Source organism: Trachurus japonicus, chromosome 10, assembly GCF_045865225.1.
Source record: "Trachurus japonicus isolate A0001 chromosome 10, Traja_1.0".
Taxonomy (NCBI): domain Eukaryota; kingdom Metazoa; phylum Chordata; class Actinopteri; order Carangiformes; family Carangidae; genus Trachurus; species Trachurus japonicus.
Window position 1 is genome coordinate 11,895,244 of NC_140916.1, and position 72,089 is coordinate 11,967,332.

The following is a 72,089-nucleotide window of genomic DNA, read 5'->3' on the forward strand; positions in this document are numbered from 1 at the left end:
ATTAGCTTTTCAGTGATTTTCACTCCTGCTGTAGTGTTGTGTACATTGGCAATAAGGATAGACGTTGGTTGGTTGGTGTGCTGTGATATTAACAGGTGTTGTTAGACATTGTCCATGACATACTGTAGGCCTACTGTGTGTTCAGACCCTGTATTTAAAGCATAGCCTACCTGTTGGTGGCTTTTACAGCGGGTAGCCCGATGTCTCCATCATATCAGGACAGTTTCCCTTTACAAGCATTAGTCCAACTGTCGCAGTATGGACAGTCTTTGTCCTCATAATTAAAATTAATTAATGTTTTCTTTGGACAATATTGCTGCAGAGGCTAGAGCAGAGACATACAGGTTAGTGTTCTGAATGGAAACTCACTCATCTGTTCCCTCTCTCTGATGGATGTGGTGGAGGGATGTAAATGTTTATTTCACCTACAGTAAACATGAAGTTCACTGTATTTGTTTTTGTTTTGACCAGTTCCCCAAATTAATTGCTTTCAGATTTCAACAAACTATAACACTGGAAGACTTCCATTGTCTTAGTAGAGTACAAAGACATTTTCTCATTGTGCTAGTGCATTTCCTGATCTGACTCTGCAACGTACAGTATGGAAACAGTTTGGACCCTCATAAAAACTATAACAGACCAAACTCGCATTGTATTAGTGTTTCCAATCAAATGACTAGATTTCATTTCATGCTACACCTCTCCACTAGTTGCCCTTACTGAGTTTCCAGCTAGTTACCTGATCCACATGCCCATCAGCTCTACTGTTCCTGATGCTCTTATCAGCCTCAGCCTCCCAGCTTGTTGCATAGAGGCCAGGTTTCACTACCTGTTTGCCAGATTGTCTGGTGCCACTGCCTGTTATCTGTCTGACTCCTGTCTGTATCCTGACTCTCTTGCCTGGCCGTCTTTATCACCTGCCTGTTGATCTTTGATTTAGTAAACTGTCTTTTCCCAACTGCAGAGTCTCTGTGTCTGCTTTTAGTCACATATTGCCCAGAAGAAATGTTCCAATGATTTTTTTTTTTTTTTTTTACAGTGTATATACATTTTCAACATTCATTTTTAGTAGTTAAGTGGATACAACATCTATTTTTTCCCTGTTAAGGGTTTTCTTGGGAGTTTTTCCTCAGTTGATGTGAGGATGTTGTAATTAGTGTGAATGCTGAAGGAACACTATTGTTCTTCTGTTCGGCCATTTTCTTCCGCCTTTTTACGGTCTTCTTCTAGTCCTTCATACTTTGTGCTATTTCAACAATTCATATATCAAAATGTGCAGCTTTTTCTGGACTTTATCGGATGTATTCAAATTTTTCATACTTTTTCAAATATTTAACTTTTTCTGATTTTTTTCAGCTTTATAATGGGTGTGTGTTGCGTCTAACGAGCAGAGCTAGAGTGGTGCCAGAGTGGAGAGAGGCAAAAAAACATTCTAGAGTTTTTCTGGCTAAACTGTCAGCACGGCCACAAATTAAACTCTAGACAAATTATTTTCTCCAGTTTTGTAGCCACACTTGTCTTCTGGCTAAAATTCTGGTCAAAAATGCAAAGAGACTTAGATAATAATTTAAAATATTTTTTAAATGCAGCCAGGGAGCTCTCTGCTCTCATTCAGCCCAATGCATTTTTTTCACAGCAGCAGGAGAAGGAGCTCAACTTTGTAACTTGCTGTTAAGTGCTTTTTAATTAATTTTAATTCACCAAAAAATAGTCACAGGTCACAAAAAAGTCCTCTACTTACTTGTTGTGGCTCATTTATACTATTTTCTTCTTTTTTTTTAAGCATCATTGAAAAATCTCACATTCATCAAAGTCTCAACCTCTCTTCTCCATAACTCTGTCTGCAGTCCAGTTGGTAAGGTGGCCGCTTGCCAACCCTAAGGTCACTAGTTCGAATCCAGGCTGAGCAATCTTGTTATGTGATGTAGAATTCTGCTCCCCTCCCCCACCCTCAATTGGTTACAGGTGTTCGTTAAGAGACGCATTAATTGCTACTGCCACCGTTTGCAGCACATCATCACATTACAATGGCAACATGCTAATGTCTGTGCTCTCTGTGGTGAAGCGGCAGAGTAAAGGTTTAGTGATCATGAGATTGTGGGTTCGATTCCTGGTTCAAATCTTGCCTCAACAACAATTATAGTGAATTATTTTCCCAGTCGTCCTCTGTTGACTTCTGATAACTTGCTTCATGTTGAAACTGCTGCTCTCAGCCTGAAATTCACAGAAATTTTCATTCTAAGTCATTCAAGCTTGACTCTCAAGCTTTCTTGGTGTTGACACAGTGTGTTTCCAACAGGTGCAGCTTTGGGCTCGTTAACTTCAGAGTGAGACAGAGTGCAGCTCATCAACAGACAACAGTCTCTGTAACTGTGTGTATACTGTGGTTTTGAGGCAGAGTGAAAGTCTACTGACCATGAGGTTGTGGGTTCGATTCCTACCTCGGTCAAACATTTGTATGGTGATCACTGCTTGCACTATTTGCTAATTCTGCAACAGCGTTCAGCTGCTTTCAGCATTCACACCATTTCCATTCTTGGAAATGCTTTTTCTAGTTAGTGTGACTGCTGAAAGCAGTCACACTATTGTTCTTCTGTTCGGCCATTTTCTTCCGCCTTTTTACGGTCTTCTTTTAGTCCTTCATACTTTGTGCTATTTCAACAATTCATATATCAAAACGTGCAGCTTTTTCTGAACTTTATCGGCATTACTTTTCTCTTTTTAACTATTTATACTTTTTAAAATATTTAACTTTTTCTGATTTTTTTCAGCTTTATAATGGGTGTGTGTTGCGTCTGGAGACCTGAAGGTTGCTGGTTCAAATCTTGCCTCAACAACAATTATAGTGAATTATTTTCCCAGTCGTCCTCTGTTGACTTCTGATAACTTGCTTCATGTTGAAACTGCTGCTCTCAGCCTGAAATTCACAGAAATTTTTATTCTAAGTCATTCAAGCTTGACTCTCAAGCTTTCTTGGTGTTGACACAGTGTGTATCCAACAGGTGCAGCTTTGGGCTCGTTAACTTCAGAGTGAGACAGAGTGCAGCTCATCAACAGACAACAGTCTTTACAACTGTGTGTGCACTGTGGCCTAGAGGTGTAGGGGAGGAAATATTCATCAATATTTAACAATATCTCCCCAATACGTGTCTTGTCTTTCCGGTGTTAAGATGAGGTTTTCAAAATAAAGTAAAGTAAATACTCGTTTAATCTGACTCCATTTAAAAATAACTTTACTCTTAAATATTGGTGGAATTAAAAGTTAATCAATCATTTAAAATATAAACACTTTAAGAATCAATTCTATTGTTAAGAAAACAGGAATCAATCTTAGTTCAGTGATGGATTATTAAAACCACTCAGTGACCTTCTTAACATAGAAGAATAGCCTTGATGCCTGGGTTGAAGTATTCAGAGGTATAAGAACATGATACTCAATCTTGTCTGTCCAACTCAGAGGTTAAGGGTGTGAATAGTGTCCAGTGAAACTTACCATATAACTAAGATCTTTTTAGACTAACTTAGTTCAGGGATGGCAGATATAGACTTAAACTATTCAGTGACCTTCTTAACATAGAAGAACAGCCCAGACACCTAGGTTGAGATATTCAGAGGTCATAAAATATAACTCAATGGTTAAAGGACATGATACTCAATCTTTTCTATTCAACTCAGAGGTTAAGGGTATGAATGTTACCAAATGAAACTTACCATATAACTAAAGACCAAATAAATATCCAATAACAGATTCTTAATTATTTAGAACAAAGTCTCAATAAGGCAATATCAGAAATGAAGGGTTAACATTCCAGTTTATTGTGATGTACAAAATGAACAAACTATAGCAAATAGTAACAATACTTAAGAAACAGATAATGCAACACACTCGATGTGTGGGAGCTCTGGTAAGCAGATCAACTCGAAGTGAGGTTCTTGCTCTTTCCCTTAAATACCCAACCAGAACAGAAACACTTCTAATTCACATAACAATTGGGACTTTGCATAGAGACACCATTCGCATCTGGAGACCTTTGATCATCAGGGGTCTTGACAATAAGTCACCTAGATCCTTTCACTTCTCGCACTGAGACCAACAGAGTGAATCAAGTAAACAGAAGGTGTTACATTTTAGAGTGATGAGAAACAGTTCCCAAATGATGAGGTTTGAGCCTAGGTGGTTGATTAGTTTACAGATAATCAAAAAGGCAGAGAATGGTGACATTCAGTCTAGAGAAAACTTAGACAACATTTCAGGGTGGGTGTCTGACTGTCTTACAGAGGCAAAGTCAACGTCTAGTGACCATGAGATTGTGGGTTCGATTCCTACCTTGGTCAACCATTTGTATGGTGATCACTGCTTGCACTATTTTCACAAAAAAAGTCCTCTACTTACTTGTTGTGGCTCATTTCTCTCTTTTTAAAGCATCATTTAAAAATCTCACATTCATCAAAGTCTCAACCTCTACTTCACCATGAGTATTGGAATAGCCCAGTGGATAAGGTTCATGCCATTCAACCACAAGGTCACTGGTTCAAATCCCACCTCAGCAGTCTTGTTAGTGTGTCAGCCACTTTGAACTTTAAAGACCTGCTCCCATGAAAATCATGTTTTTCGTGCTTTTCACATGTTCCTGTGGCATTTTTCTTGTGTTAGAGCACATATCAGCAGAAAAGGAAGTGCAAAATTGCATTTCTGAATTTTTCTGCATTCAAATTGCTGTGAACCAATGGCAGATGCAAACTGGCAGTTTCAGGGAGACTGGAGCTGACGTGTCACAGCTCCAGGGGAGGGCACTAGTGCTACAAGCTCCCGCCCCGCTCTTCATCTGGCTCAGAGGTGAAAGGCTTGGCAGCTCGGTGTAGCTGTTAAGGTACAACAGGTATAGCTCACCCGCGGCGGCCAGTCGCGTATAGCTGTAGAGGACTTCATGACCTGAAGTAACCTCTTGCTGTCTTCTCATACGAACACAGGTTCTTTCTGATGGTGTTTTATACAGCTACCATCCACCATAAATAGTAAATATGTAAATATTTGCTCCAGTATCGATTAACTTTCATTTACCATAATCACTTTATGATAAATATATGATTATGAGCAACAGAAATTAAATAAAAATTGTTCAAATTAATAATTTTCAGATATTGTCCAATGTTTCAAACTCACACACATTAAAATTATGTTCTGCTAAATGTATATAAGACTGCTCTGACTTCAGTCTGACAAACAGCTAGTATATTTGTTATTTAATTTTCTACCTCCATTACAAGTAAAGACCACCACAGTATTTTTCTTTTAGATATTTAATTGTTATTGAAAACACAGCCAGAACAAAACAAACAAAACAAACAAAACAAAATAAAAAATGTACACACCCAAACTATAATACAACAAACAATAATTTGAGTTCATTTTGTTATTTACATTTCTTCTCATCTTCACTCCAATTTGCTGAGGACCCCCACCCCAGCCACCCGGCCCCCACTTTGAAAACCACTGGGCTCATGGCTACGCTATCATTGGTGAAACTGCTGATCTGAAGCCTGTTGTAGTAGACTGCCTTGTGTCAAATTAACAATTTATAAATGTACATGTAAATATAGTAAGTAGTACAGTAAATATAGTAACTAGTGTGTGCAATATACAATATTAGTGCAGTGCTCAATATTATCTAATATTTATGTGTGTTTGTGGGTGCATGTGTGTGTGTGTGTTGGTGGGGTTGAAGGTGGTCACTTCCCCCTCTCTGCAACCCATCTGTCCCTTTCAGTCGCATAGAAGGCAGACTGCTGGAACTCCATCCAGGTCATCTCCTTGACCATGCCCTGAGCCTGATACAGGGACAAGACCCGGGAAGGACAGTAGATATACTTCCCTGGCACCCCGGGGAAGCTGGTGTGTGTGTGTGGGCTGTTCGGGCCCTGTTTCAGTGGAAGGTGACAGAACCTGCACAGGCGGCCTGTTGGCAGCTGCACCTCCGACTTCCGCTTTGCCCTCTCATCTGCCACCTTCTTCCACTCTGCCCCCCTCTGTCTAGCAGCATCTATCTCCCGCTTAAAAAAAGGAGAGGCGGCAAAATCATTAAACGGCATTCGGGGGTTTGTGAGGCCTTCACTCGCATAGGTCTTAAAAACCTTGGTGGAGCAGTAAAAGTACTTCACAGTTTTTGTTTGATAAAACAAATGGATTGAAGAGCCATCACCCAGATACCTCGACTTTGGCTGACCACAGGCTAAGCAGTTTCTGGTCTTCTTCTTTGGCTGCTGTTGCTGCTGCTGTGGTTGTTGCTGCTGTGGTTGCTGCTGTTGTTTTTCCAGGATCTCTGTCACAATCTTCTCCACTGTGGCCCGGCTCAGTGCCTCCTCCTGAGGGGGAGCCACAGCTGGAGGGTTCACAGTCGCAGGAGGAAGGGTTGTGACAGGCACACTGACCGTATGGCTGCCTGTCGTCAAACTTTGCCACAGCTGCTGTGTCTCCAATACCTTCTCTGGGCTGGTGTTCAGAGCAGAGCTGGTATTCTTCAATTTAGCCAGATGCTTGACATATCTGGAGATATGCTGCCATGTGGTAGGATGAAGGAGGCTGTTGGGGTCGGTGCACTCCCTCTGTACCATTCCAGCATAGTCTGCATCCACCCGCTTCAGTATGTCTTTTGATCCATGGTGCACGATCAGAAGCCCATCGATGGCAGCTCTCATTGGATCAGTCCACCGGCTGTGGTCCAGCACTTGAATAAGACCCCCTGTCTTAATGGGTCCAGTGCGGGTGGCCCGGGGAGAGGAGGAAATGGGCAGTGGTGCTACATCTGGCAGGCGTGAAAAATAAAGCATGTGATTATTATTGTGTTAAATTCTGAATGTAAGAGGAAAAGCAATGTGATTATTTATTAAAAAACTTTCAACATCAGTTACAAATTGTAGATTTGGCAAGTGTAAAGAGTTGTATCAAATAACACTAAGATTAATAAGATTTGTTAAAGTTATTTTACATTTTGCGTGCACAAGCTACATTGTTTAAAATATTATCATGATATTAATTCCAACGAAAGTGACCAAGTCTGTTTTAAGATGTGAAGTTTTGTATGAGGGATGGTAGGTGGGCTTTAATTTGAGTGACCTGTAGTCATGGAGGCCTGAGACTCGGCTTTGACTGTGGCAGACGCTGGTGGCTGGGGAGGAGGCTGGGACTGAGACACAGCTGGAGGCTGGGAGAACTGCTGGGAGAACAACACTGGTGGAAGTGGTTCATCTCGGGCAGTGCCACTGGTGTTCTGAAATACAGAATCAAATAAAGTTAAATTTAGTGAGTCAGTCTGTTTCAGCCAGCTAATGGCAGTGAGGAGGCAGTCTGGATTACCTGAGAGTCCGTGCTCCCCACAGCAGCCGGGCATCGATGTGCTTCCTCCTGGGCAGAGGGCCGCTGCTGTGTCTCCATGGGAACTGAAGCTGAGGTGCTACCCTGTGTTTTATGCTTGTCCCACTTTAAAACAACAGGGCGACAGCCTGGCTCCACATACCCCAGCCCAAATCTCTCCCCTGTGTCCCTGTTTGAGACCTGCAGAGCTGGATATTTGACCCTCCCTGTCACCTTCAAAGAGGACTGGTTGAGTTCTGCAATCAGCAGAGGGTCAAACACAGCTGGCAGCTCCACATCAGGCTGTTTCAGGTCCACCAGCCTCTGGAAGTTCCAGCGCACCACTCCAGTCATGGCCTGGGCCTGGAAAAGTTCTGCAGACACTCGGTTGCCTGTTACCCACTGGGCCTGGTGATAGTGGAAGCCCTCTTGCTGGGAGGTGCCTCTCACAGGGATCTAGATTGGTACGGCAGCCCCCTCGCCCTTGATGTAGTTGAGCTGCAAGGTGCCGCCTGTCGGAGGAAAAATAAGATCCAAAACAGGGCCAGTTGCGATCAAGGATCTCTTTTATTCCAACATGTAATTAGTACAAAATAATGGTATCGAATATGCTCAAAGGTTATAAAAGTTGTTCATCAAAGTTATAAGAAAAATCCCCTCAGAGTATCAACATAGCTCCACACGGCGATCAGAGTAGACTGAGCTTTGGTGCAGTAGAGTTTACGCCACTTAGAAAAAATGGACATAAACCCGAGCCTGTTCCGGACCAGACTAAGTTCTTATCTCTTTGTCTTCGCTTTTTATTTACGATCCTCCCTTCTATTCAAATGACGGTTGACGATGATGGTTCGACTACGATCTGCCCCGCTGATTTGTTCAACTAATATTATATGACATCACACGATGCTAATCCCCGCCTTCATGGACGTGTCTTACTATGGCACGTGTTGGGGTTCATCCCAAGTTCAGCTTCATTGGCGCCACACAGTCTTGCTGACGGGCGTTATCTATGTTACCCCCCTTGACTCCCTCTGTAGGCACCTAGACACCAAACTTACGATGCACTCCCACGCATGCGCACAGCCTGACGATGCACTCCCACGCATGCGCACACTCTGACCACTCCTCCCTTGCTTCCTCAGCACTCTCTTGGTTTCCTCATGCTCACCCCTCCCTTCTCTGTCTCTCTCTGCTGTATCAGAGCTCAGTGCTTTTCCTTTTTTTTACCCAACATTCCCCCCTGTGAGACTTGCAAAGTCTCATCAAATCAAAAATGACATATAATGCATGATTACAGCAGATGATAAAGACAAAACAATCAGTAAGTAAAGAGTTTCAGTAGGTCAAAACAATATTTTTTCAATATTAACCATAGTGTGTTTACCAGAATCAGTTAAAAGCAGAGACTAAAAAAAATACTAAAAACAACATGTATGATGTGAGTCAGACAGCAGTTAGTTGTGACTCATAATGCAGTAGTGGTGGCATTAAAATATTAAAAACCATCAATAAATGTTCAACTATGTATTTTATGTATTTAACCACTGTAAGTTTCACTATTTCACTATTAATAGATACACATATGTCTTCCGCAGATGTAGTTGTTGGCAAATTGGTTACATGGTACGGCAGTAGATCAAAAGAATTAGTAGGTTCTTGTCTATATGAGAATATGTCTTATTAGTAATTCTAACATAGTAACAAGTCATTAAGATACTTATGTATTTGCCTTGTCTGAGTATGACAACAGGTATATCAACAGTAAATCAGAGGGAACAGGTGTAATGTCCATCAGCATCAAAGCTCTTCTTCATGGTGTTTTCCTTCATGGCTCTGCCTTCCTGTCACAACTTGTGATTCTCGTGAGCCAATCTTTTCTTGTCCCTTAGCTGATGTAGTTTCTTCATGTGTTGACCATTCTCTGTCATCAGACAGTTGTTTTTTAGTTCTTAGTTCTTAGTGCCTTCATATTGTGGCTTAGCAGTGGCGAGTGTTGACCAGTTTTTCTGCATGCTGCGTTACAGCTTCTGTAGTAGTTGCATTCATCTCAGGATACACAACTGTCATGGCGTAGTTGGTTGCATCTCCACTTGGATCATACGTGATGGTTCTGATATATGTAGTAGCGATTCCAAGGTAGGTGTCGGCTGCATCATGGGTGTCCCTTATACTGCGATGGAAGATATGGACTCATCAGCTGTCCCATGTACAACGATCGCGGTTGAGGTTACATTGCCACGTCTAGACCTCAGGCTGGCTCGGCTATGTATGTTCCATAGCGAGGAATCACCCCTGGCCTTGATGGCACCATGAGATGGTTCGCTGGCCTTTCCAGGTATTGCCTGCACTGGTCTTGTCTCGTAGTGGTCTGTCATGGTGTAACTGTCAGTAAGGCAAACAGAAATATCATTAATACACAGAAAAACATATATAAGTAAAATATATCTTCTCCTAAGTCAATCTAGCTGAACTTAGGGGCCTACACTTTAATATCATATCCAAATCAAAGCAAACATATGACATTAGGGCCTTAAGTTGGTGTTTGAAAGCTATCATATGTTATGGAGCCATGTTACTGTCTCCATTAGTTGGTCTCTCTGCGAGGTGGTATCACTGGCTCCTTCCAACTAAGGATCTGCTGCACCTTTTTCTGCAGCCATATATTGTCCTCGAAGGATCATCTGCTCTACAGCAATGGTTAGGAGGAATAAAACTCTTACCGTCGACTTACAATGTAGTTGATGTTACCAAGATGACCTTCAGTTGTCCTTCACGTCTGGGTTGATTCTCCTTCCTTTACAAAAACCTCAACATACATCCAGTTGCCTGGCTGTAGTCTTTGGTTTGGCTCTGTGATAAGAACTTTTACCTGTTTAAATAAAACTTTGTGGATTCTAGTATTAGTGCCAAAGGCAAAGCATCTTATCAAATTCAGCCCGTGTTTACTGTCAACTGTTATTCTAAACAGTTTGGATTTCACTATTGACTGAACTGATGGTGTTTGGCATACCAAACCTCGGAACCACTTCTGTACACCAGAACTTGGTTACTGACTTACAGTATGACCTGGTGCTTTTGTTGATACTGCTTCTACTCCTCTACAAAAATTACATTTCAATCATGTCAACAAAATCTACCATAAGATGATGAAATGGACCATCACATGATGGTATCTGCGCATCGGCGCCGAAAAAGCTTTTCGCGTATTATATTTAGTGCAAACTTCTACATTCTTGTAGTCTTCTATCCACTGTTTCCACCAAAAATGGGGACAACCAGTAGGTGTCTGATTGCTTCCCCCCTGGCGCAGTGGTCCTGACCATGCGCCATCCTAACCGTACACATAAGTAAAAACAGTGGAAGAACAAAATGATCTGCTTGATTTCGCCGCAAACTCTTGTCTGGTCATCAGTATTTTCATAATAGTACGCCTTTTGATCTACACAATCTTTTCTGTGGTAAATTACTATCCTGTGCTTGGATGAGAGAAAAGATAGTTGTTGAGGGTTCCCTGCCTGCAATGTGTGATTTTGCTATAAATCATCACATGTATGCATGCATAACATCATATGTCACCTGTACACAGTCATGAGGAGTTCCATCTACTGGTGTGACCTGCTGGATTTACTGTATTGCACAAGTTCTGGGATAGTTAACAATGCACATGTACAGTAAAGTATCACCAATTTATGTATAAGGCTGCCAAGCCTTGGTTACAAGGTGGCAGTCTGATTTCAATGTTGTCTAATTTTATGCTGCAGTATGTAAATGGTTACTTTCCTGTTTTAACAAAGTTGTTTCAGTCATATCATTCATATGTAGCTTTGTGATATAATTTTTGAACTGCTGCTCTAATAAGAGCATGCACGGGTGACGTTTTTCATCATTGTCACACTAATCCATGAACGACTGTATTCTGCCATTCTCAGAGATGAAAGTACTTCTACAATGTGGTTTTGATTACCTTGTGTCCTCCTTTAGCTAAAGCATTTAAACATTTACAAAGTATTTTTATATTGTTCTTTAGTAGTAGCCTGACAAACCAGACTATATCATTAACATGTCTAGTCTGGCAACGACCGGTAGACCTCGGAGTCGGCTCAATCCAGGGGGTGAGATGAAGGCTGTCTTTCAAACTGCCTCTGCACCAATAGGGTAGCGCTACGACCAATCAGAGCAAAGAGCAGGATGACGTTAGCCTGACAAGCCAATTAAAATGTATGTCGTCATCGCGTTAAGCCCGCCCAACGACTCTCTAAACAGATAGAGCGCTGTGATTGGTGAACACAAGCGGTCTTCGAGACTCAAAAAGTTCCTATGGCTCGTTTCTAGACCCACCTATATTTGCTGCTGTTAGGGTGCGTCTAGATTTCTAGGCTACTTTAGTGGGGCTGCAAACCAACAAATCATCTACATATTGAAGGATTTAGCTATCTAAATCTAAGTGTTGTAGGTCTAGGGTCAGTACTTTGTTAAACAAAGATGGACTTTCTACATACCCTTGTGGCAGTCTGGTATATGTATACTGCGGCCCTTTGTAGGTAAATGCAAAAATGTTTTGAAAATCTGGGTGAATAGGAACACTAAAAAATGCAGAACACAAATCATCTACTGTAAACCATTTACTGTAGATTAGTGCTACACGATTAATCTAATCATAATCGCAAATCACAATATTATCTACCATAATCGCAATCGCACATTTTTATCAAATTGTGCAGCACTACTGTAGGTGGTAGGCTATATGTAAGAATAAGGTGTAAGGATCTGGGACGATGGGAGTTTTAGATCCTACAACAGAGTTGACAGCTTGTAAATCATGTACTAGTCTATAATCATTAAACTGTGGTTTTCTGATTGGAAAATTAGTATGTTTTAGATACAGTCTTTGTTTTTTACCAACACTCCAGCTTTTAACAGCCGTGCGACTGTTGGCTTAATACCTTCAATGGCATGTTGCTTCAGTGGATATTGTCTTTGGTTTGGTAGACTTCACCTTTTTTCCTTTTTTTTTTTTTTTTTTTTTTTCCTCATCTGTTTTGTGTTGATTTTGACTTTCGTGTAGACTTAAAATTTCTCAGTTGCTGGTCCAATAAAATTTTCTTTGTCATTTCCTCTTCATTTTTCTTCTAGGGATATTATGCTCAAGTAGTCTCTGGGAATGTCTTGACCTTGAATTGTCCCTGTCAGTGGTCTCATCTTGTGATTGAGTGGAGAGTGGTGACACGGTAGTCACCCTCCTGGTTCCTCAATTGCCAATTTATAGCGTCTGTCCGTTGTCTTGTGGGACAGTCTCTGTATCAATGTCCTGGTTGTTGACATCGCCAACATAGTTCATCATAAGATGTGTCGTCATAATCTCCCTCATAAAACTGAATTTGTTGATATAATTTCTTTTGGTATCTCGTCAGGGCTCCTCTTTGTGCTGGTCTCCATCTTCTTGGAGGATTCGTTCTGATATCCTCCACTTGCTGTGTAATGCACATATATAAATGGTGCACTTGGTCTTCCTGCAGCCGCTGGATTTGACAATGGAGAGTTGGTGACTTGTGTGGTGGCTTGGGTTGCAGGTGGTTGTGTTTCTGTTACTACTGACTGTGGTGGGCTTGATTGGGTCACTGTCACTACTGGAGCTTGTGTGTCTTCCTTATCCTTCTTCTGCTTGGTGGGTTCACCAAGCTGCTGCTGGGCTAGTTTGTTTAGCTGTTCATTCTTTTCTTCTGCCATTTGCTTTCTAATCACATGCATTAATAGGGATTCCATATTCCCTAGTACCATCTTCACACCTGCTGTACCTTCTTCTAGCTTCCCGATCCACTTGTGTGCTCCTTCAGTGAGGTCTGGCAGTCTGCCAGCCAGGCCAATCATATCCATAAAGGACAATGATTCACGCTTGGTTTGTCCACTGGCTCTCGTTGATGGACACACTGAAGTTGCTACTTCTTCATCCTCCTGTTGGTCATTTGGAGTCCGGAAGTCCAAATCTCGTGGGCCCAATCTTTTCCATTTTGCATTTGCAATGGTTCGCTCTTCATTTGCCTTGCATTCATCTCCTTTGCTCCCGCCTCTTCTCCATTCTTCAATAACTTTCGTAATACTTTCTTAAATTCTTCTTCATCTTCATCCAGCTGCTGTATCGTCCTGTTTACATCAGTTTGTGACATCATGGCCCTTTTTTTTTCTGCTCTACCAGCTGAGCTTAGGCTGTATCCTTGTGTCAGTTTTTTTGGAGTGATCTTTGGTTCAGGTGAGAGGGTTCTTGAGGTGTTGTTGATCATTGGCTCTTCAGGGTCATATGGTGGCGGTGATGAGTTTATTGTCCACATGGGAGTCATCAGAACTCTTTCTTCTTTTGCTCCCACAACCCCTGCCTGTGTTTCAACTCCATCAGGGAAATTTTTTTTTTTTCATCGGTGATATCAACAGGCGCCGTGGACACAGGGTTCGTTGTTGCCATAGTCCTTCTTGTCCAAACCACTGCAGCACTTCTCTCTCTTTTGTTTGATTGTCTTCTCTGTTGTCATTGGAGTCTTTTTGCTGCACAATGTTTGATGTCGACTGCCACTTCATCACAACATTTTTCAATGAAGGTTCCAGCTGTAGGCCACTATGCCTCTCTAGACGTTCTCCTATGCCTTTTTACCATACATTTTTTGAACTTGCATCTCATGTTTTTTTTTGGTGCTGTCTCTGTATTCCCTCCATTGGGATCAACATCCCATAGTCTTTTTCCTCAGTTCTGCTCCTATGCTTAACTATCTTCGCTGTGTCTCTATTTGCTTTGGTTTGTTAAGTGTGTTTACTTAGTTTGATTTGCCCCTTGTCTATCCACTACTGTTGCCACTTACTGTGGTTTTAACTTTTAGATGGCCTAAATTGTATCTTTTATTTTTATTATTTATTATTGATAGTTATAATAGTTTATTTATCAGTAATATTTTCTTCCTTCTTATTTTATGTTATTGTGATAACAGTGGCATGTGTTTTTATTATTATTTTTTTTATATTGGATTTAAATGTTTAACTTTGAGTTTTGCTCTCTCTCTCTCTCTCTCTCTCTCTCTCTCTCTCTCTGTCCAACTTGTGTGTGTCGTTATCAGTTCCCCAATTAGCTCTCCTAGGGATGGCAGTACACAGAGTAGAGTGGATTTATGGTACTTTCCAGACTATCTTGGTACTCCCCCACAGGCCTCTGTTGGCCCGCTTACACAGCAGCTCAGGGAACTTTTCTGTGACTGTGCCAGATTTAGTAAATAATGTTAGATGTCAGTTTTATTATTTTAACTTAATTTTATTTTCTATATTACTATTAAATGTGCTTTCGTCCTAGATGTATTTTATATTCTCTTTGTTAAATAAATAAATGCTTTAATGATAGCACTGTCAATTCACCACAGTTTTTCTCTTTTACTCTAGTTACTGTGTTTCAATCATCCTCCAAATTACCCCAGTAAGAAACACTACGAACATTAAACCTGTCAGTATTCCTAGGAAAGCATATCCTAGTTCAGTTTGTTCATACAAATTCTCTAATGACTCTATTTTGTCAGATTTACACATACACTCACACACACATAGGCCTACACACATACAGTATATATACGTCGTCTAGTTCTATATTACTACTCACTATTAATGCAGTTTACACAAGCTGGTTAACATATAGATATATATACACTATTTACAACCGTGCACGAAGTATAGTACCTCACGTACTATACACTCTGGTCAGCAGTCCTCCCAATCACCATGAGAGCGGGATCCTCAGAGATTTAAACTTAGTACCTCACGTACTATACACTCTGATCAGCAGTCCTCTCAATCACCATGAGAGCTGGATCATCAGAGATTTTCAAACTTCAGCACCTATTGTACTGCTCTGCTCAACAGTCCTCTCAATCACCATGAGAGCTGGCTTATCAGAGATTCTCTAAATTCAGTACCTGTTGTACTGCTCTGCTCAACAGTCCTCTCATTCACCATGAGAGCTGGCTTATCAGAGATTCTCTAAATTCAGTACCTGTTGTACTGCTCTGCTCAACAGTCCTCTCATTCACCATGAGAGCTGGCTTATCAGAGATTCTCTAAATTCAGTACCTGTTGTACTGCTCTGCTCAACAGTCCTCTCATTCACCATGAGAGCTGGCTTATCAGAGATTCTCTAAATTCCCTTATTCAGGTTAGCAGACCTCTCGATGTCTTGAGAGTGGTATCATCAGAATTTAACCTGGAACTTCCCCCCCACTTTGGTATTTTAGATTTATAGCACGCTGCCACTTCGATTAGTGAGAAGAATTTCACTCAGATCTTAACATAGCCGCATGCAAAGCAGTCCATGCCAGTCCAGCAAAAAACCCCAAACAGACTAATAGCCACAATCCAATCACCACATTCAGTGTTGTCTCATTCATTCACTCCGCACCATGGTTTTCTTTTTCTTTTCTTTTTTTTTTTCTCTTTTTCCAAACATGCACTAACTTATCTTCAATTTTATATATCCACAGACACAGATTCTAGACAGTGGTTCAGAACAGATAACATACAGATGGAGAGGTTAAAAGACATACAAAACATGGAATCTGCACCAAAGCTCAGTCAGTTGTATTTACGACCTAAGGTTTGGGAGTTAACAACAATTTACAGCTAGGTTCTTTAGGGGCAAGCTTATATTTTCTGAGTTATCTTACCTTGGCGGAGACCTGCACTCAGTCACACAAATTTGAGCAGAAAATTAACTGCTTTACCTTTAATTTGTGGCCACAAGTGTGATGAGTTGCAGGTTGTCCACCCCGGCACGTCCTCAGCTGCTTGCAATCCCTCCTGGCTGGCTTCGCCAATTATGTCGGAGGAAAAATAAGATCCAAAACAGGGCCAGTTGCGATCAAGGATCTCTTTTATTCCAACATGTAATTAGTACAAAATAATGGTATCGAATATGCTCAAAGGTTATAAAAGTTGTTCATCAAAGTTATAAGAAAAATCCCCTCAGAGTATCAACATAGCTCCACACGGCGATCAGAGTAGACTGAGCTTTGGTGCAGTAGAGTTTACGCCACTTAGAAAAAATGGACATAAACCCGAGCCTGTTCCGGACCAGACTAAGTTCTTATCTCTTTGTCTTCGCTTTTTATTTACGATCCTCCCTTCTATTCAAATGACGGTTGACGATGATGGTTCGACTACGATCTGCCCCGCTGATTTGTTCAACTAATATTATATGACATCACACGATGCTAATCCCCGCCTTCATGGACGTGTCTTACTATGGCACGTGTTGGGGTTCATCCCAAGTTCAGCTTCATTGGCGCCACACAGTCTTGCTGACGGGCGTTATCTATGTTACCCCCCTTGACTCCCTCTGTAGGCACCTAGACACCAAACTTACGATGCACTCCCACGCATGCGCACAGCCTGACGATGCACTCCCACGCATGCGCACACTCTGACCACTCCTCCCTTGCTTCCTCAGCACTCTCTTGGTTTCCTCATGCTCACCCCTCCCTTCTCTGTCTCTCTCTGCTGTATCAGAGCTCAGTGCTTTTCCTTTTTTTTACCCAACACGCCGTACCTGTAGAGGATTCCCTCTCCCACCTCAGGGTCACTCAGGCAGCCTCTCAGGATGTGGACTCGCTGAATCCTCCACAGTTTCAGCATGGAGGGCTTGAAGAGGAGCACATCATCCTGGTCCTTTGCCAGGTGGAAGTGATGCAGAACATCTTCAACTCTCTGCAGCAGTTCTCTGGGCTTCGGTATTTTGGTGCGACAGTGCTCTCTTATGTGCTGCTTCGTTGGATTTGCCGGAGAGATTCCACAGAAGCTGTATGCCGCTTTGAGCTTCTGGAGGTCACTCTGGTCCACAACAACGAAAGCAGCAGAGAGGAACTGGCAGAAGGAGCTGTAGAGAGGATGATGTTCTGACACACACTCTCTCGTAAACCGCCGCATGCAGTGGAACAGGTCTAACTTGACAGCCATGTCTCTGTTAAACCTGGTCCTTGACGCACTGCTGTTTAGTAGAGACCCAGAGGTCGCCTCTGCCACCATGGCCTCTGTGGTCTTCCAGCAGTCCCAGAGGAGGTGCTCCTGAGCCCCAGGGTCCAGGACCTTGAAGGCAGCACAGCAGTCCCTACAACACGAAAAAAATGTTGTTACATCTGGAGAAGATCTTATTCACAACACATGTTGTACAAAATGAGACTTGTTGTATGAATTTATAATTTATTTATTTATTAATAATTTGTATAAAATTAGCAGATTACACAGTAAACTGTGCAAAACGGATTAAAAAAGCCTGTGACCAGAAAACATTTAGTCTAACTATAAAACAAACTATATAATGTCAGTCAATAAAGAGCACAACAGGTTAAATACACAATAATCAGAGTTTTGAATTAAAACTTGTGATGTATACCTGTCCACCCAGTGGTAGCCTGCCTTCTCCACTCCAGCAGCAGACAGAGGCGCAGTTTGTGAACAGGCAAGGCAGGCAACTGCTTGGGGCCCCGAGCCATTAGGGGGCCCCCGAGGGTCGGGGCCCGAGGGCAGTTTTATCGACAGAAATATCTCAAAATGCGCTACCCGCAGTGACCGCACCCCCCTCCCCGTATCGTCGTATAGCGTCGATTTGCAATTACATCTCAGTGGGAAACCCCCCTAACGGGGCCCCATGTCATTCTCCGGACCTGATCCCAGCTAACGTTAACCTGTATGATGCACCAGCACCTTATCACTGGGAGTTTCTAATGAAGCCGAGGGGAAAAGAAGAGTCCACCTGGGAGCAAGACGTGAAGAAAAAAGAGGCGGAAGTAAAAAAGAATGCAAGACAGTGGTGGTAAGTGGAGCAGAGTGTAACGTGAACAGTAAATAACTGTTGAACAAATGCTAATAGTCTAACTGGGAGACACTTGAATAGCAGCTAATGTTAGCTTCAGACCAGTGGTGACCAGGCTACTTCACGTTTACAGTCAGTCAGTCAGTGGGACTGCACCTGACTGAGGGACTCGGTGCGTGCGGTTCTGGTGCTCCACTCGGTTACGGTGACAAAAAAAAAAAAAAAAAGAGTAAGGTTAACTTAACGTGGTCTCCTTGGCAGCAAGTAACAACACTATTAACTTGCTAGGTAGCAGGGTGACATAGTAAAGTTATGTTACAGTATTGAAGTGAGTAGCCTATTATTATAATAATAATAATATGAAAGTGTAAAAGTTAACAAGCTATTGGTGCTATGAAAGCTATGCCTAAGGAAAACATTTAAAAATCACTGGTTGGAGGGCCCCCTGGGGATTTTTGCTTAGGGCCCCAGCAGACTCTAAAATCGCCTCTGGCAGCAGAGTACCGTCGAGCCAGACCCTCATACATGGGATGAAGAGAGCGATCACACTCCGACTGCAGCATCACCCAGGACAGGATCATCCAGTTCTCGTTCATAATGGCATAAGATGACATGGTGCCAGAGGAGAGAACAACCTTCCTGGCCACTTTGCGGGTGTGATCAGACCTCAGGACCTGACCAAAAGTCCCCTGTAGCAGCAGAGTCAGCAGCTGCTCCTGCCGCTGATATTCCTGGATCAGGCAGTCGACCAGGTAGTGTGAAGAGATGGATACTCCACACCAGCCATCAGCATCGGAGTATCCACCGAAAGGAGCAGGGGTGTCTGTCTGTCTGAGGAGCCCGGTGATGGTTTTCTGGCCGTATAATCCTGCCTCAGCGTCCGTGATGTTCTGAACACTGAGCAGGTAGGCCAGGTGAGCTCTCTCATATTTAAGTTGGAGGACCTCTGTCAGCTGCTTTGCCATGTCCTCAGGTGATCTGCCACTACGCCTCATCTCATCCATCACAGTTTTACAGATGGCCTTCCTAAATGTGAGGAGAGCTGGCACGATGTTAGTAAATCTCCTCGGTAGCTTCTCCAGCCATTGGGGCTTGTCAGCATGCCAGTACTTCCTACAAGTCTTGCAGGTGAGCCGAGAGGCTAAAATGTAGTACTGACCGCTGGTGCCAATGATGACTCTTGGCCTTCCAACACCGGAAGAAACTACCTGAGGGTTGGGACATCCATGAAGACATGGCAGGACGTAATTGTTCCTCATTCTCTCCATAATTGAGTGCTCTGGCTTCCAAATGAAAAATGGATGGAGCTGAAAGTATTTTGCTGAGGGGAGCTCAGAGATGCTATCTATGAGCTCGGGCTGAGGTGGATGACGCCACAGGGACAGCATGTTCATGAGGTGGCGTACTGGACGGGAGCCTGGCCATAGCCCCAGCGCTTCCAACTCAGACTTCATCCATAATTTCTGCTGTTGTGAGCAGTTCCACTGTGCAACATCCTGATCATACCCAGGGACAGAGGCTGCGGGCTGGTGTGGAGTATGTGAGGGATCTGAGGCTGCAGGTTGTTCGACAGGTGGGGCTGGACACGGCAGAGCTGTAAAACGCAAACACAATATGCTACAAAAAACACTAAATACACATTGAAAAAAGACAGCTCCACATGAATGACAAACAATAAAAAAGAAAGGCTGAAGAAAGAAATACCTTCAACAAGGACTGTGTCTTCTTTCTCTTCCACAAAGGCAACATTCTGCGATGATGCATCTAGGGTGGTGAGATATAAACCAGAGAGGCAAGTGAAAAAAAGACATCACAGTAATGAACATTACTTACATATTTTTTCTCACAACACTTTTTTTTTCACAAAATTAAATATCTACCTTCAGGAAGAGATGGGGCTGCTGTTATCCCTGGCTCCACAGAAGAATGGTGGGAGACAGGCTTTCCGTGTGCTTTGAAAACCAAAGAGTAAAAAACAAACAAATCAGAAAGCAAATATTACCATTACATAACATTACTTAGCACATGAGTTCTGGTGATAATGCAATCTGGATAAATCAGAATGTAACTGATGTTTATGTACAGTATGCTGGTAGCATAACAGGGCTACTAATGTGAAAATACTTTGTCTCATACTTTGTCTCTCCACATCGGGCACTTGCTCCTGTATCCCAAGCTGTGTGGCGATGGCAAGCAGCTGAGGGGGGACAGGCAACGGGGCCTTCACTGTGGCTACGGGATAAATAGAGTTTTAAAATGAAGCATAATACATTTGGAAAAGTATAAAAGATGGATAAAAGTGAGATGTAAGTAAATTAATAAATACCTTTCACAGAAGAAATGATCACAGTGGGGTCTTCAGGCTCAGCAGGTCTGGAAACAGTAGCTGTTGGATTTGCGCTATGATGTGCTGTTGAAAAAAAAATCAGTGTCATTTTCCCCACACATTCGAATTTGATATACTTAATGCATCTGTCTTTACCTGTTGTCTCTGTGGTTAAGTAGTACAGGATGAAAATACCCTGTTTTTAATTTTTATGAGAGCCACTACATATTTGAAATAGAAAAACAGGTCCTTAACCTCTTTGAAATAGGTAAAGCACAGACACATTATCTATATAAAGTAAAAACACCAGCTGTCAATCAAAGATGTGGCATGTTAACCAATATCTAACCTAGTTTTTCTAGGTCACCATGGTATTTCACATGCCAAATCCTTGAACATCTTACAAGCATGCAAAAAAGGAAAACACTTACCATCATCGCTGACATGTTATTTCCTTAGGTTAGTGGGAGAACAAAAGAACACGAACATCAGAACAGGCCAGAACACGGCCAAAATAACAAACTAGTTGACTGAGAATCGTAATGTCAGGAGGATTCTGTTTTCACCAGAATCCTCCTTCCACACTGATGATGGAGAAACCTGTTGCTGAAGACACAGCTGTGGCTCTGGAGACTGCTGCAGGTGGCCCTGAAAGCACATGTAACATTAGACTTTTATCATGTACAGAACAGGGTGTAAAGAAACTTTTTTTTTTTTAAACAATTTTCTCTGTTTATAGTTATAAATTAGCTCCACTTACGTAGTTCGGTGACAAATTTAGATGGCGACAGATTCAACATCTCTCTCTCCAGCTCCTCATCCTCCTCCATCGCTATGAAATTAAACAGTAACATTAATAATGTATTAAGTACATTATATGTTCACATACAACACGTGTTTGCATATTTGTGTGAGCTCACTTAAAGATCTAGCAGCAGGTGTGGAAGCAGCTGATGTAGTGGAGGCTTCTGCAGGTGGTGGACACGGCTCAGCCCTTTGTTGCTTGAGCAGGTACTGCTGCAGGTTATACATCTTGCTGTTTTTGATGCACTTGAGTCCTAATATGAAGGCAGCATATCCGTCAGCCCTACTCTCCCAGATCTGCCTCCAAGTGTCCTTGGTCCTGACTCCAAAGCCAACAGCATTGTCACCCTCTGAGGCCACTGGTGCTGCAGGCTGCCTGGAGAGTAGGTACGTCCTCAGGTCTTCAATTTCCTTGAAGCTCCTGGCATAGTCCAGAAATGAGAGAAGGCTGTCCTTGCTGTGTCCCTGTGGGTTGAAGCTTCCATCTCTCCTCCTTGTCTACCTTATTGATGAGGTAGATGGTGTAACCAACATCATTCTCCAGGAGCCAGCGAAATGATTTCCCCTTGTACTTACCAAACTGAAGTACATACTCCCCCATCACCTCCTGCTGGTCAGACACATCCCCTCCACGCTGAAGGACCATGGTGAGAGCATCAGTCTTCACCAGGTCATGTTTCTGAGGGGGAGACTTGTCCTGAAGCGCAGGATTCGTTTTGATCCTCATGGCTTCATCAGAGGGGTCCTGCCGTAGATGGCCCGATGGACCCTTCCTGAAAGAGACCATGGTCCTTCCAGGGAAGAAGTTGGTCTTCTTCATTCTTTCCTGTACACAGCAAAACACCATATTAGATAAATATCTTTATATTACACAGACAGAAAGGCAGGAATATAGATAGATAGATAGATAGATAGATAGATAGATAGATAGATAGATAGATAGATAGATAGATAGATAGATAGATAGATAGATAGATAGATAGATAGATAGATAGATAGATAGATAGATAGATAGATAGATAGATATGTAAAGTTAATATATTAATTTATAGTTGTATGTGTCGTAATATAGTTGTTATTTTGTAGCCTGTATTCGTATGTGTCTTTAATCATCAGCTGTTTCCCCTTGCCTGTGATTGGTTCAGTGTGTGTGCGGTAGTGATGATTGTTTGTGGTTGTCATGGTGATGAGGCCGGTCAGCAAAGTGGAGTGTAAACACGAAAGTCCGTCTCCGTTTTTCCTTATCATCAAGCCTACACCACCACAACGAACCCTCATTTTACAGATAGATAGCATAACAACAGTAATAAAAAATTCCTTTCGCCATAATTCAACTTTACAAACTCACATCTTATATGAATATGATAGGCCTAGTGTATGTTTACCGTATGTAGCCTACTGTAGGTACCGGTATGTAGGCCTATACTAAAATTGGATTATCAAATGGATAAATAATTAAACTAACGTTACGACAAGATGTTTATAGTGGTAGTGTCAGCAAGAGATAAACTAACAACGCTTCCGTACAAGGCATAAAAATAATATATGATGGATGGATGATACTTTGAACAAATAAAAAGGTAAAAGCACAGGTAACGATAGGTAACACTACAACACACTAAAAGTACATCCTAGTACAGGACATTAATCACATATTTTAGTCTGCAGTTTTTAAAAAGGTGAGTTTATATTTTTAAATAATACTCACCTAACATTATGTAACGTTAGGCTAAAACGAACACAGAACAACCTGTCAAGGATACGTAACTAAAAAGTTTAGGTTGAATTAACATTACGTTAATGTAACGTTACTTTAACAGGCCCGACTTACGTTTGTTACGTTTTGTTGTTGTTGTTGTTGTTATTGTTATTGTTGTTGTTGTTGTTGTCGTCGTTGTTGTAGTAAAAATATGTCGGACGTAGATGCCGGCCGGCTCTCCTCTCTCTCTCTCTCTCCCTCTTCACTCTCACTCACTGTACCTGTAGTCTCTCTTACCAACTGTGGAAACAGCGCCCCCCAAAATCCGCTTGTGGCCAAAAATATATTACATCCGTAGTGATAAGAACTACCATAGAGAATGAATGGTAAAAGTTAAGGAAGTTAAGCTCTACTATTCCCGGTCCCGGCGCAGCAGCAGCTTGCATTGTAACCAAGGCCTATGTTTCGGTCTGGGATCGAGTCCCAGTGTGGATTTTTGGGCAAAACGCGCTGAATCTGTAATTGTACAATGTCCAGCTGTCAGCAAGCGGGGTGTGAGGTGTTCGTCAAGAGACTCATTCATTCCTAGTGTTTGCAGCACATCATCACATTACAATCAATGACAACATGCTTATGTGTGTGCTTATTGATCATGAGGTCATGGGTTCGATTCCTGCCTCCAGCGTGCAGCTTTTTTTGAACTTTATCGGCATTACTTTTCTCTTTTTAACTATTTATACTTTTTAAAATATTTAACTTTTTCTGCAAATTAAACTCTAGACAAATTGTTTTCTCCAGTTTTGTAGCCACACTTGTCTTCTGGCTAAAATTCTGGTCAAAAATGCAACGAGACTTAGATAATAATTTAAAATATTTTTTAGATGCAGCCAGGGAGCTCTCTGCTCTCATTCAGCCCAATGCATTTTTTTCACAGCAGCAGGAGAAGGAGCTCAACTTTGTAACTTGCTGTTAAGTGCTTTTTTAATCATTTTAATTCACCAAAAAATAGTCACAGGTCACAAAAAAGTCCTCTTCTTTCTTGGTGTGGCTAATTTCTGCACTTTCCTTACCTTTTTTTTTAAGCAGGAGCCAGTGATCCTCTTATTAAAAGTTTTCTTTGCCCCTCACATACTGTCTCTGCCTGTAGCCTAGTGGTTAGCTTGCTGAGCTGGAGACCTGAAGGTTACTGGTTCAAATCTTGCCTCAATAACAATTATAGTGAATTGTTTTCCCAGTCGTCCTCTGTTGACTTCTGATAACTTGCTTCATGTTGAAACTGCTGCTCTCAGCCTGAAATTCACAGAAATTTTCATTCTAAGTCATTCAAGCTTGACTCTCAAGCTTTCTTGGTGTTGACACAGTGTGTTTCCAACAGGTGCAGCTTTGGGCTCGTTAACTTCAGAGTGAGACAGAGTGCAGCTCATCAACAGACAACAGTCTTTGCAACAGTGTGTACACTGTGGCCTAGAGGCAAAGTCAAAGTCTTCTGACCATGAGATTGTGGGTTCGATTCCTACCTTGGTCAACCATTTGTATGGTCATCACTGCTTGCACTATTTTCACAAAAGAGTCCTCTACTTACTTGTTGTGGCTAATTTCTGCACTTTCCTTACTTTTTTTTTTAAGCAGAAGCCAGTGATCCTCTTATCAAAGGTTTTCTTTGCCCCTCACATACTGTCTCTGTCTGTAGCCTAGTGGTTAGCTTGCTGGTCTGAAGGTCTGAAGGTTGCTGGTTCAAATCTTGCCTCAACAACAATTATAGTGAATTATTTTCCCAGTCGTCCTCTGTTGACTTCTGATAACTTGCTTCATGTTGAAACTGCTGCTCTCAGCCTGAAATTCACAGAAATTTTCATTCTAAGTCATTCAAGCTTGACTCTCAAGCTTTCTTGATGTTGACAGTGTTTCCAACAGGTGCAGCTTTGGGCTCGTTAACTTCAGAGTGAGACAGAGTGCAGATCATTAACAGACAACAGTCTCTGCAACTGTGTGTGCACTGTGGCCTAGAGGCAGAGTGGAAGTCTACTGACCATGAGGATGTGGGTTCGATTCCGACCTTGGTCAAACGTTTGTATGGTGATCACTGCCTGCACTATTTGCTAATTCTGCAACAGCGTTCAGCTGCTTTCAGCAGTCACACCATTTCCATTCTTGGAAATGCTTTTTCTAGTTAGGGCCACGGGCAATCGCACCGGGCACTGGTCCCAACAGCTATGAAATAGCTGCAGGGACCAGTGCCCGGGCGAAGCGGAAGCTTCTCAAAGCTCCTCTTCCTGGTCCGTCCAAATCTCGCGTGATTCGCAGTAACCGCACTGACGCCGGCGCAAATCACGCGAGATTTGGACGGACCAGGAAGAGGAGCTTTGAGAAGCTTCCGCTACAAACAAGCTTAAAATATAGATTTATTTAATTTTTTTCGGGACAATTACGCAATTTGGGGCTTCAGCACAAGACGGACATTACATACGAGCAGCATGGAGGTATTGGATGTTTTTTTGTGTGTGTTTTTTTACGAAGAGCTCTGGTGTCCCTTTACAACCGTTATATGGACATGCACTGCTACACTAAGACCCCCTGTAACTCAGAGAAGGGACGGAGGACTCTGAAACTTCTTCCAGCCCTTAGTCCACATGAGGGTGAGTAGATAATGAGCGAAATATCATTCTAGGGTGAACTATCCCTTTAAGTGCTTTTTAATTCATTTTAATTCACCAAAAAATAGTCACAGGTCACAAAAAAGTCCTCTTCTTGCTTGGTGTGGCTAATTTCTGCACTTTCCTTACTTTTTTTTTAAGCATCATTGAAAAATCTCACATTCATGAAAGTCTCAACCTCTTTTGCACAATTCCACGGTAGTGTAGGGGTTAGGGTGGCTGCTTGTCAACCCCAAGGTCACTGTTTCGAATCCAAGGGAAGAACTCTTGTTATGTTATGTTGAATTCTGCTCTCCTCCCCCGCCTTCAATTGGTTACAGGTGTTTGTTATCTCCTTGATTACTCATACCAGTTTGCAGCACATCATCACATTACAATGAATGACAACAGTCTTGAAAGCAGTGTGCTCTCTGTAGCCGAGTGGCAGAGTAAAGGTTTAGTGATCATATGGTCATGGGTTCGATTCCTGCCTCAGTCTTTTCACTTCATTGCTTGACTTTTGATTCCAATTATTCAGCTGTCATTGGACAGTCTTTGATTCCTCATAGTATAAAGCTCATTGTAACTCAGGTTCTCTGTGGCCGTATGGTTAGTGTGTTAGGTTACCACTCATGGAGTTGTGGGTTCAATTCCTTCCATGGACATGTTTCTTGTATGCCATTCCGCATGTCTTTGTCAATTTATTCTGCTAATTCAGCATGGTTCAGCATTGGGTTTCAGCATTCACACGCATGTTCCGTTAGGAAATGCTGTTTCTAGTTATTATTAGTGTGAATGCTGGAAGCATTCACACTATTGTTATTCGGTTCGGCCATTTTCTGCCTTTCTTTGTCATGTAACTAGTCCTTCATACTTTGTGCTATTTCAACAATTCAAATATCAAAATGTTCAGCCTTTTCGGGACAGGTGTGCTATGTCTTTTCTCTTTTCAACTATTCATACTTTTTGCAATATTCAACTATTTCTGATTTTTTTTTCCCCATAGAGAATGCATTGGAACAGTCTTGAAACTCTTCAAATCTTCTTACTTCTTTCAGCCTTTAAAGCGTCCACATACTTTCAGCTAGAGACTTCATTCAAATTCTGAGCTGTAGACAAACTTCTAATGTATTCATCCTGTATTTACAACTTTTTCATAGCTTGCACCGTTTTTGAGATAAATCCTTTAAAAGCACATGAGGATTTCTGACAAATTTCACACTTTTCAATGAGTGTGTATGGGGTTGGGTCAGAGTGAGTGACATCATCGTTAGAGTGAGAGGGATCGAAAAAACATTCAGGATTTTTTCTGGATAAATTGCCAGCACGGCCACAAATTAAACTCTAGACACATGATTTCCTCACCGGTTTGTAGCCACACTTGTTGTGTCTCATTTAATGTGCTCAAAACAGCAGACAGACTTACAGAATTGTCTCAGTGAGCCTAATTGTGCAGCTAGACCCACTCCAGTGGCTCATCCACTTCAATATAAAAGTAGGAGCTGATTTTTTTAGAAAAGCAGAAATGCCCCCCTTTTCTACCTTGCGACCCTGAGAAAAGTTTTTGCCCTACAAACATTTAATGCACATCAATGTGCTCAGGAAGGTCTGCTTGCCCAGATGGTCAGGAGGACCACATTCTAATAAGAGGTACGGTTCTCTTTTTCTGGGCTGTTTTGGGAAGCTGCTCAGAGCACAAATCTCTCTGCTCTGCTCTGCTCTGTGTGCAGTTGGTCCAGCTGTTGGGGCCAGCTCGTTATCAAAGTCTATAAATAGAACAGGTCAGGTGCAGCCTGGCCGCTCGTTAAGATGTTTTTAAACACAGCCCCACACACACACATGATAAACCAGACTGACAGAGGATGTCCACGCACAAACACAGGCATCACACTCACACAGACAGACACACACAGACGCTCACACACAGTCACACACACACACACATACACAAACAGACAAACACACAAACACAACACTGTTCCACACAGTAAAATGTAAGCATGGTAGTCGTCATGGCAACTTCTGAGGGCAGGCTGCCAATCAATCAGATAATTAGGGAGAGAGGAGTTTTGTGGCGCTTAACAGTTTTACTTTCTGCACATACACGCAGACAGAGAGACCGTCAGACTCACACACACACACACACACACACAGGTTTTCAGCTCAAATTCATCAGGCTCTCAATTATTTTATACTTTTGATGTAAACATCTCCAACAATTTATATTTTTCTCATGAATTTAAGTTCAGACGTTTAGTCTTTCCAATTCTATTAATAGTAGTACAATTACAGGTGGAGCCTAGGACATAGGATGCAGATTTTAACATGTGTCCTATCTATCTATCTATCTATCTATCTATCTATCTATCTATCTATCTATCTATCTATCTATCTATCTATCTATCTATCTATCTATCTATCTATCTATCTATCTATCTATCTATCTATCTATCTATCTATACCCCTCCCTATTTTTTAACCCCTCTGTCTCCTTTTTTTCTTTCTTTCTTTCTTTCTTTCTTTCTTTCTTTCTTTCTTTCTTTCTTTCTTTCTTTCTTTCTTTCTTTCTTTCTTCTACTCCTTCATTTGTATTTTACGTAACTTTTTATATCCTTCCCTCTCTATCCATCCATCCATCCATCCATCCATCCATCCATCCATCCATCCATCCATCTACCTCTTTCTATCTATCATCCCCCTCTCTCTTTTTCTTCTTTCTTTCTTTCTTTCTTTCTTTCTTTCTTTCTTTCTTTCTTTCTTTCTTTCTTTCTTTCTTTCACTCCATTTCTGTCTTTTTACTTCTTTGTTTGTTTGATTGTTTCTTTCTTTCTTTCTATTCCTTTTCTCTTCCTTTGTTTTTACTCCATTTCTTTCTTTCTTTCTTTCACTCCATTTCTGTCTTTTTACTTCTTTGTTTGTTTGATTCTTTCTTTCTTTCTTTCTTTCTTTCTACTCCTTTTCTCTTCCTTTGTTTTTACTCCATTTCTTTCTTTCTTTCTTTCTTTCTTTCTTTCTTTCTTTCTTTCTTTCTTTCTTTCACTCCATTTCTGTCTTTTTACTTCTTTGTTTGTTTGATTGTTTCTTTCTTTCTATTCCTTTTCTCTTCCTTTGTTTTTACTCCATTTCTTTCTTTCTTTCTTTCTTTCTTTCTTTCTTTCTTTCTTTCTTTCTTTCACTCCATTTCTGTCTTTTTACTTCTTTGTTTGATTCTTTCTTTCTTTCTTCTCCTTTTCTCTTCCTTTGTTTTTACTCCATTTCTTTCTTTCTTTCTTTCTTTCTTTCTTTCTTTCTTTCTTTCTTTCTTTCTTTCTTTCTGTCCTTTTCTTTTTTCTCTCTTGTTTCAATCTTTCTTTCTTTCTTTCTTTCAACAATTTCTTCAGCTCATTCAGCATTGCTTCCAGCATTCACACCATTTCCACTCTTGGAAATGTTTTTTCTAGTTAGTGTGAATGCTGGAAGCATTCACACTATTGTTATTCGGTTCGGCCATTTTCTGCCTTTCTTCGTCATGTAACTAGTCCTTCATACTTTGTGCTATTTCAACAATTCAAATATCAAATTGTTCAGCCTTTTCGGGACAGGTGTGCTATGTCTTTTCTCTTTTCAACTATTCATACTTTTTGCAATATTCAACTATTTCTGATTTTTTTTTCCCCATAGAGAATGCATTGGAACAGTCTTGAAACTCTTCAAATCTTCTTACTTCTTTCAGCCTTTAAAGCGTCCACATACTTTCAGCTAGAGACTTCATTCAAATTCTGAGCTGTAGACAAACTTCTAATGTATTCATCCTGTATTTACAACTTTTTCATAGCTTGTACCGTTTTTGAGATAAATCCTTTAAAAGCACATGAGGATTTCTGACAAATTTCACACTTTTCAATGAGTGTGTATGGGGTTGGGTCAGAGTGAGTGACATCATCGTTAGAGTGAGAGGGATCGAAAAAACATTCAGGATTTTTTCTGGATAAATTGCCAGCACGGCCACAAATTAAACTCTAGACACATGATTTCCTCACCGGTTTGTAGCCACACTTGTCGTGTCTCATTTAATGTGTTCAAAACAGCAGACAGACTTACAGAATTGTCTCAGTGAGCCTAATTGTCCAGCTAGACCCGCTCCAGTGGCTCATCCACTTCAATAGAAAAGTAGGAGCTGATTTTTTTAGAAAAGCAGAAATGCCCCCCTTTTCTACCTTGCGACCCTGAGAAAAGTTTTTGCCCTACAAACATTTAATGCACATTGCCTCGCTCAGGAAGGTCTGCTTGCCCAGATGGTCAGATGGCCACATTCTGATTAGAGGTACGGTTCTCTTTTTCCGGGCTGTTTTGGGAAGCTGCTCAGAGCTCAAATCTCTCTGCTCTGCTCTGCTCTGTGTGCAGTTGGTCCAGCTGTAGGGGCCAGCTCGTTATCAAAGTCTATAAATAGAACAGTGCAGGTGCAGCCTGGCTGCTCGTTAAGATGTTTTTAAACACAGCCCCACACACACACATGATAAACCAGACTGACAGAGGATGTCCACGCACAAACACAGGCATCACACTCACACAGACAGACACACACAGACACTCACACACAGTCACACATGCACACATACACAAACAGATAAACACACAAACACAACACTGTTCCACACAGTAAAATGTAAGCATGGTAGTCGTCATGGTAACTTCTGAGGGCAGGCTGCCACACAGGTGTAATCAATCAGATCATTAGGGAGAGAGGAGTTTTGTGGCGCTTAAAGGGATAGTTCACCCTAGAATGATATTTCGCTCATTATCTACTCACCCTCATGTTGACTAAGGGCTGGAAGAATTCTCAGAGTCCACCGTCCCTTCTCTGAGTTACAGGGGGTCTTGGCGTAGCAGTGCATGTCCATATAACGGTTGCAAAGGGACACCAGAGCTCTTCGTAAAAAAACACACACAAAAAAACATCCTGGTCCGTCCAAATCTCGCGTGATTCGCAGTAACCGCACTGACGCCGGCGCAAATCACGCGAGATTTGGACGGACCAGGAAGAGGAGCTTCGAGAAGCTTCCGCTACAAACAAGCTTAAAATATAGACTTATTTAATTTTTTTCGGGACAATTACGCAATTTGGGGCTTCAGCACAAGACGGACATTACATACGAGCATCATGGAGGTATTTGGATGTTTTTTTGTGTGTGTTTTTTTTACGATGAGCTCTGGTGTCCCTTTGCAACCGTTATATGGACATGCACTGCTACGCCAAGACCCCCTGTAACTCAGAGAAGGGACGGTGGACTCTGAGAATTCTTCCAGCCCTTAGTCAACATGAGGGTGAGTAGATAATGAGCGAAATATCATTCTAGGGTGAACTATCCCTTTAACAGTTTTACTTTCTGCACATGTACACGCAGACAGAGAGACCGTCAGACTCACACACACACACACACACACACACACACACAGGTTTTCAGCTCAAATTCATCAGGCTCTCAATTATTTTATACTTTTGATGTAAACATCTCCAACAATTTATATTTTTCTCATGAATTTAAGTTCAGACGTTTAGTCTTTCCAACTCTATTAATAGTAGTACAATTACAGGTGGAGCCTGGGATATAGGATGCAGCTTTTAACATGTGTCCTATCTATCTATCTATCTATCTATCTATCTATCTATCTATCTATCTATCTATCTATCTATCTATCTATCTATCTATCTATCTATCTATCTATACCCCTCCCTATTTTTTAACCCCTCTGTCTCCTTTCTTTCTTTCTTTCTTTTTCTTTCTTTCTTTCTTTCTTTCTTCTACTCCTTCATTTGTATTTTACGTAACTTTTTATATCCTTCCCTCTCTATCCATCCATCCATCCATCCATCCATCTACCTCTTTCTATCTATCATCCCCCTCTCTCTTTTTCTTCTTTCTTTCTTTCTTTCTTTCTTTCTTTCTTTCTTTCTTTCTTTCTTTCTTTCTTTCACTCCATTTCTGTCTTTTTACTTCTTTGTTTGTTTGATTGTTTCTTTCTTTCTTTCTATTCCTTTTCTCTTCCTTTGTTTTTACTCCATTTCTTTCTTTCTTTCTTTCTTTCACTCCATTTCTGTCTTTTTACTTCTTTGTTTGTTTGATTCTTTCTTTCTTTCTACTCCTTTTCTCTTCCTTTGTTTTTACTCCATTTCTTTCTCTCTTTCTTTCTTTCTTTCTTTCTTTCTGTCCTTTTCTTTTTTCTCTCTTGTTTCAATCTTTCTTTCTTTCAACAATTTCTTCAGCTCATTCAGCATTGCTTCCAGCATTCACACCATTTCCATTCTTGGAAATGTTTTTTCTAGTTCTCCTTCATCTTCCGGACGATTTTCGATTCGCTACTAGTCCTGCAACTCGAAGACATATTATATATCAAAACGTGCGTCCTGATCGGGATCGCTGTGCTATTACTTTTCTCAACAGTTTACGAATTTTTCGCGACATAGTCGCGAAAAACTGCGCAAAAATTTTGCATGTAAGTCAATGGGACGGGCGAAAAAAAAAGACCGAAAAAGACCAATCATTGGAGTTTAACAAAAGTCTACTGCTCAGGCATACTTTCACCTAGAGACTCCATTTAAACTTTAAACAGTAGACACAAGTCTTGTGTATTGTCGTATTACTCCACGTTTTGATAGGTCATATAGTTTTTGATCAATCCCTGATCAATGACCATGATCATTTTTGGAGAAATTATGAGTTTATAATGGGTGTGTATTGCATGGAATGTTCGTGTCAGAGTGCGTGACATCATCGGTTAGAGTGGGAGAGAGTGAAGAAACATTCTGTATTTTTTCTGGATAAATTGCCACCACGGCCACAATTTACACTCTACAGACATAATTTTTTCAGAATTTGTAAGACAAACTTGTTATCTCTCATGTCATGTGCTCAAAATATCAGAGAGACTTACAGAACTTACAGAATCAGCCTCTGAGTGCGGCCACGTCTGTCCCTGCTCCTCATTGAGTCCAATACAAATATTTTCTGAGAGGAGCAGAACGGCCTGATGTTTTAAAACTGCCAGCGTCGCCAAAATATTTACTGTAGAAACACCAAATCGTACCGAAATTTTCAGTAAGTCCTTAGAGCAACATTGATCTGTGTTTTGTTCTGATAGGAGTTACCGTTTTGTCATGCTAAGCCTAATTGTGAGGCCGGTTTAGAGGCAGAAAATGGCTGTTTTTCTCCACGTTTCTGTCTGTCTCAGCCTGCGGGGGCCCCTATCGCCGTGGTAACCTCTTTGATCCTCAGGCCAGGGCTCGTTAACTTCACAAACAATCCACCTGGCGCTCGTTTAAATGTTTATAAACACAGACACAGCTAAATCAGACTGACACAGGATGCAGCTACTAACTAACTATGTGACAAGTCAGTCACACACACACACACACACACACACACACACACACACACACACACACACACACACACACACACAGGTAACCTAATGTGGTTACAGCTCCTCCATATCAGTGCTTATAGAAAGATGATCATGTGTCTGTCTGATCAGCTCTGTCTTGACCTTAAGATCGTGGGTTTGATTCCCATGTTGACAGAGATGGCACAACCCGCAGTAGCTCCCGTGGCCCATTCAAAATTTCCCGAGAGGAAATTTTCTAGTTATTAGGGCCACGGGCAATCGCCCCGGGCACTACTGTTATTGTGTGGATTTTTTCCTAGTTTTTATTAGTGTGACTGCTGAAGCAGTCACACTATTGTTCTTCTGTTTGGCCATTTTCTTCCGCCTTTTTACGGTCTTCTTCTAGTCCTTCATACTTTGTGCTATTTCAACAATTCATATATCAAAACGTGCAGCTTTTTTTGAACTTTATCGGCATTACTTTTCTCTTTTTAACTATTTATACTTTTTCAAATATTTAACTTTTTCTGATTTTTTTCAGCTTTATAATGTGTGTGTGTTGCGTCTAACGAGCAGAGCCAGAGTGGTGTCAGAGTGGAGAGAGGCAAAAAAACATTCTAGAGTTTTTCTGGCTAAACTGTCAGCACGGCCACAAATTAAACTCTAGACAAATTATTTTCTCCAGTTTTGTAGCCACACTTGTCTTCTGGCTAAAATTCTGGTCAAAAATGCAAAGAGACTTAGATAATAATTTAAAATATTTTTTAAATGCAGCCAGGGAGCTCTCTGCTCCCATTCAGCTCAATGCATTTTTTTCACATCAGCAGGAGAAGGAGCTCAACTTTGTAACTTGCTGTTAAGTGCTTTTTAATTCATTTTAATTCACCAAAAAATAGTCACAGGTCACAAAAAAGTCCTCTCCTTACTTGGTGTGGCTAATCTATACGAAATTCTTTTTATTTTAAGCATCATTGAAAAATCTCACATTCATCAAAGTCTCAACCTCTCTTCTTCACAACTCCACTGTAGTGTAGGGGTTAGGGTGGATGTTTGCCAACCCTAAGGTCACTGGTTCGAATCCAAGGGAAGAACTCTTGTTATGTTATGTTGAATTCTGCTCTCCTCCCCCGCCTTCAATTGGTTACAGGTGTTTGTTATCTCCTTGATTACTCATACCAGTTTGCAGCACATCATCACATTACAATGAATGACAACAGTCTTGAAAGCAGTGTGCTCTCTGTAGCCGAGTGGCAGAGTAAAGGTTTAGTGATCATATGGTCATGGGTTCGATTCCTGCCTCAGTCTTTTCACTTCATTGCTTGACTTTTGATTCCAATTATTCAGCTGTCATTGGACAGTCTTTGATTCCTCATAGTATAAAGCTCATTGTAACTCAGGTTCTCTGTGGCCATATGGTTAGTGTGTTAGGTGTTGTGCTATTTCAACAATTCATATATCAAAACGTGCAGCTTTTTTTGAACTTTATCGGCATTACTTTTCTCTTTTTAACTATTTATACTTTTTAAAATATTTAACTTTTTCTGCAAATTAAACTCTAGACAAATTATTTTCTCCAGTTTTGTAGCCACACTTGTCTTCTGGCTAAAATTCTGGTCAAAAATGCAAAGAGACTTAGATAATAATTTAAAATATTTTTTAAATGCAGCCAGGGAGCTCTCTGCTCTCATTCAGCCCAATGCTGAGAGTTCTCCACAACTCTGTCTGTAGTCCAGTTGGTTACAGGTGTTTGTTAAGAGACGCATTAATTGCTTCTGCCACCGTTTGCAGCACATCATCACATTACAATGGCAACATGCTTATGTCTGTGCTCTCTGTGGCGAAGTGGCAGAGTAAAGGTTTATTGATCATGAGGTCATGGGTTCGATTCCTTACTTTTTTTTTTAAGCAGAAGCCAGTGATCCTCTTATCAAAGGTTTTCTTTACCCCTCACATACTGTCTCTGTCTGTAGCCTAGTGGTTAGCTTGCTGGTCTGGAGACCTGAAGGTTGCTGGTTCAAATCTTGCCTCAACAACAATTATAGTGAATTATTTTCCCAGTCGTCCTCTGTTGACTTCTGATAACTTGCTTCATGTTGAAACTGCTGCTCTCAGCCTGAAATTCACAGAAATTTTCATTCTAAGTCATTCAAGCTTGACTCTCAAGCTTTCTTGATGTTGACAGTGTGCAGATCATTAACAGACAACAGTCTCTGCAACTGTGTGTGCACCGTGGCCTAGAGGCAGAGTGGAAGTCTAATGACCATGAGGTTGTGGGTTCGATTCCGACCTTGGTCAAACATTTGTATGGTGATCACTGCTTGCACTATTTGCTAATTCTGCAACAGCGTTCAGTTGCTATCAGCAGTCACACCATTTCCATTCTTGGAAATGCTTTTTCTAGTTAGTGTGACTGCTGAAGCAGTCACACTATTGTTCTTCTGTTTGGCCATTTTCTTCCGCCTTTTTACGGTCTTCTTCTAGTCCTTCATACTTTGTGCTATTTCAACAATTCATATATCAAAACGTGCAGCTTCTTTTGAACTTTATCGGCATTACTTTTCTCTTTTTAACTATTTATACTTTTTCAAATATTTAACTTTTTCTGATTTTTTTCAGCTTTATAATGTGTGTGTATTGCGTCTAACGAGCAGAGCCAGAGTGGTGTCAGAGTGGAGAGAGGCAAAAAAACATTCTAGAGTTTTTCTGGCTAAACTGTCAGCATGGCCACAAATTAAACTCTAGACAAATTATTTTCTCCAGTTTTGTAGCCACACTTGTCTTCTGGCTAAAATTCTGGTCAAAAATGCAAAGAGACTTAGATAATAATTTTAAATATTTTTTAAATGCAGCCAGGGAGCTCTCTGCTCTCATTAAGCTCAATGCATTTTTTTCACATCAGCAGGAGAAGGAGCTCAACTTTGTAACTTGCTGTTAAGTGCTTTTTAATTCATTTTAATTCACCAAAAAATAGTCACAGGTCACAAAAAAGTCCTCTTCTTACTTGGTGTGGCTAATTTATATTAATTTATTTTTGTTTTAAGCATCATTGAAAAATCTCACATTCATCAAAGTCTCAACCTCTCTTATTGACAACTCCTCTGTAGTGTAGGGGTTAGGGTAACTGCCTGCCAACCCTAAGGTCACTGGTTCGAATCCAAGGGAAGAATTCTTGTTATGTTATGTTGAATTCTGCTCTCCTCCCCCGCCTTCAATTGGTTACAGGTGTTTGTTATCTCCTTGATTACTCGTACCAGTTTGCAGCACATCATCACATTACAATGAATGACAACAGTCTTGAAAGCAGTGTGCTCTCTGTAGCCGAGTGGCAGAGTAAAGGTTTAGTGATCATATGGTCACGGGTTCGATTCCTGCCTCAGTCATTTCACATCATTGCTTGACTTTTGATTCCAATTATTCAGCTGTCATTGGACAGTCTTTGATTCCTCATAGTATAAAGCTCATTGTAACTCAGGTTCTCTGTGGCCATATGGTTAGTGTGTTAGGTGTTGTGCTATTTCAACAATTCATATATCAAAACGTGCAGCTTTTTTTGAACTTTATCAGCGTTACTTTTCTCTTTTTAACTATTTATACTTTTTAAAATATTTAACTTTTTCTGCAAATTAAACTCTAGACAAATTATTTTCTCCAGTTTTGTAGCCACACTTGTCTTCTGGCTAAAATTCTGGTCAAAAATGCAAAGAGACTTAGATAATAATTTTAAATATTTTTTAAATGCAGCCAGGGAGCTCTCTGCTCTCATTCAGCCCAATGCTGAGAATTCTCCACAACTCTGTCTGAAACATGCTTATGTCTGTGCTCTCTGTGGCGAAGTGGCAGAGTAAAGGTTTATTGATCATGAGGTCATGGGTTCGATTCCTTACTTTTTTTTTTAAGCAGAAGCCAGTGATCCTCTTATCAAAGGTTTTCTTTACCCCTCACATACTGTCTCTGTCTGTAGCCTAGTGGTTAGCTTGCTGGTCTGGAGACCTGAAGGTTGCTGGTTCAATTCTTGCCTCAACAACAATTATAGTGAATTATTTTCCCAGTTGTCCTCTGTTGACTTCTGATAACTTGCTTCATGTTGAAACTGCTGCTCTCAGCCTGAAATTCAGCAGTCACACCATTTCCATTCTTGGAAATGCTTTTTCTAGTTAGTGTGACTGCTGAAGCAGTCACACTATTGTTCTTCTGTTTGGCCATTTTCTTCCGCCTTTTTACGGTCTTCTTCTAGTCCTTCATACTTTGTGCTATTTCAACAATTCATATATCAAAACGTGCAGCTTCTTTTGAACTTTATCGGCATTACTTTTCTCTTTTTAACTATTTATACTTTTTCAAATATTTAACTTTTTCTGATTTTTTTCAGCTTTATAATGTGTGTGTATTGCGTCTAACGAGCAGAGCCAGAGTGGTGTCAGAGTGGAGAGAGGCAAAAAAACATTCTAGAGTTTTTCTGGCTAAACTGTCAGCATGGCCACAAATTAAACTCTAGACAAATTATTTTCTCCAGTTTTGTAGCCACACTTGTCTTCTGGCTAAAAATCTCACATTCATCAAAGTCTCAACCTCTCTTCTCCACAACTCCACTGTAGTGTAGGGGTTAGGGTGGATGCCTTCCAACCTTAAGGTCACTGGTTCGAATCCAAGGGAAGAACTCTTGTTATGTTATGTTGAATTCTGCTCTCCTCCCCCGCCTACAATTGGTTACAGGTGTTTGTTATCTCCTTGATTACTCATACCAGTTTGCAGCACATCATCACATTACAATGAATGACAACAGTTTTGAAAGCAGTGTGCTCTCTGTAGCCGAGTGGCAGAGTAAAGGTTTAGTGATCATATGGTCATGGGTTCGATTCCTGCCTCAGTCTTTTCACTTCATTGCTTGACTTTTGATTCCAATTATTCAGCTGTCATTGGACAGTCTTTGATTCCTCATAGTATAAAGCTCATTGTAACTCAGGTTCTCTGTGGCCATATGGTTAGTGCTCAGCCTGAAATTCACAGACATTTTCATTCTAAGTCATTCAAGCTTGACTCTCAAGCTTTCTTGATGTTGACAGTGTGCAGATCATTAACAGACAACAGTCTCTGCAACTGTGTGTGCACTGTGGCCTAGAGGCAGAGTGGAAGTCTAATGACCATGAGGATGTGGGTTCGATTCTGACCTTGGTCTAACATTTGTATGGTGATCACAGCTTGCACTATTTGCTAATTCTGCAACAGCGTTCAGTTGCTATCAGCAGTCACACCATTTCCATTCTTGGAAATGCTTTTTCTAGTTATTTTTCATCTTCCGGACGATTTTCGATTCGCTACTAGTCCTGCAACTCGAAGAGTTGCAGGACAAATTATATATCAAAACGTGCGGTTTGATCGGGATCGGGGTGCTATTACTTTTCTCAACAGTTTACGAATTTTTCGCGACGTAGTCGCGAAAAACTGCGCAAAAAATTTGCATGTAAGTCAATGGGACGGGCGAAAAAAAAAGAGCGAAAAAGACCAATCATTGGAGTTTAACAAAAGTCTACTGCTCAGGCATACTTTCACCTAGAGACTCCATTTAAACTTTAAACAGTAGACACAAGTCTTGTGTATTGTCGTATTACTCCACGTTTTGATAGGTCATATAGTTTTTGATCAATCCCTGATCAATGACCATGATCATTTTTGGAGAAATTATGAGTTTATAATGGGTGTGTATTGCATGGAATGTTCGTGTCAGAGTGCGTGACATCATCGGTTAGAGTGGGAGAGAGTGAAGAAACATTCTGTATTTTTTCTGGATAAATTGCCACCACGGCCACAATTTACACTCTACAGACATAATTTTTTCAGAATTTGTAAGACAAACTTGTTATCTCTCATGTCATGTGCTCAAAATATCAGAGAGACTTACAGAACTTACAGAATCAGCCTCTGAGTGCGGCCACGTCTGTCCCTGCTCCTCATTGAGTCCAATACAAATATTTTCTGAGAGGAGCAGAACGGCCTGATGTTTTAAAACTGCCAGCGTCGCCAAAATATTTACTGTAGAAACACCAAATTGTACCGAAATTTTCAGTAAGTCCTTAGAGCAACGTTGATCTGTGTTTTGTTCTGATAGGAGTTACCGTTTTGTCATGCTAAGCCTAATTGTGAGGCCGGTTTAGAGGCAGAAAATGGCTGTTTTTCTCCACGTTTCTGTCTGTCTCAGCCTGCGGGGGCCCCTATCGCCGTGGTAACCTCTTTGATCCTCAGGCCAGAGCTCGTTAACTTCATAAACAATCCACCTGGCGCTCGTTTAAATGTTTATAAACACAGACACAGCTAAATCAGACTGACACAGGATGCAGCTACTAACTAACTATGTGACAAGTCAGTCACACACACACACACAGACTCTAGAGCCAGCTTCATGTGATTACAGTCACACACACACACACACTACACACACACACACACACACCAGGTAACCTAATGTGGTTACAGCTCCTCCATATCAGTGCTTATAGAAAGATGATCATGTGTCTGTCTGATCAGCTCTGTCTTGACCTTAAGATCGTGGGTTTGATTCCCATGTTGACAGAGATGGCACAACCCGCAGTAGCTCCCGTGGCCCATTCAAAATTTCCCGAGAGGAAATTTTCTAGTTATTAGTGTGAATGCTGGAAGCATTCACACTATTGTTATTCGGTTCGGCCATTTTCTGCCTTTCTTCGTCATGTAACTAGTCCTTCATACTTTGTGCTATTTCAACAATTCAAATATCAAATTGTTCAGCCTTTTCGGGACAGGTGTGCTATGTCTTTTCTCTTTTCAACTATTCATACTTTTTGCAATATTCAACTATTTCTGATTTTTTTTTCCCCATAGAGAATGCATTGGAACAGTCTTGAAACTCTTCAAATCTTCTTACTTCTTTCAGCCTTTAAAGCGTCCACATACTTTCAGCTAGAGACTTCATTCAAATTCTGAGCTGTAGACAAACTTCTAATGTATTCATCCTGTATGTACAACTTTTTCATAGCTTGTACCGTTTTTGAGATAAATCCTTTAAAAGCACATGAGGATTTCTGACAAATTTCACACTTTTCAATGAGTGTGTATGGGGTTGGGTCAGAGTGAGTGACATCATCGTTAGAGTGAGAGGGATCGAAAAAACATTCAGGATTTTTTCTGGATAAATTGCCAGCACGGCCACAAATTAAACTCTAGACACATGATTTCCTCACCGGTTTGTAGCCACACTTGTTGTGTCTCATTTAATGTGTTCAAAACAGCAGACAGACTTACAGAATTGTCTCAGTGAGCCTAATTGTCCAGCTAGACCCGCTCCAGTGGCTCATCCACTTCAATAGAAAAGTAGGAGCTGATTTTTTTAGAAAAGCAGAAATGCCCCCCTTTTCTACCTTGCGACCCTGAGAAAAGTTTTTGCCCTACAAACATTTAATGCACATTGCCTCGCTCAGGAAGGTCTGCTTGCCCAGATGGTCAGATGGCCACATTCTGATTAGAGGTACGGTTCTCTTTTTCTGGGCTGTTTTGGGAAGCTGCTCAGAGCTCAAATCTCTCTGCTCTGCTCTGCTCTGTGTGCAGTTGGTCCAGCTGTAGTGGCCAGCTCGTTATCAAAGTCTATAAATAGAACAGTGCAGCTGCAGCCTGGCCGCTCGTTAAGATGTTTTTAAACACAGCCCCACACACACACATGATAAACCAGACTGACAGAGAATGTGCACGCACAAACACAGGCATCACACTCACACAGACAGACACACACAGACACTCACACACAGTCACACATGCACACATACACAAACAGACAAACACACAAACACAACACTGTTCCACACAGTAAAATGTAAGCATGGTAGTCGCCATGGTAACTTCTGAGGGCAGGCTGCCACACAGGTGTAATCAATCAGATCATTAGGGAGAGAGGAGTTTTGTGGCGCTTAAAGGGATAGTTCACCCTAGAATGATATTTCGCTCATTATCTACTCACCCTCATGTTGACTAAGGGCTGGAAGAATTTTCAGAGTCCACCGTCCCTTCTCTGAGTTACAGGGGGTCTTGGCGTAGCAGTGCATGTCCATATAACGGTTGCAAAGGGACACCAGAGCTCTTCGTAAAAAAACACACACAAAAAAACATCCTGGTCCGTCCAAATCTCGCGTGATTCGCAGTAACCGCACTGACGCCGGCGCAAATCACGCGAGATTTGGACGGACCAGGAAGAGGAGCTTCGAGAAGCTTCCGCTACAAACAAGCTTAAAATATAGACTTATTTAATTTTTTTCGGGACAATTACGCAATTTGGGGCTTCAGCACAAGACGGACATTACATACGAGCATCATGGAGGTATTTGGATGTTTTTTTGTGTGTGTTTTTTTTACGAAGAGCTCTGGTGTCCCTTTGCAACCGTTATATGGACATGCACTGCTACGCCAAGACCCCCTGTAACTCAGAGAAGGGACGGTGGACTCTGAGAATTCTTCCAGCCCTTAGTCAACATGAGGGTGAGTAGATAATGAGCGAAATATCATTCTAGGGTGAACTATCCCTTTAACAGTTTTACTTTCTGCACATGTACACGCAGACAGAGAGACCGTCAGACTCACACACACACACACACACACACAGGTTTTCAGCTCAAATTCATCAGGCTCTCAATTATTTTATACTTTTGATGTAAACATCTCCCACAATTTATATTTTTCTCATGAATTTAAGTTCAGACGTTTAGTCTTTCCAACTCTATTAATAGTAGTACAATTACAGGTGGAGCCTGGGACATAGGATGCAGCTTTTAACATGTGTCCTATCTATCTATCTATCTATCTATCTATCTATCTATCTATCTATCTATCTATCTATCTATCTATCTATCTATCTATCTATCTATCTATCTATCTATCTATCTATCTATACCCCTCCCTATTTTTTAACCCCTCTGTCTCCTTTCTTTCTTTCTTTCTTTCTTTCTTTCTTTCTTCTACTCCTTCATTTGTATTTTACGTAACTTTTTATATCCTTCCCTCTCTATCCATCCATCCATCCATCCATCCATCCATCCATCCATCTACCTCTTTCTATCTATCATCCCCCTCTCTCTTTTTCTTCTTTCTTTCTTTCTTTCTTTCTTTCTTTCACTCCATTTCTGTCTTTTTACTTCTTTGTTTGTTTGATTGTTTCTTTCTTTCTTTCTTTCTATTCCTTTTCTCTTCCTTTGTTTTTACTCCATTTCTTTCTTTCTTTCTTTCTTTCTTTCTTTCTTTCTTTCTTTCTTTCTTTCTTTCTTTCTTTCTTTCACTCCATTTCTGTCTTTTTACTTCTTTGTTTGTTTGATTCTTTCTTTCTTTCTACTCCTTTTCTCTTCCTTTGTTTTTACTCCATTTCTTTCTCTCTTTCTTTCTTTCTTTCTTTCTTTCTTTCTTTCTTTCTTTCTTTCTTTCTGTCCTTTTCTTTTTTCTCTCTTGTTTCAATCTTTCTTTCTTTCAACAATTTCTTCAGCTCATTCAGCATTGCTTCCAGCATTCACACCATTTCCATTCTTGGAAATGTTTTTTCTAGTTAGTGTGACTGCTGAAGCAGTCACACTATTGTTCTTCTGTTTGGCCATTTTCTTCCGCCTTTTTACGGTCTTCTTCTAGTCCTTCATACTTTGTGCTATTTCAACAATTCATATATCAAAACGTGCAGCTTTTTTTGAACTTTATCGGCATTACTTTTCTCTTTTTAACTATTTATACTTTTTCAAATATTTAACTTTTTCACAAAAAATCTCACATTCATCAAAGTCTCAACCTCTCTTCTTCACAACTCCACTGTAGCGTAGGGGGTAGGGTAACTGCCTGCCAACCCTAAGGTCACTGGTTCGAATCCAAGGGAAGAATTCTTGTTATGTTATGTTGAATTCTGCTCTCCTCCCCCGCCTTCAATTGGTTACAGGTGTTTGTTATCTCCTTGATTACTCATACCAATTTGCAGCACATCATCACATTACAATGAATGACAACAGTCTTGAAAACAGTGTGCTCTCTGTAGCCGAGTGGCAGAGTAAAGGTTTAGTGATCATATGGTCATGGGTTCGATTCCTGCCTCAGTCATTTCACATCATTGCTTGACTTTTGATTCCAATTATTCAGCTGTCATTGGACAGTCTTTGATTCCTCATAGTATAAAGCTCATTGTAACTCAGGTTCTCTGTGGCCATATGGTTAGTGTGTTAGGTGTTGTGCTATTTCAACAATTCATATATCAAAACGTGCAGCTTCTTTTGAACTTTATCGGCATTACTTTTCTCTTTTTAACTATTTATACTTTTTAAAATATTTAACTTTTTCTGCAAATTAAACTCTAGACAAATGATTTTCTCCAGTTTTGTAGCCACACTTGTCTTCTGGCTAAAATTCTGGTCAAAAATGCAAAGAGACTTAGATAATAATTTAAAATATTTTTTAAATGCAGCCAGGGAGCTCTCTGCTCTCATTCAGCCCAATGCTGAGAGTTCTCCACAACTCTGTCTGTAGTCCAGTTGGTTACAGGTGTTTGTTAAGAGACGCATTAATTGCTTCTGCCACCGTTTGCAGCACATCATCACATTACAATGGCAACATGCTTATGTCTGTGCTCTCTGTGGCGAAGTGGCAGAGTAAAGGTTTCTTGATCATGAGGTCATGGGTTCGATTCCTTACTTTTTTTTTTAAGCAGAAGCCAGTGATCCTCTTATCAAAGGTTTTCTTTACCCCTCACATACTTTCTCTGTCTGTAGCCTAGTGGTTAGCTTGCTGGTCTGGAGACCTGAAGGTTGCTGGTTCAAATCTTGCCTCAACAACAATTATAGTGAATTATTTTCCCAGTCGTCCTCTGTTGACTTCTGATAACTTGCTTCATGTTGAAACTGCTGCTCTCAGCCTGAAATTCACAGAAATTTTCATTCTAAGTCATTCAAGCTTGACTCTCAAGCTGTCTTGATGTTGACAGTGTGCAGATCATTAACAGACAACAGTCTCTACAACTGTGTGTGCACTGTGGCCTAGAGGCAGAGTGGAAGTCTAATGACCATGAGGTTGTGGGTTCGATTCCGACCTTGGTCAAACATTTGTATGGTGATCACTGCTTGCACTATTTGCTAATTCTGCAACGGCGTTCAGTTGCTATCAGCAGTCACACCATTTCCATTCTTGGAAATGCTTTTTCTAGTTATTTTTCCACTTCCGGACGATTTTCGATTCGCTACTAGTCCTGCAACTCGAAGAGTTGCAGGACAAATTATATATCAAAACGTGCGGTTTGATCGGGATCGGGGTGCTATTACTTTTCTCAACTGTTTACGAATTTTTCGCGACGTAGTCGCGAAAAACTGCGCAAAAATTTTGCATGTAAGTCAATGGGACGGGCGGAAAAAAAAGAGCGAAAAAGACCAATCATTGGAGTTTAACAAACGTCTACTGCTCAGGCATACTTTCACCTAGAGACTCCATTTAAACTTTAAACAGTAGACACAAGTCTTGTGTATTGTCGTATTACTCCACGTTTTGATAGGTCATATAGTTTTTGATCAATCCCTGATCAATGACCATGATCATTTTTGGAGAAATTATGAGTTTATAATGGGTGTGTATTGCATGGAATGTTCGTGTCAGAGTGCGTGACATCATCAGTTAGAGTGGGAGAGAGTGAAGAAACATTCTGTATTTTTTCTGGATAAATTGCCACCACGGCCACAATTTACACTCTACAGACATAATTTTTTCAGAATTTGTAAGACAAACTTGTTATCTCTCATGTCATGTGCTCAAAATATCAGAGAGACTTACAGAATTGACAGAATCAGCCTCTGAGTGCGGCCACGTCTGTCCCTGCTCCTCATTGAGTCCAATACAAATATTTTCTGAGAGGAGCAGAACGGCCTGATGTTTTAAAACTGCCAGCGTCGCCAAAATATTTACTGTAGAAACACCAAATCGTACCGAAATTTTCAGTAAGTCCTTAGAGCAACGTTGATCTGTGTTTTGTTCTGATAGGAGTTACCGTTTTGTCATGCTAAGCCTAATTGTGAGGCCGGTTTAGAGGCAGAAAATGGCTGTTTTTCTCCACGTTTCTGTCTGTCTCAGCCTGCGGGGGCCCCTATCGCCGTGGTAACCTCTTTGATCCTCAGGCCAGAGCTCGTTAACTTCATAAACAATCCACCTGGCGCTCGTTTAAATGTTTATAAACACAGACACAGCTAAATCAGACTGACACAGGATGCAGCTACTAACTAACTATGTGACAAGTCAGTCACACACACACACACACACAGACTCTAGAGCCAGCTTCATGTGATTACAGTCACACACACACACACACACACACACACACACACACACACACACACACACACAGACTCTAGAGCCAGCTTCATGTGATTACAGTCACACACACACACACACAAACACACACACACCTTCATGTGATTAAAACACAGTTAACGTGCAACAGAATTTAAACTTAAACCATGATTTAATCTGGTTTTAAAGTTAAACCTTGTTGGTGTCACACACACACACACACACACACACACACACACACACACACACACACACACACACACAGGTAACCTAATGTGGTTACAGCTCCTCCATATCAGTGCTTATAGAAAGATGATCATGTGTCTGTCTGATCAGCTCTGTCTTGACCTTAAGATCGTGGGTTTGATTCCCATGTTGACAGAGATGGCACAACCCGCAGTAGCTCCCGTGGCCCATTCAAAATTTCCCGAGAGGAAATTTTCTAGTATTCTTACTACTTTCCGCCTTTTTACGGTTTTAAACTAGTCCTTCATACTTTGTGCGATTTCAACAATTCATATATCAAAACGTGCAGCTTTTTTTGAACTTTATCGGCATTACTTTTCTCTTTTTAACTATTTATACTTTTTAAAATATTTAACTTTTTCTGCAAAAATTTTCCCATAGGAATGCATTGAAAACGTCTTCAAACTTTTAAGATCTTCTTACTTCTTTGAACCTCTAAAACGTCAGCATACTTTCTCCCACAGACTCCATTTGACTTTTAAACTGTAGACAAACTTTTAATCTATTCACATATTACTCAGCTTATTGATATCTTCAACAGTTTCTGATATTTGGCATTTTTAAAATCATTAAAATTTTTGACAAAATCCAACTTTATAATGGTTGTCTATTGCGTCTAACGAGCAGAGCTTAGAGTGAGTGACATCATCGTTAGAGTGAGAGGGATCGAAAAAACATTCAGGATTTTTTCTGGATAAATTGCCAGCACGGCCACAAATTAAACTCTAGACACATGATTTCCTCACTGTTTGTAGCCACACTTGTCGTCTCTCATATGATGTGTTCAAAACAGCAGACAGACTTACAGAATTGTCTCAGTGAGCCTAATTGTGCAGCTAGACCCGCTCCAGTGGCTCATTGACTTCAATATAAAAGTAGGAGCTGATTTTTTTAGAAAAACAGAAATGACCCCCTTTTCTACCTTGCGACCCTGAGAAAAGTTTTTGCCCTACAAACATTTAATGCACATTGGCTCGCTCAGGAAGGTCTCCTTGCTCAGATGGTCAGGACCACATTCTGATAAGAGGTAAGGTTCTCTTTTTATGGGCTGTTTTCGGAAGCTGCTCCGAGCTCAAATCTCACTGCTCTGCTCTGCTCTATGTGCAGTTGGTCCAGCTGTAGTGGCCAGCTCGTTATCAAAGTCTTTAAATAGAACAGGTCAGGTGCAGCCTGGCCGCTCGTTAAGATGTTTTTAAACACAGCCCCACACACACACATGATAAACCAGACGGGGTCATGCCTATGTTCCCACAGCCCTATGTTCCCTCAGCCCTATGTTCCCTCATTTCTAACTTTTGTTGTCACTGAAAATTAGGCCCTATGTTCCCTCAGCCCTTTGGTCCCACCATTGGTTGGGTTTAGGCAATGAAGAAAGGAGTTGGTTAAGTTTAGTAAAAAGACCAGGTAGAGGCTAGACAGGCCAGATAGGTAGAGTCCAGATAGGTAGAGAGAGTCCAGAGGGAACATAGGGCTGTGGGAACATAGGCACGCTCCCAACCAGACTGACAGAGGATGTCCACGCACAAACACAGGCATCACACTCACACAGACAGACACACAGAGACACTCACACACAGTCACACATGCACACATACACAAACAGATAAACACACAAACACAACACTGTTCCACACAGTAAAATGTAAGCAGTTAGTTAAGTCGCCATGGTAACTTCTGAGGGCAGGCTGCCACGCAGGTGTAATCAATCAGATCATTAGGGAGGGAGGAGTTATGTGGCGCTTATCAACTATTTTACTTTCTGCACATGTAGCTACACGCAGACAGAGAGACCATCAGACTCACACACCCAGACACACACAAAGGTTTTCAGCTCACATTCATCAGCCTCTCAATGATTTTATACTTCTGATGTAAACATCTCCAACAATTCATTTTTTTCTCATGAATTTCAGTTCAGACGTTTAACCTTTCCACCTCTATAAATAATAGTGCAATTACAGGTGGAGCCTAGGATATAGGACGCAGCTTTTAACATGTGTCCTATCTATCTATCTATCTATCTATCTATCTATCTATCTATCTATCTATCTATCTATCTATCTATCTATCTATCTATCTATCTATCTATCTATCTATCTATCTATCTATCTATCTCTTTCTTTTTTCAAACCCTTTGTCTCTTTTTTCTCTCTTTTTCTTTCTTTTACTCCTTCATTTGTATTTTACATAACTTCTTTCTATCTTTCCCTCTCTATCCATCCATCCATCTACCTCTTTCTATCTATCATCCCCCTCTCTCTTTTTCTTCTTTCTTTCTTTCTTTCTTCAACCCCATTTCTTTTTACTTCTTTGTTTCTTTGTTTCTTCACTGAAAAAAATGTTTTGTTGAACGAACGTAATTTTATTTCGTCAAGTTTTTGCACGAAATAATTTCATCTGAAGCTAGATATAGTATTTATGTTGACTCAACTAATATTTTTAAGTAAATTCAAATAAATTATATTAGTAATTTTACCACAATAACTTTGAGTAGATTTCACTTAAATTTCCTTAGTAAATCCAATTAAACCCATTTTGAGTGTACTTAAATAAATTGTGTGCTTTTTAAAAAAAATGTGTGCCCTTTCAAACCAATTAAATTGTTTAAAATTTCACTTTTTAATTTAGTTGATTCTAATTAAATGTTTTAGCTATAATTAGTTCAACTATACCACACAGAACCACAAAATGTGTTGTGTCAAACTTTAATACGATCCCAATTCTTAACATCTCACGTCAGAGCAGTCAAATGACCTAATAAGATAAACACTTGTAAATACTAAGTGCAGAGATAGCAAACACAGTTTTTTAACAGATACATTAATATCTTGTTTGTAAAAAATATAAAAAAGATGCTCTGATTCTGTAAACGACCATTAAGAATGACAAATTCTGATACATTGTCTCCTAATAGAGACAAGAGAGGAGACAACTTTTGCTCTCAACATGTACAATGTGTCTTATAAGACAAGAACCTGTAAAATCCAAAGTACATAATACTTGTTTTAACTTTAACCCTTATCTTTTAAAAGCCTCTACTAAAGAGATAAAACCCGCTGTTCAGATTATGTCAACCATAATCGTAACCATAACCATAAGGATGGAATGAACAATATAAACTCTAACATGTTTGTGTCATGTCCTAATCAGAGACTAGGCAGCAGACAGTTCCCTGTTACATGCAAAGTTGTGGTTACCCTTTCTAGAGCTACTTTACAGAGTTTTCACAAAATATACCTATACCTTCAATTGAGAACATTATCAAGAGAAAAAAAGTTTCAGCAACATTCAAACCGAAACCATACCAGTGGCCCACATCTGGGAAACGAACAAATGTTGCCTGACTCTGAGATCACAACATTATGGAAACTGCAAATGTTAATTTAAGAACATACAGTATATAATAAAGCATATGGCTTTGATGAGTGTAAGAAGATTAATTCAAGTGAATATCCTATCACCCTGTTGAATATTGGCCTGGAGCAGACAAGAGAGGACTCATTGAGACTGTCCAGTGTGAAATAATTTTTGGACATTAAATGATTCAGACAATGTGCCAACTCAACTGGTACTATGCTTCAAATATGTCATGTGCAACACCTGGGGGGTAGCCAGTGCAAACGCTGAAATGAGAAAGATGTGCTGAGAGAACACACTGCCTTTTAACACCATAACATGGTTTCTCATTGCCCTGTGCTGAACTAACATGCGTTTCATGTGTCTCTTTGCTTCTGAGAGTAAACACACCTGAACTCACTTCTTTCTGCTGAATTTCAGACTCCTGGGCTAGACAGAAGCACAGGTTGCCTGACTCTGAGATCACAACATTATTGAAACTGGTTAATTGAAGAACAGATATAATACAACACATGGCTTTGTTGAGTGTATGAAGATTAATTCAAATGAATATCCTGTCACTGTTGGATTTTGGCCTGGAGCAGACAAGAGAGGGGATCCTTCATTACAGCCATAACACACAGAAGAAGCAATAAGTTAGTGCTGGGTGTAATGTCCTCACCACTGGCTGTGTGAATACTACTAGTCCTGTACACAAACATTTTCTCATCTTTGTGGAACACTTACTGCAGTTGCATTTGAGATCAATTTAGACATGCCTTCACAATGAACAGTATAAACAAAGGAACACATCATGTCATTACAACTGTGGCTGAAGAATTCCTACAGTCCAACACTGATTTTGTTCTTTAGGCCAAGGACCCTGGGGGAGAGCTTTTCCCCATCCATCTGCATGAGTACTTTTTGAATGAATTCGTAGTAGTATCTCAGTTCTTTGGGGTAGGCCAGGTTCAGCGCGTAGATCACTCCAAGCATCATTGCACAGGCCTGGGCTTCAGATCCAATGTTGTCCAGGATGATCACTCCTTCAACAAAAAGTCCAATGTCAGCATAATGTCCAGGATCTCCTCCCTCATTGCTGATGACATAAATGCCCATGGTGCACCTCTGCATGTCTGTCAGGATGTGAGGTCCTTCGATGTCCTGTATTTTTTAAGTAAATAGGAGAAAAGGGGAAACATTTGAATACTTTGCCCACACAAGCTACATTTGTGCATCAAGTTGTTTTATGGGTATTATGTGATCCAAGGTGTGCTTCAACTCCATGCTGGGATTTATCATATACTCTAAGCGACAGGAACATAACATTTTACCATATTGACTTTAACAGGTAAAGCAGCTCTAGAAGCTTCACTACATGTCAAGTAATCTATTTTCAATTACTGTAACAGTAAATGATTCTTTTACACACACACACACACTAGACACCTCTGTCAGATATGAAAGACCCAGTGACAAGCCAGAGCTACATGAACAACTTTAGAATCATTTTGCAGGTTAAGAATACAAGTTACATTCAGAAATGACAAAAAAGCAAATACACTAACTTACCATATAGCTACTCATGGATAAGATGTCCATCATCCTCACCAAGAGGAGGCAAAGTGCCCTGAGGACTGCTGCCCTTCTCAAATGAACATCACTCGTAGCCTGTGTGAAGAGATTCCACTGATTAAAAAACATTTCCAGACACTTGATTAATTATAAAAATATTTGGAATTTTCAACCTTTGGTTATACTGTAAATAACCCTATTCCCTTGACTATAAAATAATAGTCATGTGTGGTTATATAATACGTGACATGTATGGTAGTTTATGTTCACTCCCCCACCTGAGAAAACAGGGCTGATTTTTCTACTATAACACTTCATAATTTCTTTGCAAGTGTGTCTTACAGTAATAATCCAGGCTGTTACTGAAACCAAGGTAGGTTTTACAAACACTTAAAGAGTATATCAAAGCACACAATAAACATAGTTACCTCTTGTAAGATCTGCAGATGTTTGGCTAGTTTCTGGCCTGTGACACCTCCCTTCTTCTGGAAAACTGATGACAGCTGAGGCTGAAGACTGTCCAACTGTGCCATGAAGGTCGTCTCAAGTGGATGTGTTGTAATTCGCTGGAACTCAGCATTTATCTGTAACACATAAAAGCAAGTGGCAGAAGACAAAAAGCACCGTGTTTAGTGATTTATGTAATGGTGATCCAAGACCTCACTATCAACTGAGGTTGTTTTCATGGCATAAGAATTTGTGTATCATATTTTAGTCAACTGCATGTATTTATGTAAGCAATGTATTTACCTCATTAATATGGAAAAGAGCAGGCCACCTCAGTTTAATCTCTCCAGCACCTGGACTTCCATGCACCACTTCTTTTCTTCAGTAGGAGAAAGTTTTAGACATCTTCTCTCTTACATTTGATGCCCCGTTTCTTTGTCTGACATCATTCAAAAGTTCGACTCTCAGATTTTCCAGACTTTCATCTGTTTCGCCAGTGGGATAAGCAGGACAATAGTTGACCTCTGCCTTTTTAGCCTTCTTTACATTTTTGGCTGGAAAACATTCATCTCTTGATTTATTTTTCAACGCATTAACAGTCACTTCAGGACATCCAATGTTCCGCATCTTTGTCCGATAATCAGCCATTTTGTATTTCAGGCTAATCATCCAGCCGTAGTATCCAGTGGCAGACTGCTCTCGCAAACAGGGAAATTTTTTGACGAGTGCCCCTGCTACATCATCTATCTGGTGATTTTGTGGATATGCTGTATACTGGAAATTTTCTTCAGTCAGCTTGTCGAGGATGTCGGACTTCAGCCCATCTTCAGGCTTGTGCCAGCTCCTCTGAATATCTCATTTCCCCGCTGAAGCTGCATCTCCACATCGTATGGAAAGTGAGGAATGGTGAAGTCACGGGGCCATGCACGCGCTCTCAGCTCACTGTCTGAATGAGACAGAATGATGGTGCTATCAGAGTCAGATGCAGACAATGAGGACACATTGTGAGATGTGTTGATGCTTGATGGACTTCCAGATGGTCCAGGAGTGCTTGGAGAGTTCAGCCTCGAAGTGGGACTCATATCCAGATCATTCTGCATGTACACAAGCTTAAAGCAGATATCAGTGGAATGTTTTTGTTAATATAAGTCCTAAATAGTCCTATTTTCCGTCAGCAATCACTTACATGAAGTATTTCAGCCTAAACACGAGTCTCTCCGTCACTCTGCTCTGCTGTAACCCGAGGAGAAAATTTTCCTTGTGGGATACAAGTGTTATCCAATGAGGGGAGAGAACGGCATGAAGGGCTGTGTGTGCAGCCAAGGGATGCGCGTGAATGTGGTGACGTAGCACGAGGACCAATTGATGCCTGACAAGGGCGGGGGCTGCTAACTCATGGTGCGTTCAAGGAAACTCGTACTTTGTGTTTTTCCTTCCTGTGAAGTCATACCAGTTCGATCTGGTACGAGTTCACGGGTCGGAAGTTACGAGTGGCCGTTATAGGGAACTTTCACAGACAACAGGGCGGTAAAAACACGAGCTACGGGTTACCTGGAACGCTACCAAGTCGTAGTTGTGACTTGAAGCTGTAACTTACGGTTTCAAAAGCCTGCCTTGAACACAGCATTAGCCGAAACGGCCGTGCCGATGATATCTGCTTTAATTGTTCCTCTGTCTTGAATGTCTTGCATTGATGTAATGTTCATGAACTCATTATTGAAGTCAGGATCCATGAATTGAAGGCGAAAGTCTCTTTCAATTCCAAACGCTTCGTGGATTGTTTTGTGCAAGTCCATTAAAGACTTGGGCTTTCCTGAGTGGAGATCAAGTCTTCTGAAGTCATCCTCTTCTATGATGACTCTCAGCTTCATGGGCTCTGCCATTCTTTAATCTAAATGTGAAAGAGAAAAACAAACAAATATTAAAAAATAAATCAACAGAAGAACACATAAGCACAACATTATTTAGTGTGATCTAACCTTGTATATGTATGAATCTTTTAAGTGTCACCATTTGGCGGCTTCCAATCCTGTAATCTGCCAAGGGGTACTGGTCCACAAGGGCACCAAGTTGAATGAGGGAGACTTGACAGGTTGGACACAACTCAAAAGCCCTAAAATGCTCCCTATACCAAGCACCAAACTCTTTGACAATGAAACTCAAGTTTCCCTCCAAAACAACCATCTGGACAACTTCCGCGAAGTTTGGCAAGCCTCCAGTAGAGCCATTGACAACGATCATGCCCTCTCTGTATGTCACTCCATTGACAGATGCAGTCTAGTGAGCTGAATGTGTGCAATATCAGGGTATTTTTGTTTCAAAACTTTCTGTACATCCTGATGCAAAATATCAACAGACACAGTTGAGACAGCTGAGACGTTCAAGCTACACTTTTTAGTCGTGTTTGACTCCAAGTAATATACCATCATGAACTAATGTTTCACCGCCAGGGATAAGAGTATGTTTTTGAAGCAGCGTGTGTGACGAACGACCTGTTTAAAAAAACTGTGCTTCGCTTCAAACCTCATCGTCCACAGACTCACAAGCGGACCAAAAAATCGAATCATTTGTGGATAATGTTCTTGTCGAACAGTGATGTTTTGGTAATAGTTTCATTCCTGGAAACACCTCTTGTAGCCTGCATTTGTGATCACAGATTCTTTCCTCAAGGAAAGCAAGGGACTGCACAGTGTGTACTGGCGCAACAACTAAATCCACAATATCCTTCAGGTCCAAAATGACTTGCCAGGCTGGCTCATCTGAGGGCACTAACTGTCCAACTAAAAATGGGAGGAAACGCAAGAGACCCCAATTTTCGTGTGCGTTCCCTCCGATGGTTTTCCTCTGCATGAAGGCCTTTGGAATAGCATGTGGACGATTGCTCTTGTCTGTCCATTTGTAAGGAAATTTTAAAATGGACTCATTGAGACTGTCCAGTGTGAAATATTTTTTGGACATTAAATGATTCAGACAATGTGCCAACTCAACTGGTACTATGCCTTCAAAGATGTCATGTGCAACATCTGGGGGGTAGCCAGTGCAAACGTTGAAATGAGAAAGATGTGCTGAGAGAACACACTGCCTTTTAACACCATAACCAGGGCTGTACAGTGTAGGGCCCGACCGATATGGATTTTTTTGGGGCCGATGCCGATTACGATTATTAGGGGGGAAAAAATCCGATAACCGATTAATCGGCCGATTATTATTATTTTTTAATTAAGTTTTACAATTGTATTACTATAATAATATATCTATATATATTATATAATATATAAATTAGGGCTGTCTGGTCGACCAAAAAATCATTAGCCGACCAAAATTTCATTGGTCGATTGGTCGCAGGAAAAAAAACAAACATTTGGAGCCCTGTCTTGTCAAAATCAAGTCAAAATCAATATGGGCTTTTATTTTGAAGGGCCAAATACAGGAAGTCATGACACGTGATACTTTTTTGTTGTTGTTTTTTTTACACGGCATGGCGGGTCTCTCTCTCTCTCTCTCTCTCTCTCTCTTTTTTTTTTAATCAAAAGCAACTTTTTCCAATGATGTTCCAGACGTTTCTGGTTTGGAGACTGTTTTCAACGATCAGCGGTTGCTGCCGTGCCCGGCACCGTGTCAAAGCGCTCACCGACCCAACACGGCCGGAGACGAGCATTAATTAATTAATTCACAACCCGACTGCGGTAAAAAAAAAAAAAAAAAGGGAAACAGAAAGCCAGTGGCAACACTGGTTTTGAGACAGATCAGTCACTCTGTCACGCTGTGTGCTGTGACTGAGGTGGTAGTGGATGGAGTTTGTCAAGAGGTCGGCGCCGGTGCGGGGGAATCTTTTCAAAGTAAAACCAAGTTTTATTCCCTGCATTTTATTCCTGAAAATATCGGTGACAATCGGCGAGTTTTGGCCGATTACCGATTAGTTTCAAACGGGCTATAATCGGCCGATTTAATCGGCTCGCCGATAAATCAGTCGGGCCCTAGTACAGTGCGACATATATGTCGCACGTGCTACATCAAAACATGCCTGTGCTAAGAATTAATCTGCCCTGTAGCATGGGTGCTATGGGTAAACGACAAGAAGAAGCAGAGCAGTGTATCAGCTGGTCACTTGTGGAAACGTTTGTGAGCATGGCGAGTGAAAGAGTCGGAGCTAGAAGATGCGCCAGCAGCGTTGTGTAGGTGCTGTATGGGACCGCGTGTCCGTGTGTCCGCGTGTGTTATGATCGGGACCAATTAGCGATTAGCGCGTTTAGCATTTATTAGCTCCAGCGCGACCTGAGCAGCAGCAGCAGCAGCAGCAGCAGGAAGAGGAGGAGGAGGAGGAGGAGGAGGAGGAGGAGGGGGAGGGGGGGGGGGGGGCTCAGTGAGCCCAAACGAGACTGTGGCAGGACACCTCTGCCTCTGTTTCACTTTATGTTGCTGGTAACAATGTGGTTGTAAAAGTTGTAGGCTAAAGTTAAATTATTTTGTATGCACTAATTAAAGGGGCAGAGCATAAGAGACATTTTTGCTTCTTATATTTTATAAGATATATTTTTTGTAAGAACCACAATTAATATAGGATATTTCAGTGATTAACTAATTGTTCTTAGCATTTGTTAGATAACTTTCTTTGCCCAATAAATTAAAATCATGTTGGAACTATCAATGTCTCCTCCCTTGCAGCCAGATTCTCACCTACTTTTAACCTCAGACTGTCACAATGATGTATCAGATGTCAGACTGCCTCATTCTTTCAGTTTTCCCAATGATCAACGTATACCGAACTGAACCAAAAACCGTGACCACAAAACCGTGAACCGAACTGAACCGTGGATTTTGTGAACCGTTCCACCCCTAGTAAATATGTCATGCCTATTATGTAAAAATGAGTTGTTTAAAAGTGATGCTTGAGTCATTTTAAACAACAATGTTTAAAGTGATGTTTAAAGATGCTTCTTCTGTATCTGAAAACATTTCGAGTTCTTATTCTATAATTGTATTACATTATGTATATGAATTACACTTGCTGATGTTACTGTGTAAGTGATGAGCTGCATTAATTGTCTTCTGTAGAGGTGACGGGCATTTTTAGGGTGTGCTACAACTCTCTGGTCCTGTGCTAAAAAACTGTCAGCCTCTGTAGCACTAGTGCTATGTGCTGAAAAAGTTAACGTACAGCCCTGCCATAACATGGTTTCTCATTGCCCTGTGCTGAACTAACATGCGTTTCATGTGTCTCTTTGCTTCTGAGAGTAAACACACCTGAACTCACTTCTTTCTGCTGAATTTCAGACTTCGGGGCCAGACAGAAACGGCAAACATATTCACCTACAAAACTTTCTGTAAATCCAGCAATTCCATGTGCTCCCAAGTTATCTGCTATGACAGACTGTACAGTGCCTTTTACAAAATCTCCAAGCTGTGCAATAAAAATACCTTGACTTTCAAGAGTCACAAGATCTCTCAACAAGGGTTCCAAGATCTTTCCATAACCATAACTCCTCACATCTTCAGACCTGCACAGTAAAGCCAAATTAATGGAAGACAATGAGGAATGGGAACCAGGCGGTAAGTTGCTGCAGAGTCCAATAAACAGCACAGATTTTATGTTTTTTACGAGATGTGCCGAGCGGATTACAGATCTCATAATCGTCCACATACAAATTTAGCAACACTCTCAATTGGCCTCCTGATAAAAAACTGTTTTCTTTAAAGAACAAACCGTCTCGATAAGACCTGTATATAACTTCTGTTCTGTTTTCCTCTGATGTGAGACTACTGTCTAGTACTTTATTAAGAATGTGGCAGTCTGTGAAAAGGTGGTGCAGAACTTTTAATACTGGAACATATTGCAGTGTTCTTTTGCTTTTTTCATCCAATATATATTCTATGGGCTCTACAACTTTGAAATTGTCCCTATAGTATTTTTTGCGCTTAAACGACGTTGCCAAAGGACAGCCTTTACCAATTGACTTGTATACAGGATTAGATACACAGAGAGTGGATGCAAGTTCTTTAATGACAGACTGATCAACTTGCAGGCTGTGACTACTGAGTGTGTCTTGTATCACATTTGTTGTACTACACAGAGATGCTGCACTCAACAAATATTGAAGTTCTTCCAGCAATTCATCAATTGCAGCACTTGGCACATGAAAAATATTTTCAAGTTTTAATAGTAATGCTGCAAGTTTTTGTTCAGTTATATCTGTCTGATCTGATGTACTCAAATCAACATTATCAGACTGACTGTTGTCACAGCATTCCTCATTGTCTGAACCATCTGGCTCTGCAGTTTCAGTCTCCAAAAATCCATGGACTACACCATCCTTAAAATCTACACATGACTGCAAGCTGTGCTTCCGACTTTGGTGAGACTTAAACGTACTATACACATTGGATTTGTATTCACAGCCTTTAAACATACAATTGACTGTCTCATTGTTTCTTAGATGACGTGTTATGTGTGCAAAATAATCACGCTCAGTTCCAAGTTCACTAAAACCACACACCTGGCAGGAAAATGTAAATTTGTGCTCTATGGCATTGCTATGACTCCTTGACAAGTGTGTTAAAAGTGAATTCCAAGTCTTAAAAATGCATGGGCAATCTGGATGTATGCACTTAATATGATGGCCACGGCCAAAATGACTATGTCTTTGCCTGTCATGTTTAAGAAGTTCTGAGCGTTTAGACACTTCAGCACCACAGTCTTTACACTGCCACATAAACTAGACAAACAACAATTACAAAAAAATAGACAAAAAGAGAAGACAAAATCACACATTACTTCACCTCAGATAAACCAACTTTGATTATACAGACAGAATAATACAGCACATGTAGTTCAAGCTAGTCCATGTGTATAGGCATTCATGACTACACCTTATGGCAACCTGATGATGATCTAATTAACATTAAATTCACAACATACATCTTAGCCTGTCTCAACCTTTTCTGATGACCACAGAACAACCTTAAGAAAGATACTACACACTTACACACACCTATACTTTATTATCCATCCTCGGCACAATTGGCAGATTTATTATGAAATTAATGTTAAATTTAAACTAGGGCTGGACGATTAATCGAATTTTGATCACGATTTCGATTTTGGCTTCTCACGATCATGAAAACACTGTAATCGAAGAAAAACGATTACAGTAATGTGCCGCCGCGCGGCGTGTATGCAAATTACTGCGCTGTAAACACACAGTGAACGCACCTGTGTCGCATGCAGCAATAGCAGTGAGTTTGTGGATCAATTGTGGAACGAGCGATTGACAACATGGCAGAAAAGCAGCCTGAGACTTTAGTTGAAAAGAAAGGTAGGACAAGTTCGGTCATTTGGAGACATTTTGGCTTCAAATCGTCGGACGTAGAGCAGAAAGAAATTGTTTGCAAAGTGTGTCACGCCGTCGTGTCTGCACCCCAGGGCAACACGACAAATTTGTTTAACCACTTAAAGTTCAGCCATAAAGTGATCTACGACAAAGTATTGACGGAGCAAAAGACCCAAAAAAGTGCAAGAACGTCAACTTCAGCCACCGCCGCAACACAGTCCTCCATTGAGGACACTCTTTACAATGCCGCTCCATATCCCACCGGCTCCCGGCGACAATGAGAGATAACGGAGGCGGTGACGTTCATGCTAGCCAAGGACATGTGCCCCATCAGCACCGTTAACGACCCAGGGTTCAAAGCACTGATGAAGACTATGGACAAGCGGTACGTGTTGCCATCCCACAAACACTTTAGCAGAGTTGCACTGCCTGCTTTGTATGATAAATGTCGCGCTGAAGTTGAAAAAGATATCTCCACTGCCGAGTATTTTGCCACCACACCGGATCTGTGGTCAAGCCGAACTATGCATTACATCGATGCAGATTTCACCATGAAGACAAAATGTCTCCAGACAGCATTTTTCCCTGATGACCACACAGGGGTTAATATTGCTGATGGGTTGAAGCAAGCTATGGCTGCATGGGACTTGAAAGAGGAGAACCATGTGTGCATAAAAACAGACAACGCCTCAAACGTCAAGCTGGCAGCTGAAATCAATGGCTGGGTAAGGCTGCAGTGCTTTGGGCACAGACTCCACTTGGCCATAGGTGAGAAATTTTATTTTCTCCTGACTGTGTGACATGTGTGATGTTATTTATTAAATGATACATTAGAAATTATCAAACAGCACTACTGTAGCAAAAGTAAGGGTAGGCCTCCCTATAGTATGTTCAAATATTACTGTGGTGAAAGTAAAAGTCACCTTAATATTTTACATAAATGTTAAAAGTTTTGCTGAAGTACAGTTAGTAAATACATTACATTGGAAAATATACTAATCCCATAACTGAAAATAATGTATGGTAATTTTCCTCTGAATCACTCAATAACCTGTGACATGTCATTCATTGATTTTATTAAGAGAGATAACATATTTCATGTGACCCACACTATCATCACACTCTGTTTTACAGCATGATTTGTTGATTAAAGTAATATTAGTCAAAAATAAATGGTGTGATAACCATTCATGTATTTTTTTTGTCATCCTAGAGAATGCAATGAAAGACAGCAGAATTGGCCATGCAATGGGGGTCTGTAAGAAAGTGGTCAGCACCTTCTCCTATAGCTGGAAAAAGAAAAAGGAGCTAACAAAAGCCCAAAGGTAACTGAAGCTACCTGAGCACTCCTTGAAGACGGAGTGTCCCACCAGATGGGGATCTCGACAAGCGATGATCAACAGGGTCCTTGAGCAGCAGAAAGCCATCGTCCAGGTCCTCTCCAGTGACCGTAAGACCAGAAATCTGACCCCAAGGTGGCAGGACATTGAGGTACTAGAGGCTATCAACAACTCACTAAGTCCTCTAGTTGAGTTCACAGATGCGCTCTCTGGGGAGCAATATGTCAGTATATCGCTTGTGAAGCCAACTCTCCACCTCTTCAACACATCAATACTTGCAGTAGAGGACAATGACACAGACCTCTCAAAGAGCATAAAGCAGACGATCATGGGTTACCTCAACGACAAATATGGAGACTCTAAAACACAAGAGCTCCTCGACATGGCCTCTGCAGTGGACCCAAGGTTTAAGCTGAAATATGTGGCCGAAGAGAACAGAGAATCAATTGAAGCCAGACTGACATCTGAAATGAAGACTGTCATGGTAATACTACTACTAATAACAATAATAATTATAATAATAATTTATCATTACTATTTTAGCAGTAGTAGTAATGATTGTATTAAAAATACATATTTGACACTACTCAATGTAATATAATGTGAACTTGAAATGTAGAATAATACAATAATGTGTAACTACCATTCATTCAGGTGAAACATGAAATTCATATTGTCCTCAATGTGTTTCCCCATCTTCAAGGAGAGGACCTCTACTGAGCCAACCACGACACCAGCTGCCGACACTGATGCTCCTACTGGTGGAGCACAGAAGAAGAAGAGGGGCTTGGGCAGCTTCTTCAAAGTCACAGAAGACACAGCTGCAGGACCATCTCCTCAACAGGACCAGGCCATAGCGTTTGAACTTCAAGCCTACCTCCAGGCAAGGCCACTCGACCCTGAGGCTGACCCACTTGAGTGGTGGAAAGCATCACAGACACTATACCCACTGCTCTCCAAACTGGCCAGAAAATACCTCTGCATCCCTGCCACAAGTGCTGCATCCGAGCGGGTTTTTAGCACAGGTGGCAATGTTGTCACCTGCCTTCGCTCATCGCTAAAGCCCGACCAAGTGAACAGGCTGGTTTTCCTGGCCAAAAACCTGTAGGAAGGAAACTGCAGGGAGTATAGGGCCAATCCTTTATTGTTTTTAAAAAACTATTTTGAAAAGATGTTAAAAAGTAGTTTGGGTTTTGTTTTTGGCTGTTATTAGTGTTTTTTCCATGTTGCAAGTTTTGCAGGAGTGATGTGCATGTAGATTGTGGTTATTTATTTTTATTTATTGTTTTTACATTGGTATTGCTATTACCGTATTCGATCACTGAAGCCTGAAGAAGTAGGCAGAACAGTCTGAGTGTATGTAGACTGGGTATTTATTTTATTTATTGTTTTTACATTGGTATTGCTATTACCGTATTCGATCACTGAAGCCTGAAGAAGTAGGCAGAACAGTCTGAGTGTATGTAGACTGGGTATTTATTTTATTTATTGTTTTTACATTGGTATTGCTATTACCGTATTCGATCACTGAAGCCTGAAGAAGTAGGCAGAACAGTCTGAGTGTATGTAGACTGGGTATTTATTTTATTTATTGTTTTTTTTTAATTGCTTTTTTAAATTTATTTATATATATATCATTATTTTTACTTTTTTACTTGTTACTAATTTATTACTGGTTGTTTTTCTAAAAGTTATATTTAAAGTTGAGTTTTGGTGGTGCAATAAACACTTTTTTTTGAAAGTGAATGAATAATCGTGTTTATTAATCGTGATTTCAATATTAATCAAAATAATCGTGATTATTATTTTTTCCATAATCGTCCAGCCCTAATTTAAACTGATTTATTGTTGTATCATTTCCAAGTTTAACATGGCTGTGAGAGATCTGTTTGTTAAATGCACTTACCCAAACAATATAAAGGTCCCGAGCTTGGGTTGAAAATCTGATGAGTTAAACCTGCCAAGTAAGAACACAAATATACAAAATCATGAGTAAAAAAAAGTCCACATCACTGTGCCTCAGTACTATAGGAATAACAGATGACAGATAACAGTTAGCCTAAGTAAGGAAAAAGATGCTATGTAATTTTAGCTATTTATTCACTACTAGATTACTTTCTGTGCTATGCTACTGCTAAATGACCAGTTCACTTCACAGCATTCATTTATCACATATTAATTATTTCATTAAACATTTTTTAACGTTTTTAACTTGTTTATTAACATTTAATCATGAATTGAAAGAAATGCATTGATAGTAAATACTGTATACATTTTCATATAATGTGCATGTTCAAAACAATAACACAGAACTGCAGTTGTTTTAATCTTCCCTGCAGATGATTAAAAGAGATGCTCACCAGTCACCACCTTTATTTCAAGTCAAGTCTTACGTTTTTTTGTTTATTTGTTTGTGGTTTAACAAATGTCATGCCCCTTGCTGCATGTCTTATGTCTGTTTCGCCACATCTAGTGAGTAAAACCTGTGCATACTAAGAATAAGATAGTCATAGAGAGCCTAAGCGGAAGCAGGAAGTAACGGTCACCATGGGACATCAACTCTGGAAAAACTCGCCATTCAAATGAATGAGACTGAAAATTTTATTTCGTGATCCGTTTGAATTGTGCCATGAGAAAAAAATATGACCTCTACCTGTTTAAAACATCACGTTTCATCCCGAGAAATCAGCAGTTTGTTGTAAAACTATTGTAAAATAAAATTCAGAAGAATCCGTAACCAGAAAGACTACAAGTCGCGTAGGTGACGTCACACACCAAATGCCGCCCTTTCCCGTGTCAGTTGGTGACGTATTTTTTGTGGGACACAGATCTGTAGTCCGTGGAGCTTCTTCACACAAAATACATTCTTCTGTTGCTGTTTTATGATAAACGGCTGATTTCTCGGCATGAAACGTGACGTTTTAAACGGGTAGAGGACATATTTTTTTCTCATGGCGCAATTCAAACGGATCACGAAATAAAATTTTCAGTCCCGTTCATTTCTATGGCGAGTTTTTCAGAGTTGAGGTCCCATGGCGCCGTTACTTCCTGCTTCCGCTTAGGCTCTCTATAGCATATGACTGACTTTTCACAGCGTCCAAAGCATGCACTTCTGCGTCATCAACACTGCTTCAGTGTTTTAACCAACGATAATGCAGAAACATACACACAGCAAATAAGTGAACCGAACCGGACTAAGCTGAGAGACCGACGTGGAGGCGATAACAGCTTCACACACACGTGCTGCCTCGGCCAGTAAACACACACACTGCACGTGCAGCAGCGCCGCCGCTCCTGCCCGCCCAGAAAAGCAAATACCCTCCGATTTCAGCAAGCTAGGCAATTAATGCCCATACAGGTAATGAAAAATGTCGGTTATTTGTTGGAGCAGGCGTCAAGTTGCCTGAAAAAGTCTGACCGAGTGATAGCAAACTCACCTCACCTCTGATAGCCCGCCAAGAACCAGGCTTCAAGCCAAATTAAAGGCTAATTAAAATAAGTTTATTTGTGTTTAACCCACCAACAGTGAGTATCAGGAGCGTGTTAACATAACTTAGCTAGGACATGTGGCTAGCTGCACTGCTGGACCAAAATGGTTCCATTAAAACATTTGTTAAAAAAAAAACTAAAAAAACACAACAACAACAAAAAACACCGTGTTCAAAGTACAACCAAGACACATTGATGAATATTAAAGACTTACCCAAAGTAGGAAAACAGCCGTGGTATTGTGCGCTTCACCTGGCAGGTGTCCAGAGTGACTAACCGAAAAGTATGCGGTTTCGAACACACCCGTGTGCCCCAAAATCCTAAAATGGCGGCGTGTGTACGCAATGCACTGCGCATGTGTGAAATTCAACCTCAAACAGGATGTTATGCGCAAATTTGGATGAACGTAATTTTTTCGAGTTAGATTTAATTGAATGAAATACGATTGCCATAATTTTGACATTTTATGTTGGAATTATTTATATTTTATAAGTGGAGTCAAATAACACACATATTTCTATTAAAATATGCTTGATTTTTACATGTAACATTTACTAGGGGTCAGAATCACTTTTTTCAGTGTTTCTTTCTGTCTTTCTTTCTACTCATTTTCTCTTTCTTTGTTTCTACCCCATTTCTTTCTTTCTTTCTTTCTTTCTTTCTTTGTACCGCTCTCTGTATATCTCTCTTTCATTTATCCACCCCAATTTCTTTCCTTCTTTACTACTACCCCCCTATCTGTCGTGTTCCAAGGATGAGGCCGTAGCAAGTAACTTAGTTTAATGTCCCACGTTCTCAACAACATACATGTGGCTCAATGCAGTCTTGCTCTACCCTGTTATATGGTATGGTAAGCTTACTACTAACCCGTAGCCTACTGCCGCCTAGCGGTCAAACATGTAATAACATCCAATCATAACATCCCCCCTTTTCTAAGGTAAAATGCATTAACATGAATCATCACATTAGCTGTGTCAGTTATTTCAACCATTTCTCATTCAGCATAACTCTGCAACACATAAGCAGTATTAAACAGTTTATATCAGCCAACACTAGACCATTTAGAACACATTCACAACATCAATCAATATACATTTTGTTCAACATCTTTAACATGCATATTGAATTTTCTTTGTTTATAAGTTCAGTCTATCAGGCTTTCTGATTTCTCTTGTGGACCTTCTTAACTCAGGTTCGCTTGGAGTAGGTGCGTGAGAGTCAGTGTTACAGTCCATAGCAGGTGTGGGAATTACCTGAGATTCACCACAGGTTACACTGAGCTCACCAACAGTCCCTTGAGGAGTCTTTAATAGACTGCGACGATTGCGTCTGAGGATTTGTCCATCATCAGTTTTCACTGTGTATGATCGTGGAGCAACTTCTTGCAGGACAGTTGCTTTTGTACTCCATCCATCAGCATCCTCAATCCTGACTGTGTTGTTGGTAGTCAGTGGAGGGAGATGCTTGGTTGTTCTGTCATAGAATGACTTTTGCATCATTTTCTGTTGTCGTAGCTTATGTTCAATCTTTGAGTGATTCTTTTGCTTTAATTTATCGTTTTGATGACTCGGCAATGTTGTTCGTAGCTTCCTCTTCATCAGCAGTTCAGCTGGTGACAGGCCGCACTGAAGAGGTGATGCTCTGTAGCTCAATAAAGCCAGATAGGGATCCGAGTCACTGTCAGCTGCTTTCTTTAGGAGTTGCTTGAGAATGTGAACTCCTTTTTCAGCTTGCCCGTTTGATTGTGCATAGTGTGGGCTTGACGTCACATGCTTGAAATCATATTGCACTGCAAACTTCTGCCATTCTTTGCTGCTGAAGCAGGGGCCATTGTCGCTCACCATGGTGTGTGGGATGCCATGCCTGGCGAAGATAGATTTAGCATGTGTTATGACACAAGTTGACGTTGAGCTTGTTAGTAGCGCCATCTCAGGGAAGTTTGAGTAGTAATCCATTACCACTAAATAGTCTTTACCTCTGAGATGAAACAAATCCATTCCTACTTTGTGCCATGGTGCTGTTGGCACCTCAGCTACCACCATAGGCTCTTTGCTCTGCTTGTTCCTGTGTTTCTGGCATGTTTCACATTTACTTACAAGTGTTTCAATGTCTTTGTTCAGTCCGGGCCTTCATGTATCCTGTGCAACATGTCCATTCTCAAAGCCCGTGGAATAACAATCCTGCCCTTTTTCAACAGCAGACCATCCACAGTACTAAGCTCACCTCTGACATGGTAAAATTGTGGACACGAACCAGCTGGCCATCCCTCATCCATGTTCTTCATGACATGCTGTAGCTCAGCATCCTTTGCTGTAGCCTCAGCTATTTGTCTTGACTTTGTGTCAGACACAGGCAGTGTAGCCGACACCATGTTCACGTGACACTGTATGTCCTCGTCTATTGCACTCACACTGTCGCCTGTAGTTGCTCTGGATAGGGCATCAGCAAGGACTAGGTGTTTACCTGGAGTATATATCAGTTCAAAATCATACCTTTGCATCTTCATCATTAACCGCTGAATCCGTGGCGACATTTCATTCAGATTCTTTTTGATGATGGCGACCAGCGGTCGATGATCAGTTTCGACTGTGAAAGACGGCAGGCCGTACACGTAGCTATGAAACCGCTCCAAACCATACGCCAGTCCCAAACATTCTTTTTCGATCTGAGCGTATCGGCATTCAGTTTTTGTCATAGCCCGAGATGCATAGGCTACCGGTTTCCAGTGCTCACCCTCAGCCTGGAGTAGAACGGCACCAATACCATCTTTGGAAGCATCTGTAGACACTTTCATCCTCTTCGTGTGGTCATAAAATGACAACACAGGTGCTGTGCTCAGTGTGTCCTTGAGTTTTTGCCACTCATGCTCATGTTTCACTGTCCATTTAAACTCACAGTCCCTGTGCAGAAGCTCTCGTATGCATGATGTCTTGGCTGTCAGATTGGGAATGAATTTACCTATGAAATTCACCATCCCCATGATGCGTAGCACCCCTGTCTTGTCTGTGGGCCTTGGCATGTTCTGTATTGCATGTATTTTGTCTTTATCTGGTTGGACACCACGTGCAGACAGCTTGTCTCCCAGGAAGAGGATCTCTTGAACGCCAAACTCACATTTACTCTTGTTGAGTTTCAGTCCATACTTTTGTATGCGTTCCATAACTCTGTTCAGCCTCTCGTTGTGCTCTTGGGCTGTGGAACCCCATATGATGATGTCATCAATGTAGACTCGAACTCCATCCAAGCCCTCGATGATCTGCTCCATCGCTCTGTGAAATATTTCAGGTGCTGACTTAATTCCAAAAGGCAGTCTGAGAAAGTGTCTGCCGAAGGGCGTATTAAAGGTACAGTACTTGGTGCTGCTTTCATCCAGTTTCAGCTGCCAGAAGCCTTGTGAAGTAGTTGGCACCTGACATTTCACTGATGATCTCTTCACGTGTAGGTATTTGATAATGTTCACGCTTTATGCTCTCATTTAGGTCTTTAGGGTCCATACATATTCTCAACTCACCATTCTTTTTCTTTGTGATGACCAGTGAGTTGACCCAGTCTGTAGGCTCATTAACCTTTTTGATCACTCCTAGCATGATCATTCTGTCGAGTTCTTTCTTTAGGCAGTCTTTCAGTGGCGCCGGAACTCTGCGTGCTGCATGCACAACTGGTTGGGCTCCTTCTTTCAACTGTATTTTATATGTGAAGGGCAAAACACCAAAACCCTTGAAAACATCTGAAAAGTTCTGAACAATTGTGTCCATAGAGTCATTTGTTGGGTTTATGGTTGGGATGATGCGATACACTCTTCACAAGCCCCAGTTCTTCACAGGCTCTGTCACCAAGAAGTGATTCCCGTCCCTCATTCACAACAAAGAAGAATAGGTGGTGCACTTTTCCTTTAACTGTGACACTCAACCTGCATGTGCCCAAACATTTGATTGGCCGCCCATTGTAGTCTTTCAGTCCAGATTCTTTTCTTTTTTTTGTGGCTTATTTTTCATTGCCTTCACGTCACACATGCTTATGAGATTTGCTTTCGCACCAGTGTCCAATCTCATGGTGACTACAGTCCCATTTATCATTAGAGGAGCTATCCACTTATCTTCTCTCGTGACATCATTTACATTGTCTGGCTTATTTATTTGTTCACTTTCACAATTCACCATTCCAACAAAGAACGTGTCACTTAGATCAGGCTCGTCTATTAAGTTTACAGTTTTTTCTTTTTTCCACTCTTTCCGTTTGGAGAAGCATTGTTTAGCAAAATGATTCTTGCCTTGGCAAGTGGAGCATTGCTTACCAAACGCTGGACACTGTCTAGGCTTGTGCTGTGAGCCGCAGCGCTTGCAGTTTATCATCACGTCCTCCTGCTGTGCAGGCCGGGTCTGTGTGCGCCGTCTCCGCTGATACGACACTGCTCCAACCGCTGCCGAGCTGTCACTCTGCGCCGAGGTGACTGCAGACATCTCGCTGAACGTCCTCACGTGCCTTTGGGACAGCTCACTGGCCTGGCAGATCTTAATGGCTCCAGCCAGCGTCAGCTCCATCTCCCGTAGTAGCCTCTCTCTGACCTTTTTATCCTCCACCCCGAAGACGATCTGGTCCCGGATCATGGAGTCCTTCAGCATTGCGAAGTTGCAGGACTGCGCCTTAAGCCGCAAGTCCGTCAGGAAGCTATCGAAGGGCTCATGCTGGCGCTGTGTACGAGACCGAAACACGAACCTCTCGTACGTCTCGTTCTTCTTCGGAGAACAGTGAGTATCAAACTTGCTAAGCACTACATCCAACTTTTCATTATCTTCAGGACTGTCAAACACGAACGTGTTAAATACTTCTATGGCCTGTGGCCCTGCTATTGTTAGCAGCAGCGCTACCTTTCTTGCTTCCGGCTTAGCCTCGAGTCCCATAGCAGCAACATAAAGGTGAAACTGCTGTTTGAAGGTGCGCCAGTTCTCGTCGACATTCCCCGTCAGTTTCAAACTTTCCGGTGGTTTTAAATCCATGTCGCCCATTCGAGTTTACTCCTGGTACCATGTCATGTTCGTGTTCCAAGGATGAGGCCGTGTTGATAGCAAGTAACTTAATTTAATGTCCCACGTTCTCAACAACATACATGTGGCTCAATGCAGTCTTGCTCTACCCTGTTATATGGTACGGTAAGCTGACTACTAACCCGTACTGCCGCCTAGTGGTCAAACATGTAATAACATCCAATCATAACACTATCTACCCTTCTCTCTGTGTCTTTTTATTTCTTTCTTTTTTTCTCCATCTACCCTTCCCATTTTCTTTCTTTCCTTCTGTCCTTTTCTTTTTTCTCTCTTGTTCCAATCTTTCTTTCTTTCTTTCTTTCTTTCTTTCTTTCTTTCTTCTACCCCATTTCTTTTTACTTCTTTGTTTCTTTCTTTCTTTCTACTCCTTTTCTCTTTCCTTTGTTTCTACCCCATTTCTTTCTTTCTTTCTTTCTTTCTTTCTTTCTTTCTTTCTTTCTTTCTTTCTACCGCTCTCTGTATATCTCTCTCTTTCATTTATCCACCCCAATTTCTTTCCTTCTTTCTTACTACCCCTCTGTCTCTTTCATTCATTCTCTATTCTCTTTATCTTCTATTATTCTGTTTTTCTTACCTTTTTCTTTCTCTATCTACCCTTCTCTCTGTGTCTTTTTCTTTCTTTCTGTGCTTTTGTTCTTTCTTTCTTTCTTTCTTTCTTTCTTTCTTTCTTTCTCCATCTACCCTTCCGATTTTCTTTCTTTCCTTCTGTCCTTTTCTTTTTTCTCTCTTGTTTCTTTCTTTCTTTCTTTCTTCAGCTCATTCAGCATTGTTTCAACAATTTCTTCAGCTCATTCAGCATTGCTTTCAGCATTCACACCATTTCCATTCTTGGAAATGTTTTTTCTGGTTATTCTATGTAAAGCCCTTTGGGACAAACTGTGACAAAATGGGATTGCCTTTGCCTTGTTGAAAGCCTAAGAAGCTGTGCTTCAAATACTTTCCCCGCATACTTGTGGTTGAATTTAGTTGAGAACACAGTGTAATTTTTCTGACCATTTTGAAAATTTCTCTTGATTTTATAACTATACAATCAGTGAAGTACACAAGTGATTTTTCCAGTGGATTTTATTTGTTTTGAGTCTTTTCAGGGAATTTTTTTGTGATGATAAATGTATGAAACAATGTTATTGCTTCAAACAAAACACCATCTGGTTTTAATTTACCCACATGACAATCATAGTTGCTGCACTCTAGCAGACTTTGTGAGACTGTCTCTGGCGAATCTGTAGTGTTGTAGCTCTGACCCTTGTTATGATTCTCACTCCTAGTTTGTTTGTGAGGATGTTCTGGCCAACTGCTGCTGCTCTCCTCCTCCTTCTCAGCATCCTTCCTCCTCTTCCCCTGTGTCTTTTTGCACTGTGGAGACACTTTGGTAAATTCACAGATGAAAAAGATGAGAACTTGCCTGTTTGCTCTGTAGTCACTCACTCTCTCTAGCAGTTTGCTCGGTGCTCTCTGGGCAGTACAGAGCTCACTCTAATGACAGTCCTGCCTGCACTCTGTGTGTCAGACACAGTTTCAGCAGCTCTGTTTTCTCAAGAAGAACTGGACTCAGTGTAGTATGTGGAAAAGAGCTTGAGCCTACAGCAGGCACCAGCACACCTGCTGGTCAGACACAGTCTGGTGCTGTCCCTTTGCTGCTGCTCCACTTGAATTAAGTGTGTGGCTGTCTGAGGAGAATGGAGGGGTATTGAAGTTTTGATAAAGGCTCAGCCTTCCGGGAAGTACGCTCTGACTAGCTCTGACCATAACCAAGAAAAATAGTGGTTTATCCAGTCTTTTAACTATCCGTTTTGGACGTCAGTAGCTTCTTATCACATTTAACTGCTCCAAGGATCGCAATCGTAAAGGTGGGGGGTTTCTAAGCCAAAGACCAGCTCTCAACTCTACCAGGCCTACTCTGACAGCGTGGGAACTGCGTTGACAGCGTGGGAAAATCCCTGCTATCTGGCAGCCACCTAGCTTACCGGACGCCCAGTCATCTCACCGGGTCCAGTTCTGGACCCGTCCCGGTAAGTTCCGATCCTTGGAGGACTCAGCTCTGCTTTTACCTGTGCTACTGTTTCCGAAACGCCGTGGACTCCCTTGAGGAGTCCTTGTGTGTAAGTTTTTAGCCTCATCAACCACAGCCGTTAGCCGCTAAGCGGCTAACATTAGCCATTAAACATACAAAAACAACTTTGCTGCCGGAGCTTTTCTCTGATTCCCCAGTGACCCGCTGCTTGACCATGGCACCACTCACCTCTCCTTCTGGATGCGATCGTTGCCCCCACCTGTCCCGGACCATTGCCGAGCTGAATGAACGCATTTCCAATCTTTACCACATCCGCGACGACGAGAGGTTCCTGGACTCACTGGTCTCCGTGGGACCTGCTGCTGCAGCCCCTGCAGATGCCGACCTGTGCGCCACCATTCCGGTTGATGTCCCCCCGGCCTCGGCTCAACTCGATGTCCCAACCTTGGATGCTGACACCGCGGCATCTGTAGCTGCTGAACCTCAGTCTACTGCAGAGAGTGATGGAGCACGCTGGCTGTTGGAAGGGGCTAAGCCCAAGGAACCTGTTCAGTCCATGGCGGTGGGTGTAGCCTGTTTTACTCCAAACCCATCTATCCACAGCTCCACTCCTAGTCACGGTCTCTGGTTTCCAGCGAACAATAACAACAGGCGAAGGAATAAAACACTTTCACGCCCCCAAGTTTCCCCTACTATTATTCCCCTTACTAATCGTTACAGCCCTCTCGATGATCAGGAGTTTCCTGAATTGCCCCCACCGCAGGGTCCTCCACGACCGCAGCTCCACGCTACATCCCCATCGCCACCCAGTCGGCAGCGTTCATCACAGCCGCAGAGACTCCCCCGGCGGCAGTCTCGACATCACCCTGCACAAGTTAACCACCGCCGGGTGGGGCGAAACGTAGCTGCAGGTGCCCATCCAGTACGAGCTGAGATAGCGGCGAACCGTGTCTGTCCCACCACTCTCCTAGTCGGATCCTCCATGGTTCGCCATGTCCGAGTTAACAGGTGCTTCACCTCATGTCATCCAGGTGCCTGCACAACTCAATTAGATGACGCCATCTCTCAGCTGTTAGAAAAACACCCCCCGGCCCGTACTGTTGTGGCCCATTTGGGAGGAATTAACGACGCCAAACTGCAACAATCCGTAAAGCTCAGGGATGATTGCAGGCGCCTCATTGATAACACTCTTCAATGCATCATATCCGGGCCCCTCCCCCCTCCCTCTTGCGGTGACGTAAAGTTCAGCCAACTTAGGCAGCTTCATGTCTGGCTTAAAGGCTACTGCAATAGGGCTGGCGTCCCGTATGTGGACAATTTCACGACTTTTCTTCACAGACCGGACCTTTTCAAGCAGGATCGCCTCCATTTAAACCATTCAGGATCCAATCTTCTGGCCCAGAACATACATCTCACACTGCTAGCTGTCCAGTCCACTACATTCACTGACTGACGGTCTTCGCGCCACATCCCCTCTGTAGTCTCTTCTTCGGTGGTCGCTGAATCAGTTTCCCCTTGCGCCTCCCACAGCCCCCCCTACAGGCCCTCAACATCGTTGCAACCAGTCTCACTCAACCCTGTTGTCACTGTGTTTGAAAACGCTATTACATCCATTGTATCTGTCAGATCATCTAATACTCATAGTGGGAGGGGCGTAGATAGAAATAATCTTATACTTTTAACCAAACCTCATGCCTTACAATTCTACAAAAGTTTTAGACCACACTCTGATCTAACAGCTGTACCTGTAACTATAGAGTCTCAGGCTGACTTCATCAAACAAAAAGGTTTAGGCATCATACACATGAATGTTCGTAGTCTGGTACCAAAACTGGATTACATCAATGTCTGGGCTAAACAAACAAATGCTGATGTCTTTGTATTTTCAGAAACGTGGCTGTCTCATATTGTTGATGATAAGGATATTGCAATTGATGGTTATAATGTT

The 72,089-nt window shown here is 41.3% G+C and overlaps 1 protein-coding gene and 2 pseudogenes across 1 annotated transcript; 1 reads left to right on the forward strand and 2 right to left on the reverse strand.

Annotated features, from left to right (window-relative positions):
* Positions 1-5,590: 5,590 nt before the first annotated feature.
* LOC146979444 (uncharacterized) lies at positions 5,591-19,276 on the reverse strand (annotated as a pseudogene).
* Positions 19,277-21,070: 1,794 nt separating this feature from the next.
* Positions 21,071-22,132, reverse strand: LOC146979445 (uncharacterized; annotated as a pseudogene).
* Positions 22,133-58,558: 36,426 nt separating this feature from the next.
* LOC146979446 (E3 SUMO-protein ligase ZBED1-like) lies at positions 58,559-60,701 on the forward strand. Its single transcript, XM_085788911.1, has 4 exons — positions 58,559-59,021; positions 59,467-59,578; positions 59,627-60,077; positions 60,297-60,701. The coding sequence occupies exons 1-4, from the start codon at positions 58,559-58,561 to the stop codon at positions 60,699-60,701; spliced, it is 1,431 nt and encodes a 476-aa protein (XP_085645037.1).
* The last annotated feature ends 11,388 nt before the right edge of the window (positions 60,702-72,089 follow it).

Excerpts from the sequence above, each read along its gene's own strand:
- LOC146979446 (XM_085788911.1), top strand. The coding sequence starts at position 58,559 with ATGCTAGCCAAGGACATGTGCCCCATCAGCACCGTTAACGACCCAGGG. Across the intron at positions 59,022-59,466 it reads CAGACTCCACTTGGCCATAG|AGAATGCAATGAAAGACAGC; the intron begins GTGAGAAATTTT and ends TTGTCATCCTAG. Across the intron at positions 59,579-59,626 it reads GAGCTAACAAAAGCCCAAAG|ATGGGGATCTCGACAAGCGA; the intron begins GTAACTGAAGCT and ends GTGTCCCACCAG.